Source organism: Carettochelys insculpta, chromosome 1, assembly GCF_033958435.1.
Source record: "Carettochelys insculpta isolate YL-2023 chromosome 1, ASM3395843v1, whole genome shotgun sequence".
NCBI lineage: Eukaryota > Metazoa > Chordata > Testudines > Carettochelyidae > Carettochelys > Carettochelys insculpta.
In genome coordinates this window covers 78,927,107-78,999,195 of record NC_134137.1, presented here as the reverse complement: position 1 = coordinate 78,999,195, position 72,089 = coordinate 78,927,107, and positions in this window count along the sequence as shown.

The window sequence follows — 72,089 nt, the reverse complement described above, 5'->3', positions numbered from 1 at the left end:
GTAGCAGTTCTGCTTTGGAAATTATATGCAAGTAATTCATTGCTTCTTCTTCCTGTATACCAAAAGTAATATATTCTACAGGTTCAAATTCATTTCCATGCATAAATATATCACTAGTAGCAAATAAATATATCGCTAGTAGCAAATCTTGCAATGGTAAGCGTGTAACGTTACTTCATCCCTCTGCACACTGAGTATGGAGGAGCTGAACAGATTTGATGAATTTCAGTCTGGGTTCTGGATATGTGCTGTGTGAGAGCTAGGTATGATAAATTTCCTGTTTTATAGGTAAACCCTTACATTTTTAATAATTGAAGCACCTGTGTGTGTGTGCTAATCTCTGTTTTTGTTAAGTCATCTCATTGATTTCTGCAGTCAATCAGTGAAATCACACACAGGCTAACATAACCTCTGTGGCAGAGAGATAGCCATGTTAGTCTGTACTCCAACAAAACAAAGCAGCAGAAATGTAGCACTTTAAAGACTAACAAAATGATTTATTCGTTGATGAGCTTTCGTGGGACAGACCCACTTCAGATCAATTTCATTTCCAATACAGACTGACATTTATTAATACAGAGGACCACAAAAAATTGCAATAAAAACTGACAAATCCAATAGAATTCAAGGAAGGGGGTGAGAGGTGTGTGTGTGGGGGGGGGGGTGTTATTTGTCCTGTCTGAGATAATTACGAGCATCAAAGGTAGGGAGCAGTCCTTGTAATGTGTGAATATGTACTCTAACTCACAAATCTCTCACTCCAGTCTGTTGTTAAATTCTTGTGTTCCAGGACACAGATTCTCAGGTCTTTAACAGAATGGCCCGCTCCACTGAAGTGTTCACTGACCAGCTTATGTGTATTGAATTTCTTGATATCGGCTCTGTGTCCATGTATTCTTTGGTGAAGGTTTTGCCCAGTCTGTCCAATGTACATAGTATCAGGACACTGTTGGCACAAAATAGCATATATTGTAGGGAATGTGGCAGAAGGAATGCAGTGCTGCTGAAGGCTGGGAGGAATGAGTCTCCCAGAGGTCATCTGCATAAGAATGCAAAAGGTGTGCATGTGTGATACCTTTTCAGGCAAAGCCTAATGGGTAGCAAGTAAGCCATGAGATTTGGTCTATTGTAAACATGTAGTTGTAAAATCACAATTTAAGCTGACACTTAAGGTGGGAGTTGTGAGATCTCACCAATGCTCTGGGTTGTTGTGGGGGACAGGGCAGTCGCCTTAGCTGTGTAAGACATTGATTACACAGGGCTCCCTGGTTTAAAGCATTGTGAGGGAAGCAAGGGGAGGGGTACTGGTTGAGCCAGCTTGCTGAGTGCCTTGGCTCTGCCTATGCCTTGGCCATATAGCTATAAGCCTGGCTTGACTAACCTTCCCCACCTGTTAAAAGATAGAGCTGGATACTAGGGTGTTTGTGAAACCCCACACTAGAGATACCAAGAGCTGAAATCACAGAGTGGCAGCTGAGGCCACACAGAGCTGAAATCACTGGGTTCTGCCTTAGGGCAGTCCCAAGCAGTGGGGTTAGGACCAGCGGACAACAGCAGGACCAGCGGGCGGCCGGAAGGAGCGGCGGCGGCAGACGACTGCGACCGGCGGGCGGCCGGTAGGAGCGGCGGCGGCGGCGGCAGACGACGGCAACTGGCAGACGGCTGGTGACAGCAAGGGGAGGCTACAGACAAGTGGACAGCTAGTATTGCCCTGGTGATGTATCTGTGGGCTTTGAGTTTGGGACTGCACCGCAGAGGGTACACCCTGTAACTGTGTGTGTGTGGAAAAGGGCCAAGAGCCCCAGCAAGAGACTGGGTTCTACTGCATATGGGGATGGTATCTGGGTAAAAGGGGTTTTGTCTCTTCTGTGCTGAGATATACTGCATCTGTCGCTGTAACCTTGGGGTAGATTATGGTCATTAAACAAGCCATTTCTATCTCAGACTCTGTGCTTGTGAGGGGAGGGAGAACCGACTTACAGGCACCCAGCATGGGGGTGAAATTGTCCCAGGCCACTGGGTTGGGGCTCGAGCCGGTTGATTGTATCCTTGATAGGAAAACCCCACAAGAGTTGAACCCGGCCCTTCTGGCAGGCATCTGGCGTTAACAGAAGGGTTACGTATGATGCTGCTGGAAGTGCATGAGAATGTGCCTTTGATCTTATAATTAACATGGTTCGGTCTAGTGCTGGAATCTGCAGAATAAATATGTAGACAAAATTGGAAGTGGAGTTTGTTGCAATGGAAAGTTACAGGATTAGTATTACTGTGGTGTAGCCTGTGATTGTTGGTGAGAATCTTTCTTGGATTAGAAGGTCGTCTATAGGAAAGGACAGGCCAGGCACTTAGAACCTTATGGAGTGTAGCATCCTGATACAGAAGAGGTTGTAGGTTTTTAATGATGCATTGCAGGGGTTTGAGTTGGGGGCTATAGGTGATGACAAGTGGTGTTTTGTATATGATCTTCTTGGGCCTATCTTGAAGTAGCTGGTTTGTGGGTATTCATCTGGCCATGTCAATTTGTTTTTTTTACTTCTCCCAATGGGTAATTCAGTTTTACAAATGCTTGGTAGAGGTCTTGTAGTTTTCAGTCTCTGTCAGTAGGATCAGAGCAGATGTGATTGTATCTAGGATCTTGACTGTAAATGATGAATTGTGTGGTGTGAGCTGGATGGAAGCTGGAGGCATGTAGGTAAGTGTAGCAATCAGTGGGTTTCCAGTAGAGGGTGGTGTCAAAGTGGCCATCAGTGTTGCTAATTTGGAGGTATAAATTGTCCCCAAATTGGAAATATTTGTGGATGAGAACAAAGTTACATAGGTTAGCCACCAGATTAGCTGTCAGGCAAACTATTTTCTTTGCTCTTTGTTAATACAATTCCTAGTATGATGGGATTTAAGGGAATAATAATAGTTATTATTCACAGGGGTGCCACACAGTTTGTATAGTGGAGGTGCTGAGAGCCACTGAACCAAACTGAAAACCCAGTATGTGATGGAAACCACTTCAATCAGGGGATGCAGCAGTGACCTCAGCCTTCCCAGTGCCAGCACCTAAGATGATAATTATGATTTAAAGACATATCTCCTTCTCCTGTTTAGCAGATGCTCAACCATCTGAAAGGAACAACCTGATAAGGAAGGAAAGGAATATACTTGGATTTAAAAACAAACAAATAAACAAAACCTTTATAAAGAGTGACTGCATAGAATAGCTTTGGGACAATAAAAAATCTTAAACTGGAGCTAAAATAATTTCAGGGGACATCTGAGACAGACCAACATGGAAAAAAAGATAAAGTAGCCTTCTTAAAGGAAGGAAATAAGTTTGGCTTGACCTAGGAACTGGTCCTTTTCAGAGCTTATGGATAGAACTGCTGATGAAAAGGTCTCTGGCCATATGATATCGTCTGGGAAGAATTCATGGTCTCCAGAGAGTGTGGTTTTTGAAGGAAGTCTAGCTAGCGGTTTTGTTTTTGTTTTTCCTTTACAGAGGGCACCATCCCCCTTGAGCAGTGAAAATCTTTCAGATCATCCCAGGAATGAGAAAACCTTCTGAGATTAAGAGGACAGGTTATGATTTGTTTGTAGAACTAACTTCAGGTGACAAGCTTAGTCAGAACAAACGGTGTAAGTCCCTTCCTTGAGTTACTTTCAAATTCTCTTGCTTGTGGGGCTATACTATTCCCACTCTAATAGGCAGCTTTTTGTGACATGTGTTCCCTCCTCTTATCACTATGCTGACAGTTATCATTGCTGAAAGTCATGGAGTGCAGTATCTGGTTCTATGAAAAAGCTGATAATACAGGAGTACCATAAGCACCAAGGAAAAGAAAGTGTTTTCTCACTGTACAGGAAAAGCAGGAGTGCTTAACTGAAATGACAGCAACAGTTTTCATCTAAGTCCACAGTGTCCAATATGCTTCCTGTGCACCACATGTGGTGAACAGGACACCATGGTAAGGGGAAATGGCGCGCCCTCAGCCTGCTCCAGACATGTGCCCCACCACTTGATGGGACAAGCGTATGGCTGCAGAGGTGGCTCCAGCCCAGTGCACCTGGCATGGCTCCAGCTGCAGGGCAAACATGACTTGCATGTGTCCAGCCACAGGGCTCGGCACATCTCTAGCTGCGGGGCCCATGGGGCCTGGCATGGCTGACATGGCCTATCAGTTCCAGAGTGGCTGCAGTAGCAGATCTGATGAGTTCCCAGACGTTGAGGGGAGGGGTGCTTGACTTTGGGTGTGGGGGTGCCTGGCTGGGGGGGGTGGCTGTCATGGGTGGAGGGGGCTGTGGCAAACCTCAAATTCCTATTGGACTCCACTGATCTAACTCAATACCATAAGAGGCTCAAAAGGTGCTTAAAAGCTACACAACTTTGTTTTGCATACCCATGAAAAATGACTCTCTCCTTCGACTGGTGTAGTGGTTTAAAAAAGTCATTTCATAAATGCAGGCAAATTTTAAAAACCCATCTGAGTAGAAGGATCAATTAGTGTCAAATGAGGATTTTCTAAAAATAAGAAAAATGAGTATTGGCTGAGATACAACAGGAGAATGCCATGTTGTGTTAACAGTTCTCAGAGCCAGAAAGGATATCTGTAATAGGGAAGCAATGAGCCCTCTGGCTTCTAAATGGGACTGTTAAAGGAGAAGAGGTGAACACTGGCACAAAAACAAAAGCAGACACAAAACAAACCATACTGTAGCAATTTAAAGACTATCAAATTTATTAATTAGGCAATGAGCTTTTGTGGATAAGACCCACTTCTTGCTCATTACCTAATATATAACATTGCTAGTCCTGAAGGTGTTAGATGACTGCTTGTTTTTCATGTTTTGTTTTATTTTGTTTTTGTGAAACTACAGACTAATATGGCTACACCTGTGAGACCTTTGGCACAAAAGTAGGAATGTCTGATTTTAAGGCTCTGCTGGATATTCAACAATGTACACCACTAACCCTAAGTATAAATAATGCCCTAGTGGCAAGATCTTTGGAACAACAAAGTACAACTCATAAAACATCAACGCATGACATACCTCAAAGGCATCATCCTATAAGCTGCAGTGCACAGGGATATTTATTGATCCCTAATCTGTTTTACCCTCAGTAATTACTTTAGTTCCTCTATGATAACATTCAATTGTCAAAAACAGGTGCAAGGGCCTGATTCTAATTTACCATGAAGTCCCTTTGCACCACTCTGGGTTCACAAAAGGCCCTTAAAGAGGGAGCAAATGTAATTTAGTGTAAAGGAGAATCTTGCCCTTAACATGTGAAACACAGAACAGCCATGATGACATGTTTCTGGAAGGACAAATACAGTGAGATATAGTAGCACAGACTGTATCTGCCTGCTTCCCACAGTGACCGGGATATCAGATGGAAATGGATTATCGTCTTGTGCAAATGAAATACTCTTTGGAAAGCAGTAGTTGATTGATAGATTATGGCTGATCTCCAAATTGTTTATTACTTGTTTTATTCATGGTAAACCATAATATGTGAACTAAAATTCTTATACAAAGCTGGTTGATGGATATTCATGATGTATAGTATAACTGTGTAAAATATTAATAAGTGGCAAATCGCTCTCTTCCACCATAACATGCATCAAAACTATGTAATTATCAGTGTTATACAATATTTAATAGAAATGTTATGTTTAAAAGATAGCTCAAGAGAACAGAAAAAGCATGAATCTTTCATTCTAACTCATCAAGGATGAAAACTGATATCTATTTTTATAGCACAAGATTAAAAAAGCAATTAAAAGTAAAGCAAAGATCTCTTAGAAAGGTTTTGATTATTATATGTGTTGGATAGCAAAATTAAAAGAATAACTTGAAACCATAAAGCTGAAAAATGATCAATAAAACATGAACTGTCCCCCCCGCCCCACCCCAGACATCAACCTTAATTTTAAATTCAGTGTTGCCTTTATATTTGGGACACAATCAATTAATAACTGCACCTTTTGATCCTACTATAAAATTATACTACATTAAAGAAAAAAATTCTCTCTTTCTCTGAATACCTGAGAATTTTCAGACTAATATTTTAAAACCTCTAACACTACAACTCAACTTTGTATCTGTACATAATCTCAAAGAATTAAAAAGATATATAGTCAAAAATCCACATTTTTAAAGATGGTTTGAACTCAGCTGTTTATAGTGTTTCAGGTAAATTCTGACCAGATACGTAGTATAAGTCTTCCTTGGTTATAGCAAGTTGTGCAAATATTTATAAGCTATTTGTGGCATTTTAATGACCTCAGGGTATCAAACATTAAAATATAACCTGTAAATAACTGATAAAACATCAAAACACTCAAAATTCTATTCTGTTGCCTAATGGCAGATAGTGGTAGGTAAGGTCACACAAGTGAAGATAAGACAGAATGAAATGAATATAAATTAATTTTATGATGCTGAAAAGCTGCTTGATTACTAGAATAGTGAAACTCATTTTTGTCCTGAAGCAATGTAATGAAGATTAATAAAAGTGGCAGCCCTGACTCTTGCTTTTTGAAGTTTAAAACACAAGGCGACACTTGACAGCTGAAGTGCAAAAAATTAATTTGGAACAAGAAGAAATACAGCTTAAATCTGCTGTCTCGTATTCAAGATTTCAGAATAGAATCTGAAAAATTGCTACTTATCTGACATTAAAGAAACTTTTTATGCCTCTTTTTTTTAACTGGTGGAAAGTACTGGCAAGCACCCTGGGCACATGGCACAAGACAAGAAAAAGCCCAGAAGTCCCTTTTTAAAACTCATTTTGCTTTCTGTAGGAGGATTCTGGCTAATTCACATCTGTAGCAGAATTATCACTGCCTTGTACAATGATCAGAACACTAAATCATTTTCTCTGTGTACTGTGTGGTTTAGGCCAAGAGGTTGAGCATACATATCTCTGACATTACACATGGCACAGCATCAAGTTCAGCAAGGGCTTGGGGGCAGCTCAGATCAGTAAAACCATAATGCTGAAAGCATCTGATGGTATTTGCAGATGTTTCTTGAGTGACTGGATATGTCCCGATCATTTGAATGGAGGGTTTGTTCTCAATGGGGAAGTTTATAGCTGCCTACGGTTAAATGTTAAAATGTGGCTTCTTTAATGAAATGAAGGTGGTTGGTTTAAAACATGAGGATTTTGGCAGGCTGACAGGAAGAAAGTCTCTGTATTATGATGCCTTTAAAATATCAAGAAGATAAGGTGGAAACAACCTAATGTGACTTTGATAGAAACCAAGGAGAATACTTTAGGTCAATTTCTACTCTCACTTGCAGTGAGGTAAATCTAGAATGACTCTGTGAAAAATGATGGTTACTCAAATAAAACCAGTGTCAATAAGGACAGATTTTGAGCCTTCATCATTACCATTACAGTATATATATATATATATATACACACACAAAGGATTTTCTTTTTTCTCGTATACAACGGATGTGGTCCAGAGCACTCTTAGCATGGAAATACCCAGTAATCTGCAGTGGGATAATGCAAAGGATGATGAGTTCCCCATTTTTAACTTGTCTCCCAGCTAGCCATCACCTAGCCTGTGATGTTCTGTCACTCAAAATGTTTGGGTTCTGACACCTTGCTTGTCTTTTTCTCTTGTTTGTTGCCAAAAAAATAAAGTCCCCACAGCACATGGCAGTGTTTTAAATCAGCTCCCTGGGGGTCTATTTTCTTCAAAATATGGTCCAGATATATTATTTATGACAGGAAGCTTTTCTATTATGAGCATGTGGTGCTCCCACTGCTCTACCAAGGAGAAGAAATTAGAAAATAGAAATTAAATAGAATGGAAGGTGACCAAGAAACAAGGTGGCAGACTGCTGATTTTGTTGCAGGGGCAGCATGGGCCAGCCAGCCAGAGAGTAGGCAGATGCAATTAAAACAAAGTAGGAGGCATCTGCAATTGCTGCCAGAGCTGCTGCAAACAGAGCTGTGGGGGTGGAGAGGGATGCAGCCATCTTGACCTTATGCACCTGGAACAAATACAGTCTTTAGCATGAACTGACAGCCTACAGTTAGCAGAAGGAGTCCAAATAGAGCCAAATCATTTTTTTTTAAATAGGCAGGGGAATGTAACTCTCAGAGGAAAGCTTCAACATCAGTCAGGACAAAAATTAAAATTTCCTAGTGGAAGAGAGATGTCCACGAGTAGAACATGCAGTTCAGTAGGAGAGAAACGAATTGGCGGCTTGTGTGGTGATGTTGGTGAATTGTAAAAAAACCCCCACCTCTGAGTCATAGGAGGTGTATCTTGAATTCTTAGAGCAATTTTTACATTGCATCTCCTTTCCAGATGGACAATGAGTGTCAAGCTTGCTGACTGTTATGGGGCTGAAGGCACACAGACTGATGCATAACACTGTCTCCAACTGTGCTTGGAATTGTCATGTATGCAGTTACTGCAGCAATGAAATTACATTTCACTGCTGCACCCTCAAAACAGCAGAATGGTAATGATGCCTTCATCAACATCAGCAAAGTAGAGAGTCAGTAGCAGTTTGTTGCTGCTCTGAGAAAGTTGTCAGCTCTCTGTCAGTTTGGACACACATTGAGTAATGTCCTGCATGACCAGTATGGCTCTTGATTACACAGTGACTAGATCTGAAAAATGTTACTGAGTTATCTATGCTCACATTCAAGAGGACTTTTGAGGTAGTCATGGTCCTGGAAACCGCAGAGGAGGATTCACTTAAATTTAGTGTGAACTGAGATGTTCACCTCCTGAATCAGTGACACTGTGGACCACAGGAAATATAAGGAATTTTTTTGTGAATCTTCTGCACACTGTGTACACTGAGGAGAATTTCTGGGTATGCCAACTTATTTGCAGAAAGTAACAAAAGAGAGGACACATTCCCATGAGTGATCACACATTTCAACAACTAGCCACACAAAATAATTATCCATCCAAGCAAAACACTTATGAAGACTAGTGAGTTGTTATTTCTGGGGCAGACTAATCCCTTGAAATTTGAAAGTCTGTGATAGTTCAACCACAACTTCAGTTAGGTCTTTTAGGCTGCGTGTACATTGGCAAGTTATTCAAAATATTTTTCAGAAGAAGGGGCTCTGTTGAAATATCTAGTGGAGTGTCTACACACAAAAAGTATTCTTTCAAAAGTAAATCAAAAGAATGCAGTGCTCCTTTCTAAAGAGCTCTCCCACTTCTCTTTCAAAGTCAGTTTCTACACAGGCCACTTTCTTTGAAAGTGGCATGTCCATAAGTGGCCCAAAATATGCTAATGAGGCACGGATGCAAATTCCCCGTGCCTCGTTAGCATAACATCACGTGATGTGGAGTCCGGAAGACCGTTCTTCCAGACTCCAAAAAGCCATTTAGAAGCATGATCCCCAGGAGATCTTCTGGAAGAAAGTCATTCTTCCGGAGGCCTCTTCTTCCCAAAAGTTTTCAGGAAGAAGGGGCCTCCAGAAGAAGGACTTCCTTCTGGAAGTTCCCTCGGGGCTGCGCTTCTACACGGCGTTTGGAGTCCAGAAGAGTGGTCTTTCGGACTCCAAATCACATGATGTTATGTTAATGAGGTACGCGGAATTTGCATCCATGCCTTGTTATCATATTTTGGGCCACTTATTACCATGCCACTTTCAAAGAAAATGGCCTGTGTAGAAATGGCCAAAAAGTTTTTTTTTTAAAAGAAAACATGTATATACTCCCTTTTAATTCGGAATATCAGTCCTCATGGCACTTGATTTTTCAATGCCTGTCCTGTGCTTTAGAAAGAGGACACTTTTGAAAGAGCAGATCACTTTTTTGATCCACTTTTATGTGTGTGGACATACTTTTTCAGATTTTTCAGAAAAAGTTATTTCAGAAGAGATGTTTTGGAAGGACTGCTTTTGAAAGATCGCTGTAGTGTAGGTGTAGCTATAGTGTTTACATTGGTCAAATAAATGATAATGTATGTATATGGGATGTATTTTAAAGCAGGGTGGTGGAATGTGATGCTCTGCCTATTTAAATGATTGAGCATGGATGTACTCAAAGCAGAGCCTCACTTCCATTTCTACTTGCTTGATGCCAGAACAACATAGTTAACAGACAGAAACAGAGAGAGTAGATTTAAACACAACTATCTCCTTCAATGCTGAATCCAGATAGCAGGGCTGTACCCACTTCAGTCCTATGAATTGCTCTTTGTGCACTCTTAAGAAGGGAGTCATTACTACAGGCCAGGGCAGCGTTAGCTGAAAAGCTCCCTGTCCCAAGGCAGAGAAAGTGTTCACACATAGCTCTCTCTCTCTCTCTGTGCATTTATACTCTTTGTTGTTGTTACCCTATTCACACAATTCTGAATGAATACTAACTGCTTTGCAGAACACATCACAAATACAATCCTTTTCCTAAGCAGCATGCAATCTCATTTTAGTTACAATACAATAAGATGAAGAGTAAAGTCATGAAAAAATGGGGCACGGGGGAAAAAGTAGGAAGAGAGAGGTTATGCTAATAAGAATACATAGACAGCATTCTATGTGGAAGTCAGTGCAATATTGGTTAAGCTTATTCTACTGGGCTAGTTGGGGTAGCTTCTAATATCTTATAATGAGGTAATTTAAAAGATTCTTTCCTGGCCAAGAGATTCTGGATGCACATTAAGGCAAACAAAAGAAGACTACAGCAGGATACCAATGAGAAATACAACTTGTCAGCACTATTAGATCACTTTAATTGCTGTATAATACATGATACAGCTGCAATTTTAGCTGCATTGCATTAGGAAGATCTCTAATTTAAGGGACACAGCAACATATCTGAAAAGACTTTCCCAGGCAATACTAGGCAATAAATAGGATGGCAAAAAGCTGAGTTCTTAGGGTCAGTGAGAATTTTCATTTGGTATTCAGTACAAATAGTCAATACTACACTGCTAAATCTTGGTTGCACTGAGATGCTTCATATAATGGCCATTATGGACTGTCAAAATATAATTTGTATAATTGGTTTTGACAAAGAAAGACAAGAAAGAGCTATACTTCAGATTGTTTACTGAAAAAGCTAATGAGTGTGGCTATGTAAAAGTCTTAATTAGTTAATATTTGTTCAACACTTTGAAAATGTAAAGCACTGTGTAAATGCTGCTTAAAAATTAGTACAGTGCTGTCTGCACAAATGGCATGTAAAAAGGCCTTGATTTTCAGCATGACTGAAGAGTGCTGCTTACAACTCTCAAAGGCAAAGGGTCAAAGGTGGTTTTAAATTACCTTTGGGCCCAACTGATCCTCGGAGCTGTCTGCACATTGGTTCAAGTTCTGGTTATTAGAGCACCTTGAGGGCTACCCTAATCTCAGTTTGTCGTCAACCACATTCAGGAGGTAATACAGCCGTAGGGAGCAAGGAGGACCCAATAGTATCCTCATTTTCATGTCTACTTCATCTACATAGGCAGCCTGGAATGGTGTAGGATGTCCATGGTGGCTCTATGTACTAGAGACAGTTAAGCTAAATTTAGGGCTGCTGTGGAATTATTTTCACCAATGCATTAGACCCAGTATTGGGGAAATCTGCTGGGTTTTTTTTTTTTGTGGGGTTTTTTTTTTTTTTTTTGATAGCTAGGTTGTGCCTATTTGAAACAACCTGGAATAGGCACAAAACAAAATAAAACAAAAAATTTCAGGCATTTTCCTTCCTCCACAGAGTGTAAAAAAAGCCCAAGAATATTTAGAATAGCTTTTTTATATAGTGATCAAATAAAAATTCTCCCTTCAGGACATTTAGCCATCACCATAAAGAGGATGATAAACTATGGTTATTTATCTGCCAGAAGTTACCATAAAAGTTCACAGTACAATAAAGCCAATAGAACAAAGGAATATGAAGAAGGAGTCAGAAACTTTGAGGAATGTGGTGGTGTGCTTTCAGGATTCTCACGCATCCAGGATTTCCAGGTCATTGCCTCCTTTGTGATCCTCTGTTCTGGCAGATTTTTCAAATGACAGGAAACATCTTGGATTTTTGGAGAGCAGATGCTGCAGCTCAGAAAGAATGCCGACTGATCTATTCCTGATTGGTCCCTCCTTTGCATAAGTCCATTCTCCTGCAACCATTGGTGGTGGTTCCCTCCCACACAGGCCTCACTGACAACTGCTGCCGCATCTTGGGCTTGTGTCAGGCACCTCAGCAGCTCTCACATCCAGGTCCTGTCCCTAGAGGGGGCTGACAGCCTTTCAGGCTGAGGGAGGAGGAATTTATGCATTCCTGGATGGAGTAAGGCTGGGTGGGACTAGGGGCTAATTCCCCCTCCTCAGCCCTTCAGAGCCACCTGGATCACACCTTACAGGGCTCCAGCAGTGATAGAAAGGACCTGGGGCTCCAGCCACTGCCACTGTCTCAGTAGCAGCCATTGTGACTATAAGCCCCAGACCCTTCTGAATTGCTGGGTCTTGGGTCAATTGCCCCCTTCACCTGCCTGTCATTGACGTGCCTGTCTGTCCTCCTCTTCCGGTCTCCCAACCTTGGCAGGGTCCTTTTCTGGAGAACATGAAATATGATAACTCATTAATTTGTATCTCTTAAAGCTAATTTTAGACTTGATTCCATGATTCTGACATGTCCTTCATATGTGTTCCATTGCATTTGAACTAGATGATACATAGGGAAATCTGAATTAAACTAAATTAATCTCATAAAAACTTCATTTTCTGAAATCTCTGTGAACTTTAATTTCAGTTTGAGGTAGCACATAAAATCTCAAGATAACTGCTCTTCAGCTGGATAGCTATTTATTTATTTATTGCTCTCATTTTTGTTGCACTCTTTTTTTCTAGCATTGGATTTTAAGCTACTGTCAACTAGAACAAACAATTATGCAAATGAAAAATTAGATCTTTCAACACTTCAGAAAAGCTGCCACACATTTAATTGATACAAGTAACCACAAAAAATCAGTTAATTCCGGAATAGTTCAGCATCTGCTAACAAATTTAGAGAAGATGCTGAATGTATTGTAAATCTGTAAATATTCTAACTTGGCAGGTGGTATTTTTATGGAGTAAAGAATAAGATAGAAAGCACTTAATTTTTATAAACTGAGACATTCTTTTGCAACATGTACAGGAAATATTATAAGCTTTCTGTGTTTATATGTTCACTTCAGCATTTATCACTTCTTTGGAGCTTATACATGTTGTTGCTATACAAGGAATCATCTATGCTGCACTTTGTATCACTATGATTCAGAGACAGTGTTTAATGCATATTATGAAAACCAGAGCATTTATTTCCATTTATTATGTCACAGCTTTAGGAGAGCCTTAGCAAGGGGGAAATGATTTCCATCCAGACTATGGGCCTCTGAAAGGTTCAGGTTGTGTTATAAGGAACAAGGTGTAAAACCTTTGCTAGGAAATATAATCTATGTTTGCACAGTTTTCAGGTGTGATAATGTTGCATAGTGGAAAGTATGGTAATGGTTGAGAGTGGAGACTGTGGGAAAGGACCTTTTAGGATCAGCCGAGAGCTACAGAGATAATTTATAAGGATGAGGCTTAATTAGTAAATTCCCAATTTACGTTCATTGTTGATGAAGGTTATTCTCAGTAGGAACCACTATATCTTCCAGTTTCAGATCACATTTCAAAACCTTATCATATTCATAAAAATCCCAAATTAGAATTATTACAATAGCTTTTGAAACAAATATAATCTGTCTGATCTAGCAAAGCAATGAAATTTTCATAACCTTAATCATGTGAGTAGACCAGTTAAAACCATAGTGAAATCTAGTTGTTTTTATCATCATCATCATCATCATCATCATCAATAACCATGGGCTCAGCGCCCGCTGGTGTCTGATGCCTTGTTTTGCCAAATATTAATGCATTATGAAACTAGCAATCGTAGGTGGATGCTTAGTACATACTGTATGATTAGCAACAACGGTTCAATTGTTACATTTTTCTATACTGCAAGAACAGGTTGGATTCCTAAATTCAACTTTTTGCCCACTCCTCCTCCCAGGAAACCAAGAAGAGACAACATACTCTTTCTATGAGGATCTTCTGCCTTTCTTCGGAAGGCTGATTTCAGTGGAGGTGTTGAAGAGGTCTGAATGGATTCTATGCTACTCTTCCACAGTCAATGTCATACTGGGACTTAGGGGAGGAAAGCTTTTAGAAAGATATATATTCAGGACTCCATAAAAAGCATTAACAAGAACAACTTCAGATGGGCCTCACTGATGACATAACAGAGACTAAACTATTAAGTATCACCTTGTTATATTAGACAGTTCATATTTGTGGTCTTCCCTTGATCGAGACACTTCTTGAGTGCACTTTATACCATACAGTGACTATGCCATGAAAAATGTCAACCCTTTGGCTTACTTGTTCTAATTAATGCTCTGAATAGATGTCTGCATATTTAAAAATAGATATCAGTAAAATAGAAAATATCTTTAATTTCAGTTATTACTTGACAAAGTTCTGACTCAGCACTTGTTGCACTTTCTCCACACCTCAGGTTTGACTTATGATGTGTGTGTGTGTGTGTGTGTGTGTGTGTGTGTGTTTTGGTACTGCATAATTGTTTTATTCAGTTTTCTGTGTTGTTGAATGTGACAGTATGCATCCAGTCATGAGCTCAGTTTGTCTTAGGTGTTGAATGCCTGTCTAACCCTCTTACAAGCAATTTATAATAGTACATTCCAGGCAACTGCCCTGCCCGGGAAAGGTATTTGACAGCTCTTCAAAGAACTACCACTGAGAACCATTCGAAGCTTTGGCTACATGGCACTTGTATCAATAAAACTTTCGTCAATCAGTGGTGTGACTAATTAAAGGCTTACAGATGAAAAGCGCCTGGTGTGGACCGCACTTTGTTGGCAGGAGACACTGTCCCACTGACAAAGCTACCACCCCTCATTCCGAATGGTTTTATTTTGCTGGCAGGAGAGCTCTCTCCTGCAGACAAATGCTTTGTCTACACTGTGGAGCTTTTATTAACCCTGCTGTGTTACTGCAGCCAACAGCGGAGATGCTGTTTGTCAGTACTTTTGCTGACAAAATATTTCCACCCCCAATGAGCAGGGATAGATTTATGGGCAGGAGAGAGCTCCTGCTGACAATGTCCTGTTCACAGGGGCATTTGTCGTGGCAAAACTTTTGTCTGCCAGGCACAAGGATGGTCAATATCTCTTAAAGACAAACATTTGTTCATTCAGTGGCCAGTGTGGTCATAACCAAAGAGCCATTACACTGCACACATTCCAGTGCCATTGCTGTAGTTGCACAGCCATACCACTGTAAGGTGCACAAGGCAGACATAGGATGAAACAATCAACTTTGAATGTCTCTCAACTAATGGCCAACTCTCCTGGGTTTTCTATATACAGAACTCCAGATCAAGCAAACATGCCAAACAGAGCTGGAGCTTCCCACATTTAGCCCAGAGAGCAGACATATGTGGTTAACTTTTAATTTTGGGCATTTTCAACATGTTATCTTATTAAAAGCAAAGGAAATTTGGAAACATAAATCACAAAAGTCAGGGAGGAGGAAGTGGTGACCCTTGCAGATTGCAAACTCATGTACAACACCAGTCTTCAATTCTACTCTGACTGATTTAGAGCAGGGATTTGAACCCATGTTTTTATTTCTCAGGAGTGTGCTTTGAGTACTGGGCTATAAGGTATTGCAGAGGACTGTTTTTTTTTTTTTCAAGAACTTGCCTGTGTCTACACTAGCATTGCACTTTCAAAAGAGGCATGCAAATGAGGAAATCAAAAATGCAAATGAGACATAGCTTTACATAACTGGCACCTCATTTACATATTCTACTTTAAAAAGAGCTTTTCTGAAAGAAGAAAAGCAGTGTGGATTGGGATGTTTTGAAAGTAATCCCCATCTTCGAAAGAACCCTTCTTCCTAATTTGTTTTAGGAAGACAGGTTCTTTTGAAGTTTGGGCTTACTTTCAAAAGAGCCTCATCGACATTGTTTTTCTTCTTTCAAAAGAAAATGTGCAAATGAGGTGCCAGATATGCAAATCTGTGTCCCATTTGCATTTTTGATTTCCCTCATTTGCATGTCTCTTTTGAAAGAGGAATGCTAGTGTTGACACAGCTCTCATGTTGAAGCTGTTCCACTTTGCATAAATTAAATATTGAATGGCTTATAGAAAATGATTGTCATCTACATCCTCATAGTTAGGCTAGTTACATGCAATATAGGACGTCCAAGTTCAAATCTGGGTCTGGTCTGAATCAGGTAGAGTGGGGACTTGAATATGAGCCTTCCACATCCCATCTGCCTATAGTGCTGGATAGCAGGAGGTCATAGTAAGGCAGCAGGCCTTCTTCTGGAGGGTTTAGTAACAATGTCTAAGTTCCATTGTGAATCTAGTCCAATAAACAAGTTATCCAAAACTTGTAAGTTGAATTTGCAGCAAAATTCCTAATAGTTTTCATTGACCTGATGTACCAGGACCTCCAGGGTGCAATTTGGAGCTGTGGGATCACAGTGCCCCCCTACCTCTCTAGCCCAGACTGTATGTCACAGTACTTTTGATAAGGACTAACAGCAGTGCCTCCAGGTGCTCTTAACCCTCAGCCACTAGCATGCAGAGTGACACTGTGTGGATTAAATTAAATTGTGTTAAATTGTGTGGATATTTTCCAAGCCACTTTGCACCCCAGAAATAAAAAATCTTATGCAGGTCAACATGTGCTCTTGAACAGTGCAAACTTATTAATTAACTCACAACTTCATCAAAGGAAAGTCAACATGCACCTGCCTTTGTAAACTGAGGACATTTTCCCATCACTTCAGACAAATTCACTGGTGAAGATAAAACATTAAAATATATTTATGAACTACATACAGATATTAAGTGATCATAAGAGGCATAAAGATCAGAAATAATTATCAAAGTAAACAAAAAGCAAGCAGATGGTCTAAATTCTAAAACTTATCAGAGTAAGCACTATCTGGATCAAACTTTTTTTCTTCTCAACCAACTTGAACCAACATAAATTACAGTCCTTAATACACAGGTTGCTAGTCTAGTCTTTGTCTTCCCAGCATTCTGTTTGCCCTCAGCATAGAAGGGGAAAGGGACAGGTAATAACATGATGTAATTGTTTCTTATTTTATACCCTCAGTCCATGTGACTGGAAGTCATCAGCCCAGAGGTGTCTTGGTTGGCCTTGCAATCTGCCAGGGATAGTCTTCTGCAACTGAGTCATACAGTTCCATTCCACTATGTGATACTTACAATTCTCCCTTGCGGAATTGTAAATCCCTCTTTTACAACTCCCCTGCTGACTAATGCTCCCCTGCACCCCAGAATTTTTGTTTTCAAAAATCTTGAGTGCTTTAAGCAGTGCTTTTTTTCTTTAAAAAAAAAAAAAAAGGAGGAGCTGGTATTTAGCCAGCTCCCCACTCCCCTGCTCCCGCTAGGGTTCTGCACTCCAGCTGGCTCTGCATCCCAGCCAGCTCCCCTCTGCAGAGCTGCTGGGGACCCCCACACACACCTGCCCACCCCCAGCTAGAATTTCAGCAGGTTGCTCTGGCAGAGTCCATCTCACACCTGACCAGGGATCCTGCATCTGGGGCTGCAGAGGTTCTGGTACGGGCACAAGGAAATCCACTGGCTTTAACAATAAAGTGACTATAATTAAGAAATTCCTTCCCTAAGTGTGTTACTTGCTGTCCTGGCATACTGTTTCTGTAGGGGTTAAACTACTAATCCAAGAAAGCCCCTGTTATGCTTATAAAAAGCACAACACATCTTTTTCAAAGGGGAGGAGGCAATGTGCAGTGTTTATTGAGAACCCAACATAAAAATCAGCATATGCATGTACACCCACACACGCACACTCCAGTCCTGTTGAGAATATTATAGTTACTATTCTGTAGCTGATTGACCAGTTAGACTGGGCACAAGTGGAGGAGCTGTGTTCTGTCAGTTGCAATCTGATGCTCTGAGGCTATGTAGGATGAATCTAGAGTCCCACAATAGAGCTCTAATCTGTATAATAGTTCTTTGAGTTATGCATTTTGTATTTCATATTGTAATCAGTTACTCCTTAATGAGTGTTTATTGCAAGATTGCTTTCTCCATTATCCTTCAACAGCTCTTTAGATGAGTATCTTTAGGTGTTTCACAAATGTCTCTGGGAGTGGCCCTATTCTGGCTTTGGTTGAATCTGTTGTGTCATTGGCAAAGTGCATGCCTCATTCTGAAATCATCAATCTGCTCCTGGTCCAGAATCAGGTAAAATGGGTACATTATGAAGATCTTTCTTGGTATCCCTAATTCCCATATTCCTCCCTCAACCATCTGGATCTAGCAATGGCCTTCATGCTTATGCATGAATTCCTCACTCACACAGAGCAGTTCCTTAAAAAACTGATGAATATTTATGCTTCAAGACACATTATTATATGATTACTAAAAGAACCTAACACAATCAAGAGTGACTGTAGGAAGTCAGGAGGACTCTTCTGGTCTTTTCCTGCCTCAGCTTCTGGGGGAAGCACCAACAGGCTATCCAATGGATATCAGCCAACTACACCAGGCCAATCCTCTATGCTTGTCAGAGAGAATGACTTGGATGGTACTACAAGGCACATCATTTAACCAAAACATTTCTATATTACATGTATCACATTCTAATTTAGTCATATTATGCAACTACAATATTTTGGCTACAACACTACTTTTTATGGAGCACTATGTAAATGACGGACAGGCTCAAGAGGTCTCAGACACTAGTTTTGTAGCGTAGGTGGGCCAAGGAAAAATGTCAGACAAGAAGTATGAGCTTGGGAGTGTGCCCTGTGGTCCCAGAGCTAGCAACAATAACCTATGTCCAGACCCATAATATTACCTGGAAGCCCATGGAAACCAGCAATTGGATCCATTCACAACTAGTGAGTAAACAAAGGGTTGCTAGGTTGGGTTCTGGTTCTAACACTGTGATATTAGCAATAGTGAATGTCATTAACAGAACACTAAGGCTGTGGCCACACTAGAGAGTGATTTCGAAATGGCTTATACCTATCTGTTACTTTGAAATAAGCCATTTCGAAATAAGTGGCATGGAAGCGACTACACATGAAATGCAGATCGACGTTGCAATCTGCAACATCGAAATGACTCCCAGTCATTTCAAAATGGAGCAGCTACACTGCCACAGCTTCATTTCAAAATAACAGGGCAGGAAATGGTAAGGGCAGGGTCAAATGGCTAACAAGTCCTTCCTGGACCAAGGGCAAGCCAACCCCTTACAGGGCTCCTCCCAAACTCATCCCCTGTGCACATGCTGAGGACCCTGACTTTTTGCAGCATGCGACCTCCACACAGCACTTGGCAGAGCCTTGGTTAGCCACCACACCAATGCTTCCCATGGACCTGCAGCACTTCAGTGATGGGGACACCTTGGCCATCGTGGCCAGCCTGATGGACATCCTGACAGCATGCCATATGAGGCTACGTGCTGCCCGACACATGGCCAACTTCCTGCAGGCTCACCCCATGCTGCAGCCGGAGCACACCCCCTGTTCTAGCCTCACCGTCGCCTCTGGCGGTACCCCACTAGTGGGGAATGGTGGGATGACATCATCCTAGGAGAGTGAGACGATGACCAGTGGGTCCACAACTTCTGGATTACTCAGGCCATCTTCATGGGGCTGTGCCATTGGCTGGCACCAGCACTTCGCCACCAGGACACCTGCATGCGGCCCGCGCTCCCCCTGGAGAAAAAAGTGGCCATCTCTCTGTGGAAGCTGGACACCCCAGACAGCAACTGCTTGGTTGGCCACCAATTCGGGGTGGGGAAGGCCACTGTGAGGGTCGTCCTCCTTGAGATAAGGCATCCAGGGCCACATACCCAAGGTGGGTTCCTGGGGAGGGGGGTCCCAAGGTGTGGGGCCCCAGGGAGTGGGGTTCCTGGAAGTGGGATCCCACAGAGGGGGTTCCCAGGAAGTGGAGCTCTGGGGAGTGGGGTCCCAGGGACCCCATATGCTACCACACACTCATGGGCACCTGTGCCCTCTACCCTACAGGTTGTCACCAACATCAACAGTATCCTCCTGCTCTGCCTGACCCACCTTGGGGATGTGAACACTGCCATGACCAGGTTCCAACAGCTGGGATTCCCCAACTGCATCGGTGCACTGGAGAGCACCCACATTGCCATCTGGGCCCCAGCACACAGCCGGGGAAAGTACATCAACCGCAAGGGCTACCACTCTGTTGTCCTCCGGGCCCTCATGGCTACCCGAGGATGTTTCACCGATGTCTGTATGAGTTGGCTGGGCAGGGCCCACGATACCCACATTCTGCGGAACTCGTGGTTAGGCCGCTGGATGGCAGAGGGCTCCTACATCCCCCCATGGGAGCTGCCGGTGAGGGACATGACCATGACTTGTGCATCTTTGTGGATGCTGCCCACCCACTCCAGCCCTGGCTAATGCGCCCCTATACGGGACACACCACTGAGAGCCAGGACCTCTTCAATGCCTGCCTCAACCACGCCAGGAACACAGTGAAGTGGGCATTCGGCCATCTGAAGGCACATTTCAAGTGCCTCCTGATGCGCCTGGAGGTAGGCCTGCCAAGTGCGCCTGCGGTCATGGGTGCCTGCTGTGCACTGCACAACCTCGTGGAGAGCAAGCAGAAGCTCTTTGTGGCACACAGGGCAGCCAAGGCCATGCCTCACTATGAGCAGCCAGGTGCAGTCCCATGTCACCAGGTGAACCAGGACGGGGTGCGTGAGCAGGAGGCCCTCTGGGAGACCTTTGCCCAGGGGCCCCCATGACCTGGCCCCGCTCACTCTATGCAACCCCCCCAGTCCCCGGTTCTCACACCTGCCTCACCAGCACCGCCCTTGCCATCCCCACCCGAGGCAGGACACATACACTGTTAAATAAATTCAAGTGGTATGTTTAGAACAGAAAGAACATGTGACTATATATGGGGTGGGGGAACAATTTACATGGGGGATGGGGGTGAACTATATACCTGGGGAAGTGGGGGCCTCAATCCTCCATCGGAGTGGCTGGTCGGGAGCCATGACGGCCCCTAGAGCCGCTACCACCCCGGGTCTGGGGACCACGGCGGGGCTGGGACTGAGCAGGTGGAACAGGGAGGTGGGGCTGGACTGGGGTATCTAGAGGCTCAGACTCATGGGGAGGAGTGGGGGAAGACACAGACGGGCAGGACTCACCTGGCCACAGCTAGTGTGCCAGCTCCTGCTGCTCGGCCAGGGTCATGTTGGCTGGGAGCACAGCTGCAAGGGGCGGGGGGGGGAGGGGCACGGGGGGGGCTGGGGAACAGGGAGGAGCTGAGGAAGATGGGGTGGTGGGGAAGAGGGAGAGGTTGGAGCAGAGGGAGGTAGCGGGGAGGAGGAGGGTACCGGGGAGGAAGGGGAGGGCTGGGGCGGGGCGGGGGGTGCTGTGGGAAAGGCCATCCAAGGACCGGGTGGCTGGGCCAGGCGGTTGGCAACAGCCTGGGTCGGGGTGTCAAGATACCTGGCCACCCGGTCCCAGGCTGCCCGCTCCATGGAGAGCCATTCCCTCAACAAGTGGTTCTGCTCCCTCCATGAAGCCGTGTGGGCTGCTGCCAGATCATCTGCCCAGCTGCAGCGGTGGCTCCTCCCACCATGGCGCCCAGTCTGTGGAGGTGTTGCCCCTTCATCTTCCTCTGCTGCTGTGGGGCTCCCAGGCACATCCAGGGGGCTGGGGTGGCTGATAGATGCCGAGGCTGTGAAGACAAAAGGTGAGAGGGTGGTGCCCCATCAGTCATGGGCCCGGGTACCGTGGGCCAGTGGCCTTGTCCCCACCGCCATCCCACCCTGCTTGTGGTGAGGGGCTCTGGGGTGGCCTGTCTTCTGTGGGGTCCATCAAGGCGGGGCTGTTAGAATGGTTGCCCCAGCCCTCGCAGTCTTCTGACGCTCATGGCAGCCCATGGCCCCATGCGGGCCCCACCTGGCAGCGATGACGGCCATCCCTGGGTCCTTGGCCTGTGGCCGTGTGCCCAGGCCTGTACTGGCTGCATCAGGGACCATCCCCTTCCCGCACGACTAGTGCACCCCATGTCAGGTCCTACCTGAGGTTTCCTCAGGTGGCTCCGGGGAGGCCTAGGTGGAGGTAGCCTGGCTAGGGCCCTCGGAGGGCTCGGCCATGCACAGCGGTCCCTTGTTCCCACTATCGCTGTCCCCGGTGCCAGCAGATACTTTGGGGTCTGCAGTGGGGGGGGCATTGACGGTCCTGGCTGGGGCTCCTCTCCCTGCCCCTCCAGCTCCACCATGTCCAGGATCTCTTTGAGTGGTACAGCCTCCCTGGGTACAAGCAGCTGGTGGAGCTCCCTGAAGTAGGGGCAGGTGGCTGGCACTGCCCCTGACTGTCTGGCTGAGTCTCTTGCTTGGGCATAGCCCTACTGCAGCTCCTTCACTTTGGAGTGGATCTGGTCAGGGGTCTGGAGGGGGTGGCCCCTTGTGGCAAGGTTGCTGGCAAGGTGGGCAAAGGCGTCCGTGTTTCTCTTCCACCCCTCCATCTTGAGCAGGATGTTCTCCTCCCCCCAGACAGCCAGCAGGTCCCAGACTTCAGCTTCCAGCCAGAGGGTCCCCCTTCTCTTGGGGGCTGCCCAGAGCCCTGGGAGCCCTGCCGCCCAGACCCCTTGGCTCCCCTTGGCCAGCACACTCTCAGCTTCCTGCACGGGGTTTCTGTGTCCCTGCAACTTTAACACACCTGCAGCTGGCAGCCATAGAGCTCTGGCTGCTGGTGGGAGGGGCTGGCTCTGTGGAGGACTTTTCATTTCGAAATGGCAGCCAGGGAGTGGCTACTCATATTTAATTTCGAAATTAACATTGAAATGAGGCGTTATTCCCAAAACGGGAGTGGAATAACGATTTGGAAATGAATGCCTTTTAATTTCGAAATTAATTTCAAAATGAGCAATTGCTGTGTGGCCTCTCTCTGGCTCCTTTCAAAATTGCCCCTCATTTCAAAAATTATTTCAAAATGAGCTGCAAGTTTGGCCACAGCCTAAGTGTAGCCGTGAGCTTGGGCCTAAAACTTAAATAAATGTATCTTAATACATAAACACACAGAACAAAGTAAGAAACCAATATGGACATGACCTTAATTAATTAAAACAAATTTTAATGATATACTTTTAGAATTAATAATGAAACCATTATAACCAGGAAAACACATTTTCCAGGTCAATGCTCTTTGTGCCACACCATATAACTGTTTACAAGCACAGATCAGAATAAGACTGTGTTCTGTAGTAACCACAAGTGAGCACATATACCAGTGCTCAATTTGTAATGAAAGAGGTGTGGAACTCAAGCCCAGAGGTTCTGGGGATATGAACTGCCAAGTCTAGATGTGTTGGAGCTCTGCCCCATCAAGCACCAGCACTAATTGTGCATTGATGTATACTTATCTCAGAATCTGAAAACTAAACAAGACTTTCTGTTCAGAGATGTGCTTTGTTTGAACAGAAGAGAGCTAATTCAAATAACTGCAAATCTGAGTTTGCAAAAATAAGCTTTAGTTATAGCCCTTACTGTGAAACCAATAGCAAAATTTTAATTGACATCAACCAAAGAAAGACAGAGCGCTTCATGGAACTCTCTTACATTCTTCCATATGCTATCTCATACTCCAGACCACGGGTGAAAATGTGGATGTGGGCAACTAATGCCAGGGTATGAGGAAACATAGGCTGAAGTGCCCCATTGAATAAGTAAATGTTGGGGCTTGGAAATGCACCCTTGAGTCAGGTGGCTTTAGCTTCTGTCCTTCATTTAAGACAGAGATGAAAGAAAATTCAGCATCTGCCACTTAAGCAAAGGCATATTTAAGTCCACTCAGAAGTGTGAGCCAGAGAGAGAGAGAGACAGAGAGAGACAACTGTGTCTACACTACAAAAATAAATTCAAAGTTGAATGTCTACACACACCCCACTTTGAAGTTAAACTTCGAAGTAGGACACTACTTCATCCCGGGGAATGAAGTAAGGATTTTGAAGTTGGGCTCCCTACTTCAAAGTTAACTTCGAAGCAAGGGAAAATGTGTGTAGACTCTCTGCTGGCTACTTCTATGTAGTGCCTAAGTTTGAAGATAACTTCAGTTAGTTCCTAGTGTAGATGCACCCTTCTAAATAGCCAGCAGAGAGCCTACACATATTTTCCCGTACTTCAAACTTACTTCCCAACTTCAAAGTCCTTATTCCATTCCCAGGGATGGAATAGCGCCCTACTTTGAAGTTTAACTTTTATGTAGGGTGTGTGTAAATGCTCTACTTTGAAGTTGTTTACTTTGAAGTCATTTTAGTAGTGTAGTCACAGCTGCAGAGAGTAGCAAAAAGTAACAACCAAGTGCAGACAGTAGCAAAATAGACTGGAGTAGATACATATATAAGTCCAGGGAAGCAGAATGTGTGACCCAGAGAAGCCTAGGAAGGGACTTCTGTATCTCGTACTAGCAAATAGGCTTGGGTTGTGAGCAAAGAAACTGTTTCCTGTTGTTTTGGTTCCTGCTGTGCTCAGGAAACAAGACTTTGTATGTTCCTTGTAAATAAACAAGTTTGAATCCACTAAACATCTGAGTCTATAATTACTTTCTCCTCTTCACTGGAACAACCTATAATACCCTGAATTTGGATAACCACTCAGGTTAAAAGAGGTACCATTAATTATTAGCTACCTGCTTTTTTTTTTTTGGCTGTGTGCCTGCTTCTAGCCAAGATTAATTTGATGGCTATGCAGCAGCAATCTCATTAATGCGGGATAAAGTTGCTTTTGCTACCTTTTCTGTTCATTCTCATTTTATTACCGATTGCTTATACACACATAACACTCTGTCCCTGTACTATGCTGCATGAGAGCAAAGTTTGAACAAAAGGACTGTCATTTCAAGACAAGATATAAATTCCCAGCCAATGTTTGTTGTATTCCATCCAGAGACGTTTCTCCTCAGGAATAACAAAGCAAAGCAAACAGTCTGTTTCCTAACCCATTTTGGATATGTGGGGAAAAAAAGCTCTGGTTAAACCTAGTTATCAAAATTTAGCGCATGAAACTTTCAAGGTTGGTAAAACAAAAGGAGAGGGCAGAGTCCAATTGGACACATATCTTGAGGTCCATTTTCACAAGGAACGTCTTCACATAGCAGATGCTGTTCCTGTAAGTTATTTCTGAATTGTGCTTCCAACTGAAATGTAATGGCAGACACAAGTGCATGAAATTCAGGCGGTTAGAAAAGTGAGAGGTCAGATTTGCTCCACATTTCATTATGTAGAGGTATAAATTTTTCCCACAGAAAGGGGTTTCCTCTGGCTGAAGATATATCTTTAGTATCGGAGTCAGTTGTAAGAATTTAGATATAGTATTTATTGTATTTATATTAGCTGGAAACTTACAAAAGAATGGGAAGCACTGGCACAGATGTGTCATTGGTGTCATCCACTGAGGTTAAAGAAGTTTCACCACAGATAATTCAGACTCTTGAGGGAAATACTATTCTTTGGAAAGCATGTTATAAATATTTGCAGTATAGCACAATACAAGCTAAAAACCACAGTTATGGTGGGAAAACTAGATGGACTCTGTAAAGAATGACTGGGGTTTGGTGAATAACCCTGCCCCACTCCTGACCTTAAGATTTAACTTTTTGAAATTATATTGGAAACTAGGAGATTCACTTGGTGTTGCTCAGCTCCTTCAGGGAATGGGAGGGCGGGCTATCAGAGTCAGGGCAGAGGCTTGGAGACATGGAGGGCTCAGGGAAGGGGGCTGGGGTTGTTGGGGATTCAGGAATCAGGGATAAGAAGTGAAGAGGGGCTCAGAGCAGGGTATGGAAGTGGGGGTACAATAGTCATGGCAGGTGGTTGGGAGGTGTGTGTGGGCTCCCCAGGCTGGCTGAGGTGATGGGGGCTCTGCTACTCAGCTGACGGTGGCTCCTTGGACACAAGTGGAGTGGTGAATGCCATGCTGCCCAGATGGTGGCTGATCCTCAGACCCAGCCAGGGCAGCAGGGGCCATGATTCTTGCTGGCAGCTCCCCTGGGCCACCCAGGGTGGTGGAGGACATGCTTGTCCAGAAGCTTCTCTCCAGGAGTGATCAGGGCAGAGTGGTCTGCATTGCCTGACTGATGCCTGCTCCCCATGGCTGCTGAGCTTCCTGCCCCGTCATCATTCTGAAGTACAACTGTCCCTGCTATCAGAGCCCTCCCTTTCTGTTTGATGGAAAACAATCAGATTCCAGGCACATCCCATTATCCTGGCACTACCAAACCCTGGCCTTGCTTTAACTAATGATAAGGAGAAGCTGCATAGCAAATTTCATGGTCCTATCTCTTACCACTTAGGAAAAGTTCTTGAGCAGAAAGATTCACAGATAGATGGACAGACACACACACAAACACACTCACAAACTATCTAAAATATGTAGCAGAAAATTTTGGGAAAATGAAAGGAATTGAAATCGGACCAGCTTAAGGAGACAAAATGGTTTTTGTACTTTCTGCACTCGTATTATTGAGATCTATGCTGCTCCATATGCAAACATTTTATTGGCATAACTATTTAACTGTGTTGGTCAGAAGTTTCATTTGAAATAGACTATTTTACTAGCACAGGCTTAAGTATGGAAACAGTTCTAGCAGAATGTAGTGGGATTTAGGTTGCATATAAAGAAAACCTTCCTAACTATAACATGAGGGGCTGAATTTACAGACCCACCAGGCTGCATATGAAAATTTCCAGAAGTTTGAGTGCTGGGTGTGCCTGCTGGGACCTGGGGTGTCAGCCCTGCTGGGTGCACCTTCGGGCACTCTGGGCTTCTGTCCTCCAGAGGGATGGTGTGTCTAGTGGTTTCAGCTCTGAACAGAGATTGGAGGATCTCAGGGTTTCACCCCATGGGAAGCACCTACTGGGATGTGCCTGCTGTAGCTTGGGGCTTCATCCTCACTCTTGCTGAAGCCCTGAGCTCTCCCATGTCTCTCTCTTGCGTCTGAAGCCCTGAGAACCCTCTACCCATTAAGCAGAAGCCCCTAGCGCTATCACCCCACTACAGGGCAGAAGCCCTAAGCTCTCACTCTGTAGCTGTGTCTACACGTGCACGCTACTTCGAAGTAGCGGCACTAACTTCGAAATAGCGCCCGTTGCGGCTACACGCGTCGGGCGCTATTTCGAAGTTAACTTCGACGTTAGGCGGCGAGACGTCGAAGTCACTAACCTCATGAGGGGATCAGAATAGCGCCCTACTTCGACGTTCAACGTCGAAGTAGGGACCGTGTAGACGATCCGCGTCCCGCAACGTCGAAATTGCCGGGTCCTCCGTGGCGGCCATCAGCTGGGGGGTTGACAGATGCTCTCTCTCCAGCCCCTGCAGGGCTCTATGGTCACCTTGGGCAGCAGCCCTTAGCCCAGGGCTTCTGGCTGCTGCTGCGGCAGCTGGGGATCCATGCTGCAGGCACAGGGTCTGCAACCAGTTATCGGCTCTGTGTATCTTGTGTTGTTTAGTGCGACTGTGTCTGGGAGGGGCCCTTTAAGGGAGCGGCTGGCTGTTGAGTCCGACCTGTGACCCTGTCTGCAGCTGTGCCTGGCACCCTTATTTCGATGTGTGCTACTTTGGCGTGTAGACGTACCCTCGCAGCGCCTATTTCGATGTTGTGCCGCGCAACGTCGAAGTTGAGCTTCGACGTTGCCAGCCCTGGAGGACGTGTAGACGTTATTCATTGAAATAGCGTATTTCGATGTTGCTACATCGAAATAAGCTATTTCAATGTTGGCTTCACGTGTAGACGTAGCCTGTATCTGATAGGGTGAAAATGGTTTGCAGAGGGCTATGTGAGCCCTTTTAATTGAAAGTAAGCCACATAAATCTCTCAAGCCAGAGGCTGGCCACCCCTGAACTATAGTGTAAGCAATGGAATGGGTTGCATAACAAGGGTGTGGAAGCCCTGTCAATGGAGTTTGTGTTTGACTCTTTTTAAAGAAAAATACCTCTTGGGGCTGCTTTAGGTATGATCAGTTGTGCCTCAGTGCAGGGGGAAGACTGGATGACTGCTTGATATCTTTTCCAACCCTAGTTTTGATGGTAATGTATGAGTCTATCAATGTCTATTCTCCTTCCCGTACAGTAATAGCTATACATTTTTTTCTGATAACCTGTTCATACTAGGTACAGCTCTCAAGTGAAGAGAAGGCATAAGTCTGAAAGTGTGACATATCAAAGATGAAAAATTAAATTTATTTTTTTCAAAAAGGCAAAAGACAAATCAAAATCTTTCTTTGGACATACATTCCTCTGAGAGTAAAAGTTAATCACATTTAAAAATTGCTATATATATTGTTATGTGTGTTATGGTCTTGTTTTTCTCCCAGATCTTTCATTTTCAACAAGTAGTATCAGCAGCCATTGTCTAAAAATAGGGGACACAGATCCCATCTAAACTGCACTAAGACAATATAATACTAGTTTTTAAAGAAAGCATTCTAGTTCCAATGATTTATAAGCACCGAGAGAGCAGATCAATAGAACCCTCTTTGCAAGGTAATACTCTGGCAAGGACACTTTCCTTTTTGTTTACCTTTGATTGCTTCAGTTAGTTCTTTAATTGCCTCTTGCCTCTGAACAAATGATTTCACAAAATATAAATAAAATTGTGTATATAAAATCTGGTGGGCAAGGATTGGTGAAAATACTTTGGTCACAATACCTTAGTTTAAAATGAATAGTTAAGGTACAGCTGAAGAGGAGTGAAATTTTAGTTACATAAACTGAGCTCCAAGAAGAAACTCTTTGGAATTTAACTCTGGGAAACAGTGAAAAATCAGAACAGCCAGAAAAACAACCTGCATGACCATTCCATGCAGAAGCCAAAGTTGGAGCCCCTAGATGATCCAGTTTTGAGTGATCATCAGGAGGAGCTTATCTGTTGCATTGGGTGTGGTAGAATCTCCATCCTTAGAGGGGTTTTTAAGTCCTGGATTGACAAAATCCTGGCTGGTTTGGTTGGCTTGGTCCTCCTTTGGGCAGGGGCTAAATGTGATGGCCTCGTGAGGTTTCTTGCAGCCCTGGGATTCTGTGATTCTATGATCATTGTATATTTGCATTAATTGTTAATGGACACTAATTAAGGCCCTGTAGACCCATCAGAGAAGATCCCTTATGCCCTGAGTGCCCAAGAGAAGGGTAGAGGGGAGAAGCCCTAAATTGTATGCACTATGGAGAGACACAGTTAACTCACAAGTGTTAAACAGATTAATATAAGAAGTTGACTCAAACCAGATGTGCTCACATGCAATCTTAGACAAATTCTATTGGTTATGTACTAATAAAATCTGATGAAATATCTGTAATCCTATAAGACTTTGAAACTGTCATCTCATGTCTTATGATTACTGTCACTTAAGATGAAATACATGACACAGTGTGCTTACTGCATAAACAAACCTAGCTGACCAAGTTCACATCTAGTTGGACTGTTAAATTGTATTGCAGTAAATGGACTGCATATTAATTGCTGTCTCTGCCTGGCAGCTATTCATCTAATCTATTTACTCATACACACAAATATGTAATACAACAAGCATCTGTACACCAGGTGAGCAAAGAGAGGCTCATAGGCTGTATGTGATTTATTAGGGTTAGCCCTGGTAGGCCTCCAGACATTTTGTTTATCTGCACATGTAATGCTACTTGCAGGTCCTGTTGATTGAGGTTTACTGTTCCTGGCCCGTGGGAGCTGTGGGAAGCAACACACATTGGGCTACCACTCTCCACAGCTCCCATTGGCCAAGAACAATGAACTATGGGCAACAGGAGTTGTGACTGGCTGTACCTGTGGATGAACAGTTAAATAAAGTGTCTGTCAGCCCACGAGGGGCTAACCATGATGAACTGTGTCCAGCCTGCAATCAACTTATTGCCTGCTTCCTATCCTTACAGTAGGTTATACACCCAGGTCTTTCTAGCCATAGGTATCAGAGAGGTAGCTGTGTTAGTCTGTATCTTCGACAACAACAAGTCCTGTGACACCTTATAGACTAACAGATATTTTGGAACATAAGCTTTTGTGGGCAAAGATCTGCTTCATCAGATGCATGAGTTGGCGGGGGTGGGGAGTTCGGAGGGGTATTTAAAGGTTGTAGCTCAGAGACTTCTCTCCCCATTTGATTTTTGAAATTTTTTTGTTTAAGACTTCTACTTTTAAATCTGTTACAGAGTGTCCAGTGACATCATCACAGGACCTAACATCAACCATACCATGAGGGGCTCCTTTCCCTGCATATTTACTATTATAATATATGCCATTATGTGCCAGCAATGCCCCCACTACAATTTACATTGGCCAAACTGGACAGTCTCTATGAAAAAGAATAAATTTACATAAATCAGACATCAGGAATGGTAATGTACTGAAACCTGTGGGAGAGCACTTCAATCTCCCTGGACACTCAGTAACATTTAAAAGTAGCAGTCCTAAAACAAAGAAATTTCAAAAATCAAATGGCGAGAGAAATCTCTGAACTGCAATTTATTTGCAAATTTGACTCCCTCAACCAAGGATTAAACAGAGACTGGGAGCGGTTCTCCCCTTACAAAAGCAGCTTCTCTGCCCTGGGTGTTAACATCTCCCCACTAGACCCTGACAATGGGCCCACATCCCCCTGTCTGATCTGACGTTTTTTCCTCTTTTGATACATACTACTGATAATGGGCCATTTCCACCTTGCTGAATAGACCTTGTCAGCTCCGGCCCTCCCTTTTACTGGGATCACACACACACTTTAAATACCCCTCTGTAGCCCCCCCCCCCACACTTATGCATCTGATGAAGTGGGTCTTTGCCCATGAAAGCTTATGGTCCAAAATATCTGTTAGTCTATAAGGTGCCACAGGACTTCTTGTTGTTCTAGCCATGATAGCAATTCATGAATAAACAGTTTATTTAAATAGATGAAAAAACAGACAGAAAAATTTTGTGTGTGTGTATGTGTGTGTGTGTTTCTGATACAGGGAAAACTGCATGAGAAGAGACCCTTTTCATTTTTTCTAAATATGTATAATTAAACTTTCCTGAATCAGGCTTCTTTTATTTTATTTAATAATAAGAGTGTGTTCTAAAGGGGTACTGGGTGACTTGGAATAACCTGTTCCTAAAATGTAGAAAGTACAATAGATATAGGATATATTTTCCTTCTTCCTAGCTCCAATATGCACAAGAAAGAGACACAGAATGAGTTTCAAGAAGATGGAGTCAGTGTATGAAACAAAGAGTATACTTCTCACGAAGAAATACTCAGAAAAATACAACACATTAATTTAGATTATAAAAGGGCTTGACGTTTCCACTCTTTTTAGATATGTTATATTTCTGGTATGTCTGGTGACCACTCATGCTGTGATTATCTGAGAAAGTCTTTGAAGAAATATTGATAAGTGACCAAAAGGAAGAGGACAGTGCACACCAGAGAGAGAACAATAATAACAGGTGTGTTGTGACCAAGACACGAGAAGTCATTCTCCCGCTCTACTCTGCACTGGTTAGGCCTCAGCTGGAGTATTGTGTCCAGTTCTGGGCACCGCAGTTCAGGAAGGATGTGGAGAAATTGGAGAGGGTCCAGAGGAGAGCAACGAGAATGATCAAAGGTCTAGAGAACATGACCTATGAAGAAAGGCTGAAAGAATTAGGCTTGTTTTGTTTGGAAAAGAGAAGATTGGGGGGGGACATGATAGCAGTCTTCAGGTATCTAAAAGGGTGTCATAAGGCAGAGGGAGGGAACTTGTTCTTCCTTGCCTCTGAGGGTAGAACAAGAGGCAATGGACTTAAATTGAAGCAGGGGAGGTTCAGGCTGAACATTAGGAAAAAGTTCCTAACTGTCAGGGTGATCAAACACTGGAACGAATTGCCAAGGGAGGTGGTAGAATCTCCATCACTGGAGATATTTAAGAAGAGGTTAGATAGATGGCTTTCAGGGATGGTCTAGAAAGTGCTTGGTCCTGCCATGAGGGCAGGGGGCTGGACTCAATGGCCTCTCAAGGTCCCTTCCAGTCCTACTCTTCTATAATTCTTGCTCATTTTAAGAGACTGGGAGTGTAATATTTAGGGTCTCAGGTTTGTCAGGAGAGGGCACAAAATAATTTAAAGTTCATAAGTATTCAGTTTATTCTGAACCTGCTTAGTTTTCTGGCAACTCTTAGCTTGTACTGGCAAGATCAGAAGCTTAAAACTGTCATAATCATAATTACTCCCCTGGCAGTAGTATAGAATCATGGAACGGTAAGGATGGAAGAAAGCTCAATAGTTTATCATCAGGGACTGAGGTAGAACTAAGTAAACCTAGATCATCCCTGACATGTGTTTGTTCATATCTTTCTAAATGTGTGGATCCCAAACTGTACACAATAGTCAAACCTTATGAGATCTCACCAGTTCTGAGTAGAGTTAAAGAATTACTTCCCATTAACAGGGCATACCTGTTAATATATCCCAGAATATTAGGTTTGGGTTTTTTATTTCAATTATATAACATTATTGGCTCATATTCAATCTCTATTCCATTAAATCCTCCCACCCCAAGCTCTTTTTGGCAATACTGTCACCTGTCCAGTTATTCCCTATTTTGCCCTCCAATATGGTCGCACCCCTCTTACAGTGATGTCATCCATAAATTTTATAAGCATATGCTCCACTCCATTATTCAAGTCCTTAATGAAAATATTGAATAATATTGGAAAAAGGATATACTTTTGCAGGATGCCATTAGCTATGCCCTTCCAGTGTGTCCAGTATTTCCTTTCAGTTTCCAGATATGTCCTTCCACTGAACCTCTAATAACTGTTTTGTCTGGTTTTTTTTCTTAAGCCAGTTGCACACAACCTAGCAGTAATTACTTTTAGCAACATTTCCCTAGTTCGTTTATAAGAATATCATGTATGATTGAGTCAAAAGCCTTATTAAAATCAAGATATATTATTTCTACTGCTCTCCCTGCTCCAAATATCCACTAAGCCAGTGACGCTGAAAAGAAGAAAAATAAAGTTGTTTGAAAGTATTTGTTCTGGATATATCTGTGTTGATTATTAACTGTTACCATATTATCCTGTAGGGCTGTGTCTACACCAGCAAGTTCTTTTGAAAAATTTTTCAAAAGAAGGGGACTCTTTCTAAAGAGCCCATGAAGCACCCACACACAAAAGGCATTCTTTTGAAAGTAAAGTGAAAGAATGTGGTGATTCTTTCAAAATCACTCTTCCATTCCCATTTCTGGAAGAGTGCCCCCTTTTGAAATCTTCTTTTGAAAGAAAACATATATACGCTCCGCAGGGCCCTTCTTTTAAAGCACAGTCTTCAATTTCGATCCTTGGTCCTCTCTTTCAGAAGAATGGGGGGCTGTGTGGACACTCTCATTTGAAAGAGCAGATCACTCTTTTGATCAATTTTTTTGTGTGTAGATGCACTCTTTCAAAAGAAGTGCTTTTGTAAGATCTCTGCAGTGTAGACATAGTGCTGGTGTTTACAAATTGTTGGTTTTTTGTATGTGTATTGTCTTCTCACCGAAGGGGGAAAGAAGACTAGCGACTTAGATTTTGTTATCTTGTTGCAATGCCTAAACCTGTGAGACTGTAAACAGGTTCACAGGGGTCAAACGGAAACTGTAATGCAAAGTTATTTTATCCAAACTTCACCCAAAAAGAAATTTTCATATATTTGAGGTGACAAAGTAAAACACCAGAATTAGATTGTATAGACATTAAAAATTAGATCAGATGAGGTTTTCTGGTCTTTGTTAGGTCTTTTCTCACATATTTGATGAAGGGCAGATGTCCTACGGAATTACTTAATCTTAACTCCCCACATCATTCCACCAAGCTATATTAGGCTCCTTAGGCATGGCTGCTTCTTCTTTGGGAGCATGTAGTATTCTTCCAAGTTCCACACCTTTCTGACCCCAAAATGAGAGTTGGCCATTTCCTAAACAATTCTAAAATAATCTATGTAGGAAATTAAAATTAAAAGATTTAGGAACTGTCAAAGGCCATTTCTCTGAGATGTTTCTATTACAGGTTTCTTTTGGAGCAAAGATTTTATATTATATCATCATGTTCCCTTTTACTACTTCCATTGCTTTTGTTGTATGGTAGGTTGGTGGCTATTGCAGAGCCTCTCACAATGCTTGACTACTCAAAAAGGTAATGGAGTCTGTTATGATAGCAGTTTGCCTCAATATTTTAACGTTTTCTGGAAGACGTTTCACTACATGAATTTTCTTCTTGACGAAGAAAGATTTAGATGACATATATTCAATCTCTAGCAAATGCTTTGTTTTAGTTTTAGTGAATAGCTCACCTCTTCAAATAAGTGATGTAGTTAGCACAAGAATAAGATTTTATGGAAAACAATAATATAGCATTCAGTGCTCAAAGATACACCAGTGTGGATGGAGATTAAAAATAACCTCCAATAGTCAAAATTGGTTTTACCCATGGATGAAAATTTGGTGAAAATTCTATGGTCAAAAGTATGGAAATTTCAATTCATCTGCATACTTAAATTGATTAGTAAAGATGCTCTTATTTTCCTCAAGTATCTGTGTGAGAGAAGATCGAGTTTTGTATGTTATGGCAAAGGGGCTAGGATTTCAGTGGGCCTTTCAAAATGGAGGAGGGACTGAACACATTTTTGTTTTTAATGGAAGCTATCTTTTTTACCTAAACAAATATTGTCAGTCTTTTGAAAAGCAAGAAAAAGAAAAGATTAATTTTGGCTGAAAAAAATTGCTTTCTTTTTGTTCTCCACTACAGAAGGGCAGAAGGAATTATAAGGATGTGAGAGCATGGAGGTTGGGCATTTTGAAAAAAATGTCTCTTTAATGTGAAAATTTGCATGGAATATTATTGCTGTTTCTGGCCAACTTTAGTTTCAAGTGTATTTTCATTAGTAACCAATTTTTGTCCCTCTTTTGAAATACTGAAAGAAGTAGAAGTAATAGACTGTCACTAGACTGTCATTATGTCTGAGGCCACAGTTGTATTTTTCGTAACAATTTGAAATGAAACAGACAACAGTTGCAAAATTATGACACCCTATCATAGAAATCTGCACAGAAGACCTAAAAGTCTAACTTTTTTCCCATTTTGTAGCAATGAAGCAGAAGTGAGACAACTTATTTTGCAGGATGTCAGCTTAGTGAAAGTAATAGAAGAAAGTACCAATTTTAAATTCAAATAACTTTTCCCTGGAAAGATCTTTGTCTAACATAATGTTGTATTGAACTATCATAAGCATCTTTCATTTGCATTTATCTATGCAAATTATTTAGGCAGAAGAAGTGAGTTTGCTTTAGCAATTCATTTTTGTACCCTATTCCTTATTCACTAATGTTTATGGGACTAATTTATGCTACCACTTTATGTTACCAAAGCAAGCCTATAGATGATTCTGTATTCTGCTGGTGAAGCCCTATTCTCATTTACTCTTTGGCTCTATTTAGCTGCTAAAGCAGCATATAAGTAAGTAGTTATATATACATGCACAGTATGGTGTCTTTGGAAAATTCATAAGGTTGAATATATTACTCTAACTGGATAACATTCTAAGTAAATAAATAAAGATATGTCATATTTAGGACATTTCAAAGCATGCTGTACACCTGCAGATTGCACAGATGAACTCACTTGGTACTTCAAAGGACATATTTAATTCAATAGACTTTATGCAGCACCAAATACGTCAACACATGTTTCTTGGTCTTATTCAAATTAGGTTTCACAGTGTGGCAAGGTAAGTAGAAAATCAGACTCAGAATGTATCCATCATTAAATGTGTATAAGGCCTAGGTTTGCCTCAGCCTTATACCTCCATTTTCATCAGACGGTCTCTGTTTTAATGGATTTTGTTCATTTCCTGCAGAACATGAAAAATAATACTAGATATTTTGTAACAGATGCAATAGCATGACATGGTATTTTAACAAAACTCTTAATGGCTACGTCTACACGTGAAGCCTACATCGAAGTAGCCTATTTCGATGTGGCGACATCAAAATAGGCTATTTCAATGAATAACGTCTACACGTCCTCCAGGGCTGGCAACGTTGATGTTCAACATCGACGTTGCGCAGCACCACATCGAAATAGGCGCTGTGAGGGAACGTCTACACGCCAAAGTAGCACACATCGAAATAAGGGTGCCAGGCACAGCTGCAGACAGGGTCACAGGGTGGACTCAACAGTCAGCCGCTCCCTTAAAGGGCCCCTCCCAGACACACTTGCACTAAACACCACAAGATCCACAGAGCCGACAACGAGTTGCAGACCCTGTGCATGCAGCATGAATCCCCCGCTGCAGCAGCAGCAGCCAGAAGCCCTGGGCTAAAGGCTGCTGCCCACGGTGACCATAGAGCCCCGCACGGGCTGGAGAGACAGCGTCTCTCAACCCCCCCAGCTGATGGCTGCCATGGAGGACCCCACAATTTCGACGTTACGGGTCGCGGATTGTCTACACGGTCCCTACTTCGACGTTGAACGTCGAAGTAGGGCGCTATTCCGATCCCCTCATGAGGTTAGCGACTTCGAAGTCTCGCCGCCTAACGTCGAAGTTAACTTCGAAATAGCGCCCAACGTGTGTAGCTGCTGCCAGAGTGGTGCCCTAACAGGGGGACCTGGTGGGAAGGGAAGAGTGTGGAAGAGGAAGACAGAGAGGGAACCCTCTGCATACGCCCATGAGTGTGCCTGTTCCCTCTCCCCTGCAGGTCGTGAGGGCCATCAACCATGTGCTGCTGCAGCAGCTGGTGCACTTCGGGGACCTGGATGCAGTCGTTGAGGGATTCACTGTGCTCAGGTTTCCCCAGTGCTTTGAGGCGATTGACGGGACACATATCCCCATCAGGGCCCCAGACGACAGTGGCAGCCAATACGTCAACCACAAGGGGTACCACTCCATTGTGCGCCAGGCAGCGGTGGATGCCCATGGGAAGTTCACAGGTGTTTATGTCACCTGGCTGGGAGGGCACATGATGGGCAGATCCTGCAGAATTCTGTCCTGTTCTGCAGGATGGAGGCCTGGAAATTTGTGTCCTGGGGGAAGTGCACTGTCAGGGACATTATGATGCCTCTCTGCCTCATGGGTGACCTGGCCTACACACTCCAGCCCTGGTTGATACGCCGATAGACAGGCCACCGCACACCCTCCCAGGAGCTGTTTAAAACCTGGCTCACATGGGCCCGGTATCCCATCAAGTGCGCTTTCAGCCATCTGAAGGTACGGTTCAGGTGTCTCCTCAAGTGCCTCGATGTGGGGGTCCAGGTCATGGCCGCCTGCTGCGCACTCCACAACCTCATTGAGGCACGTGAATGGACCCTGCCCCAGGTTTGGATGGCAGATCTGGCACCCTGCTACCAGCTGCCCTCTGAGGCCCCCAACAGGTGGCTTGACCGTGATGGGCTCTGGATCCAGGAGGGGCTTTGGGAGGCATTCAGCTGAGGGGACTACTAACTCCCGCACCCCTCCCCACAGGCCCCCCATACACACACCCCCATGCACACACCCCACATCCCTCCAACCCCCACTCTCCCCCACAGTAATCAGGGACACGGGGGGTGCAAAATGTAAACATGTATTTAACCCTCAACTTTTAACAACAGTGATCAATGTAAATAGTACATAGGGAATAATAAAAATAACAACTAAAACCTCATATGAAGTGAACCATATACATGGGGGTAAGGGAATATGGGCACTTAAACTTGGACAGGAACTGGGGCAGGAATGGTGGGGGACCCTAACCAAGGAACAGGGTGGAAGGCTGCAAGCCCTGGCTCCTGTGGGTGCCCCTCCCACCATGGGTGCATGGTCCTCTGTCAGGCGCTGATGGTGCCAGAAGCACCAGCAGGTAGGGCCAGTCAGCATCTGGCCCAGACTCAGTGGAGGGGCCAGAGTGGGGTGGGTTGTGGCTTGGGGGACCCTCCATGGGGCACACCGCAACCACAAACCATGTGCTGTGAGGTCCCTCAGTGCAGCATCTGGCAGGCCTGGGGGCAGTAGGGTGTCGAGGGCCTCAGGGTCATGAGGTGGGGGGACGGGAGCAGCCGAGGGGCCGGGTGAGGCAGTGGCGGGACTACAGGGGGAGCAGCAGGGGGTCTCAGGGGGGAACTGCGAGGGGAGCAGCTGGTGGGGCTGGCCCACTACAGCCCTGCACATGGTGCAGAGCATCCCCACTACTTCCCTCCATGTGTCCTGCCTCCCTCGCAGCTCAGCCTTGTCGAGGGCCAGCTGCCTTTCAGTGAGGGTGTTCTGGTGGTGGAGGGCCACTGTGTAGGCTGCAACCTTGTCCTCATTGCAGCTGTGCCTGGTCCAGTGCACCCGTGGCTGCTGCACCGTGTGGGCTGGTCCAGGCCCAGCTGGTGGGCTGCTGGGTCCTCCAGCCTGGATGGGGCTGGCAGGCCCCAGGCTTCTCATCCAGCTGCCCTGGTCCTTGGATGGTGCCACTGTTAAAAGAGAGAGGGTGAGGGTAGAGGGGGGAGTCAGTGCCACATCTGGGTCCTGGCCCCAGTCTCCCCAGCTGGTTACCCCGTCCACAGAACCATGGGATGGGCATGTGCCAGGGAGGCTGCTGTGCAGGCCTGTGTGCACCCACGATGGCAACCCCTCGGGCATGATGCTGGGGCTGGGGGGCTATCCAAGGCGGCCTATCCTGGCAACAGGCTTGTGGGCTGGGGGGGCTCAGCCATGGGGGGTTCTGGATGCAGCTATGCTGCCTGGGGGGGGTCTCACCATCCTTGGGGGGCACTGCATGAGGGGGGAGCTGGGTGCTGCCCTCAGGCATGGGTGTGCCCTGTACCCTGCACCTTTACCAGAGATGGGCTTTAGGGCTTTGGGGCCTGGGACTAGGGCCCAGGTATCCCCTTCCCCCCACTGTTCTTTGCCACAGTGTGCACTTATCTGAGGTGGCCTTGTATATGTTGGGTGATGCCCGACTGGAGGGTGCCTGGCTGCTGGTGGTGGAGGTCAGCAAGATGTTGAGGGACCGGTCTGTGGACTGTCCATCAGATGGGATGTCCACAGTGGTGGGTCCCTCCTCCTCCTCCTCCAGTGCGGCAGAGGGCTCTGGTGCAGCTGTCTTCACTATGGTGCAGAGTGGAGAGGTGTCATCCGCAGCCAGGAGGTCCCAAAGGTCCAGTAGAAGGGGCAGCTGGCAGGGACACGGCTGGATCTGCGGGTGCTGTCCCAGGCACACATGTACCCTTGCCACAGCTCCTTCACCTTGCACCTGACTTGCTCTGGTGTCCGGGAGGGGTGGTCATGGGCAGCCAGGCCCTGGGCAAGGCAGGAGAAAGCTGGGCCATTCCTCCAGTGCCCACTGGTGCCCCAGAGTACCTTCTCATTGTACCAGAGCCCCAGGAGGTCCTAGAGCTTTGCTCAGTCCAGGAGTGGTCCCTCTGTTTTGGAGCCGGGTCAAGGTCTTGGCTGCCCTCATCTGGGATCCTGGGGCTCCCCTGAGCAGTGTGGGGTGATGGCCTGCTGGCCTTCTCTGCGGGTCGAGACTCACTGGGCACTGTGGGGCCTTGGGGCAGCGTGGCAGGCAGCCCTGCGCATGCCGCCTGTCTCACACTCTCAAGCTTCCTGTCACGGGGTCTCCGGGTCATTGCAGCTTTAAAAGCTGCAGGACCTGGAGACCATAGAGGCCCTCTGGGGTCACCTAGAGTGTCCCCACACTCCAGAAGGCTGCCGCCATGGAGACTGTTTCTTTTGGAAGAAGCAGTCTGGGAGCATCTACACATGCCCATGAAAGCTTATTCTCCAAAATATCTGTTAATCTATAAGGTGCCACAGGACTTCTTTTTGTTTTTGAAGATACAGACAAACTCAGCTAACTCTCTAGGACTAGACATGTTCAACTTGTATTTGCTTCAGATATCATACATCCTGGAATAGGTCAACTGTTAATCAAGCGGTTCAGATCTTTAGTGGCATTCTGAAGAGTGAGAGTCAATGAGGTGTATGGGGTATACCTACCTTGGCTACAGTGAGACCTTCATTTGTGATATAGATGCAGCCATACAATGGCCGAGTCATGATCTGAGTTGCTATTAATTCCCTGCCATGTAAATGCTCTGAATATTTCCTTGTACAGTCTACAAAATAGGAAGTGAAAGTTAATATATCAAGGAGTGATTTTAACTTCTGCTACAACTTGTGTCTCTAGTTTTGCCAGGAAGCAAATCTGTGGGTTCATGAAGAGAAAAGTGTTATAACTGAGAAAGAGAAGAGGACTCTTTAGTTAGTGTACAAGACTAGAACAAGACAAATTTTTTTCACTCCTCTGCTACCGTTGTCTCCTGCACCATTATATATGTCACCTGATTTTTCCATGTTTTGATTTCCTAAACTGTACAACTCAAATAATCACACAACCAAAATATCTATTTATTTTAGTTTCATAATTTGAAACATGACATGAAAAGCCTCATTTGGAAAGCCACTATTACCAAAGCTTTAGCCAATCCAAACTGGGAATATTTGCTGACTGAGAACAATCTCACTGGAAGAACAGAAGGGCAGAAGCTGCTTCTTTTGACTACTGTAGCTGTGCAGAGGGCTGACCTGAAGTCCCTTGGGAATTCTGTCCTCATAAACCCCTTCTCGGTTCCCAGAAGACACCTCATTCTTTCCAGCTCTGGAAGATATGTTTGAGGGAAGTTCACCAGTTAATCACAATCTTTTAGGCTTCTTCGATGAATTTGGCACATAGATACTTATGAACAGCTTAACCATGTAAACTTCACAGGTTAGTTGTTCTTTAAAATTTAGTTGCAAAGTTTGTGTTGAAATATTAGAGATAGTTCAAATAAATAATAAAATCATGGAGAGAAGAGAGGGACTGTTTTAATATTGCAAACCATCTACAAAGCATGCCAGGTCCAAATATTAATTAAATAGTAGGAGGTATCTACCAAGAATTATAGGACAATTGGATGTTGAAAATAAACCTGGTTGAAGGTTATATTTAATTGAGTATCCAGATGGTGTTCCTGAGGTGTTATTTTTATTCATCAAAAACTGTCTACCTAATGACTTACTTTCACTTGTGCCACAGTCTACCATAGTATTGTCAAATCACTTCATATTAGTTGCATCAAAATAAGCAGAACTTGTTAACTACTGTGTCCAGGAGGGAAATGAATAAATGAACGCATGTACTTCTGAACTTCATTGCACAAACTAAAGTGGCTATAATGGAACCATCACTTGTAAACAGGTGGATAGTATGTATTTGCAAAAAAAAGAAAGAAAACAAAACTTTGAGAAGTTTCTTCTTTAGAGGAAATCAGTCACCCTAAGAAATATTTAAATGGTACATTTTTCATCACATATTCCTTCATATAGGCTATGTCTACACTAGCCCAAATCTTTGAAATGGCCATGCAAATGGCCATTTCAAAGATTACTAACGAGGCACTGGAATACATAGTCAGTGCCTCATTAGCATGCTGGCAGCCGTAGCTCTTCAAAATTGCCACTTTTTGCTGCCATGTGGCTCATCCAGACGGAGGTCCTTTTCGAAAGGACTCCTCCAACTTCAAAATCCCCTTATTCCTATGAGCAGAGAGTGTGTGTGTGTGTGTTTATATGTGTGTGCGTGAGACCTCCTCCAACAAAGTACTTTCTAAATGCACTAAGGCAACACACTATAAAAGTACCAAGTTACTGTAACAAAAAAGTAAGCATTTCCCAAATGATACAATTTTCATTGCTTGCATACATGGGTAAAGGCTTGAAACCTCAAATTGACAGTTAAGTTCCTCAATGTTACTGTGAAGATATGTATTGCTCAATAAGAAGCTACAGGCTGGATGCAAGAATCAGTGGGTGAAATTCTAGGCCTTGTGTCATTGACAAGATCAGACCTGAGTATCATACTTGTTCCTTACGGTTTTGATATCTTTAAATCTGAGAAATATCCATTAACTCAGAAAATCTGCAAAGAGTTTTGCATGTGCATAATTTTAAGTACATCATAGTCTAAGTGGATTAAATAGAGGACTAGACCCAACATATTACATGTAATGATGCTTAAAGATAAGCACCCACGTGGAAGCAGGTCCTTGGTAGAATGTATCTAAATAACCATTTTAGATTCCTGAGTATGGATTTAAAAATCTAAATAGGACTAACCTGAAGCCAGTTTAAGTTAATGGAATGTTTTTATTAAGTTGTCTCAGGCCTTTGCAGTAAATGTCTAATATTGTCTTTTTAGGGGCCTAACTTTAGGAAACAGCACCAAGAAACTAATCCTATTCTCTGAGCATTTTTGAAAGACTACATATAACCTTGAGTTCAATGCTTTGCACAAGCTGTATTCTATTACATACAAAACCCCTATAGTAAAACTTTATTTCAATTGTAAACACAAAAAACTTGAAATATCAAAAATATCAGATTTTCTGATGCCTTTATAACCTTAATTCTGCATTCTTCTGCAGACTACTGTGTGAAAAAATAGCACACAATCATATACTTGAAGATTGTACAGTAAACCCTCGAGCAGCACAATTTTGATCTGTGCTTAAGTTGCATTAGCATGAGTTAAGTGCAAATCGAAGCCACTCACACCCTCCAGCCCCCAAGTGCCCCAGCTGGGGAGCCCAGAGCACATACAGCTGCTTGTGGCACAGTTTCTCCCAGCTGATAGAAACCATACCGCAAGCTTCTGTCTGGGTGCTGGGCTCCCTCTCCACTTCCCCCAGCTGCCTGTTCCCCCATCTAGGGGAATTTCAGTGATCTCCCCAACGCCTCCCCAGTTCATGTGAAATTCAGTTTATGCAGAGGTTGCCCAGGATGCAACCTCCATCTAAATCGAGGGATTACTGTATTCTAATGTGTTGCAAACAGGACTGCTGAATTAAAGCTGCAGAGTCAACATTTCCTAACTTTTGCATGCTTGACTTTTCCTTGTCTATACTATTCTTTTAATGGAGTTTTTAAATGTGATTTCCTTAAAAAAATAAAAGTAAAAACAAATTTTATTATATGGAACTAAAACTACCCCTCCTTCTCTGAATTCTTAGTAGGATAAGGCTGGTCTTGGGTCAGTCACTTTTGAAAAGAATACTTGGGTTGATTAGGCATTTTCCTTTTCCCTTTACATACCATTTGCAGAATGGCTCTAATTTAAAATTCCTAATATTGTCTCAATTTTATAGAGGCAATCTGGCTATATGAGGCTTTTTCTTAAATAGGCATCTATTATCCCCACTACTACTCTATTTTTTTCATACGGTAAACTGTTTGACATCCTTCAATGCTGTGACTGGGAGGTTGCTGGATACTCAAATATTCCAGTTAATGGAGAGCAACTGGATGGGGGGAGGCAAAAGTAGTGGTCAGTGCCCCATGCAATAAGAAAATTAATTTCCTCCCACCCACCCCCAGTACCAGTTCTCGTTCAATGCCTGCCCCATTTACATTTTGGTGGGGACAGTGAGAGCTGCTTGCAGGGATATTGTCACACACCGCTTCAGGCCACTTGGGGGCAGTGGACGCCAGCGAGCCGCGAGGAGCTGCTTGCAGGGTGGCAGACTTTGCCATCATAGTGCGAGGAGCCTGGGGGGCTCATACAACAATCCAGGGCTACACGAACTAAAAAAAAGGAAGCTGAATTTGCCAGAGTTATGCTGGTTACCTGAGAGTTCTGGTTGATCAAATACTAGATAAACAAGAGTTTACTGTATTTGTTGTCTGGTTACCATATCCAGATACGAAGTACAGAAATTAACATGAAAATTGTTTTTTTAACTTGTACAGTAACTAAGGCCCTAAAAATATGAATTTATTACTATTTAAGAAATGCCCTGGCATCAAGGCTATTTAAATGGGTTCTACAGAGGAGTAAGATAATGAAAAAATAACATGAGGTTCAATGGCTAGATTTCTTCAGTAGTCTGGTGAATCTCCATGTTCATGCAACCTTTGTCAAAAGAGCACCCTGGGATAGCCAAACAGAATTTCCATTTTTTCCTGTTTGTGAATGAGTGAGTGAGTGGATTACAATTAAATTAATGTTAAACATTAAAGTATGCAATAATATGCCAGGTACAGTGCTAAAATACAGAGCTTTATAGTCTCTGATAAGGTGATTAAATTATGTATATGTAGGAAGTCAACTATAGCTTTGGGAAAAATATTGTAAACTTTAACATCAGGTTGCACCTTATAGCTCAGGTGGATAACCTCTGGCCCACAGGCCTTATGTGGTTCATCACAATTAGCTGTGTGGGCTGGGCCACTGATTCCCAGAGTTCTCATTGGCTGGGAATGGTGAATTGTGCCCACTGAGATCTGGGAGCAGCTGTACCTGTGGACACTCAGTTAAAAAATACCTGGTAGCTCTCTGCCAGTTAACAGTAACAAACCACAAGTTGGAGAATGAAAGAGCCTGAAGCCTGGGCCTGCAGTCTAACCCAAAGAGTTATACTATGAGTAACTAGCAGAGCCTGTCAAAATCAGATATTTCCTTGCAAGTCAGTGTCCAGGACAAGAACTCAGAATTAATACTGCCGAAATATATGGAACATATAAATACATTCCATCAGGACAGTGCAAGGACAAGCCAGCCGGCACATGGTAAAATACTTTGACAGAAGTGAGAAATAGTGATATTTTATCTGAAATATCAGGAGTGAAGTCACAACAGGTGGTGAATAGGAATGCTTTGTCTGAAATATCAGGAGAAAAGTACAAGGGAAGGTAAGAAATGTGTTATTAATGCATAAGATGATATGCAAGGTGTGTATCATAGATCATCTCAGTCTGTTAATGTTGGGGTACCTTAACTCCTTTTCAAGCCTAAGGGGAAGTGTCACAATGCTGGCAACTTACTGGGCTGATCCATTATTAGGGGGTAAATATGTGTTGTGGTTCGGTAGAATATGGTGGCAACTATTACTGTACCTCATTTAACAATAAACATGGTTCAGGTATGTTTGTACCATATCCAATTTTGTGGTCTTTGAAGGTGCTCTTGAAAACTACTATTGTGGCCATTGATGCTGAGCTAATGTCATATACAGTGGAAGCATAGGCATGCAGCCAAAAGATTATCATTATTGATGGAGCAAGAGAACTGTCAGGATACCACACTGATGATGTTCTGAACTACTACACTTTATGAGGCCTGCAGGCTGGAGGGTCCCCAGCCCTGTTGTGGGCAATCCTGTTAGGAATGAAACAGGTTGGGTTCATCTTGATTTCTTTCAGTTTAAATGATAAAGTGAAAAAGTAAAGCTAATTTTTACTACCAAACATGCTTATGCTGTCAGGGTAGTGCAAGACACCTATAGTAAAAGAGGCCGTAAATAAAAGGAACTAAAACTAAATAGTCTGCATGTAGAAACGTTTGCCCACAGAATGGCACAATCAGCTATATGTAAAATGGTCCAAACTGTGTTGTCAAAACAAGGAGAAAAAAAATGGAAAATATATGCAGTTGTTCTGGCCTCTTGGATAACTTCTGGACAGTTCAGTAGCCAACAGACTACTGATGGTGAGTCTGCAGCAATGTTGGCCAGGGGATGCACTGCAAAACGAACCATGGAAAGTGACTTGCAGATGTTGGTTACTCTCTAGAGCAAACCAGCTGATGTTCAAGGTATGTACCAACAGATATGGAAAAGCTTAACTTGTCTTACATAATAGGTGTGACAAGATGTGTTACATAAAGAAACTGCAAAATGCCAGCCCCAGTTGCAAGAACTTAGACAGCTGATATCTTGTTTGTTGTCTGGATGGTAAAAGAGGACACTCTTGGTTTGATTGACATTTTGCTTTTTCGGAAACTGTAAGGGACATCATCTGATTGGTCTACGGAAACAACTCCAAGGAGGGGAACTATATAGGATCTCCCAGCAGAATCAAACAAAACAGCCTGTCTCCTTCAGCACATTCAATTCCCAAAGCCACAAATACCTGGAAGGGAAAAGACTGAGGTGCTGAGTTGGCCACTTTGAAGTCGTTACTGGAGTTGTGAAGTTCCTATATCAGATAGGCACCTTTAACTCTCTCTTTCTTTGTTGCAACAGTTTGGGTTGCTGCTAAGATATCAGGAAAAGACTATATTTATGTCTGTCCTTCACACCATCTGTGTGTAGTGTCAAATCCTGCTGTGAATAGCAAGTGAGCTGAAAGCTGACATCTGAACGGAGATTTGATGAGAAGCACATAGACTTTCTCTTGGGTGATGACTAAAATCAGTCAACCAAACTCCTCCTGAAAGTGGGTACCTTGTTAGTAAGGAAGTTGACCTGCTTTTTTATGTGATTCACAGATCATCAGTGTTACAGTGTGTGTCCTTGTTTTATAACAGGCTCCTGACTAGATTGTGTAAAGTAGTTTTAAAACTGAACAATTAATTTACTGTTTTTAACTAAGATTTTAGAATGTTGTGGGCCTTTCTATGGCACTTAATGGTTTCATACTGCTTCTCAGATTCTCAGCTTAAGTGTGCAAGCACTCAGTATCTACAGTCTGCCAGAAATGTAAGAGCATGTTAAATAGTTAGCACTGTCGTGCAGATCCTGGGTTATTGGGAAATAGCTTTAAAGGGTTGATTACTATAGATCTCTTGGGCAGGAGACGTTGGTGAATTGACATGTATATAATTGACCAAATTGTCTTGTAATCTAGTTTTGGACAGTTTTATCTCTGCTTTGTTACCAGCACTGATGTGCTAGCAACACAGTAACACCTGCTGGTGCAAATGAGGTTCTATTTTGATGTACTCTTAGTCAAAACTCTAAACAAAGTTATTTTCCTAAGGCAGAGATTTTATAGATATTATTTTCTAATGCTTGGAATGTATTGTTTGATTGTAAAAACCTGGCATCGTTGAATTTTCTAGTTCACATGAGCCAAAGCATAGTGTACTGCTGTTTTTCTTCTTATAATCTCTACTATTTGTTGATGTTGTTCAGGATAATTAATAAAACTCTCTCAAATTAAATGCAAATTTCATTTTTTTTGTTGTTAAGCAATCAAAGTTAAGAGAAGCCCAAACATGGCGTCTTGGCAATCTATTAAACAGTTACAGGCTAAAATTTGTTTTATATCTTATCTTTTTGATGCTGTACAAACTGTTCTCAAAACTGAATCAAAATGGAGCATCTGACTATTATTGCCAAAGACTGTTTGCTTTTTTTAGCTGACATATGGATATCTTCCAGCTCTTTTAATTTTCAGTGCTGGTGGGACACAGTCATTGAAGGTGAAATGTGGCATGTGTCACAATTACACTGCTGAGATCCAACAGATGTTCCAACAACAATCCTTCCTATCTTTTGCGGTTTCCCTTTAATTCATTGGTTTACTCATAGAATCACAGGCTTTGAAAGGACAACAAGGGTCATCTAATCTAACCTCCCTGCCAAGATGCAGGATTTGTTTGCTATCCAGTCTTTTGCTCAGACTGAATTTTGTATTAAAAATGGAGCCTCAAACTTCATCTGCAATGTAATGCAATTATGAAAATCGGTGTACTAAAAAAAGCAGAAATAATACATTGTTAAAATAGAGTAATTGTTTATGTCCACTACAAGAACTGAAGTTTCAAAAGTGATAAAAACACACAATTGGAGACAGACTTAACACAATTCAGCTCCTACTGAGGTATCTATATAATTCATTCATAAATCCAGTCACTTGTGTGACTGAATAGGAACTGTTGGATGCAGAGCTATTTTGAGAATCTGCCCTTAAATATGTGGGAAATCACCTACAGCATTCTAAAGACAAAAGGAGTAAAAGTGATATATTTTCCTCCAAATAGATATTTGATGTCTGTTGTCTTGTTAAAAAATATTTCTAGGTGAAACTCATAACCTCTCAAAACTTCCTTCCTAGTGGGATTTTAATACTACAATGAAGACTTGTAAAATGTTTGGGATAGTCAGTAAGAAAGACCCACCTGTGAATAAAATGCTCCAACTTGTTAGCTGGCTGTTCCATGTCACTCTCTCAGGCTATGTTTAGACTACAGCGATCCTTTGAAAGAAGTTCTTCTGGAAGATCTCTTTCAAAAAAGTTCTTGTGAAAGAGTGTGTCCACACACCAAAAAACAGATTCTTTCTATAGAGAATGTCCACACAGCCCCATTCTTTCAAAATAATGGACTGAGGATCGAAAAATCCGGCACCATGAGGACTGCTCTTTTGAAAAAAAGGCCCCTGGGGCATCTATACATATTTTTTTTTCTGAAAGAATCTTTTGGAAAGGGTGCTATTGCTCATCTGGGAGAGTAAGATGGTCACTGGAAAAAGTGCTGCATTCTTCTGATTTAATATAAAAATAACTCATTTTTTGTGTTGATGCTCAGTGGGATTCTTCAAGAACCCCAGCTTTTCAAAAAGCACGCTAGTGTAGATGTAGCCTAGCTGACTGCAGGTACTATATAATCACATCTCCTAAAAACAGGAAGACACAACTGCTGAACCATGAGCACTACTGAATTTGGATGGACTGAGTAACACAAGTAACAAGTGAAATTTCTGGTAGCTGGAGGCAAGGTCAAATCTAGTATAATGTAGTTAACCAAAAAAAGTACTCAGCTTGCAGCCTCTGAGCAAAGACTGCTTCTCTGACAGATTATTTGTTGGACTCCACAGTTCAAGCTAAAGCACTTTGTCTGCAAAACATCCTCTGGTTATGATGTTGTTGTTTTCAGATCAGAAAATACCATGCACTTCCCGCCAGGATCTTTCCTATAGAGCTCACTCTGGTTAAAACTATGCTATTGTGGCTATTAATTCAAGGTCAGCTGTTAATTGTCTCGGATAACTTGCAGATTGTTATGACGGCAAAATCTAGGGTATGTATGACTCAGAAGAAAGAGTCTGCTTAGTAGTCAGCTTCACAGGAATACCGTAAGAAGAATGAAGACATTACAAATGAAAAAAGACATACAGGATTCAACTCTCAGGCTGTGTCTGCATGAGCACAGATCTTTGAAATAGCCACATTTCGAAGATTACTAATGAAGCACTGAACTGAATATTCAGCGCCTCATTAGCATTAGGATGCATCCACCTGCAGCGCTTCGAAAGGACCCACTCCTTTTGAAATCCCCTCATTCCGATCAGTGAGTGGGATAAGGGGATTTTGAAAAGTGCAAAGTCCTTTCGAAAAGGACCCCCGTGTAGCTGTGCTGAGCCACACGCTTTCAAAATCAGCACTTTTGAAGTGCCGCAGCTGGAAGCGTCCTAATGCTAATGAGGCACTGAATGTTCAATTCAGCGCCTCATTAGTAATCTTCGAAATATGGCTATTTTGAAGATTTGTGCCCATGTAGACACAGCCTCAGTGTACACTAGGTTGTAAATTGGGTTTATAAGTGGGATTTAAGAGGCAATTAGAACTTGTATTTTTTATCTGTATGCTGGTACATTTTAGTCCCAATGAATACTCAGTGTTCTTTTCACAATGCAAACAAACAAATCAGTGAAAAGAACTATTTGATTCATGTATAATGACTGAGTTTATTTAAATAGTAAAATTCCCACTGACTTCACTGGGGCCAGGATTTCACCCAGGATCTTTCTAAGCTTTTAGTAAATATTTCAAAGTCCGCTGCTTCTGGATGGTTAAAATAATGAATGCCTGCTATAAATGCTTTTATTTTCCTGTCTAATAAACAGAAATCCTTCTCTTACCTCATGAATAAAACAGATTTTACATTTGTGAATAAGAAACAAATAGTTTATTATCCTGTTACAAACAGATAAAGGCAACACTATATGCTACTTTGTTTAGAGTGATTTTAAAATAATACATTTAAGACATTAGGCCAGATCCAAAGTCAGTGTAATCAAGGCAAAGAGCTGAATCAGGGCCTTATGGGGTAAGTTAGAGAAGATGTGGGGCTTTGTAATGAAGAGGGGAAAAGGCTGTAGTCTGGATGTCAATGGCCCCTTCCATTTGTAAAGAGTTTTCAGCACTTGCACACAGCCTCCCAAAATGCAAAAATCATCTGTCATCTGGCCAGACTGAAAAACTCTTAGTAAATAATTGTGAACACTGGCTAAATTATATACTGGTCATAGAGTCCCCAAAGGAAGCTATGAGTTTTAATGCTCTGCCTTGCAATGTATAACTTCTAGTTATCTGGCTACCCAGTGGAACTCACAGCCCCCAAGTTAGGTGCCCAGACAATGTATACAATACAGAAGGAGGGTTAGGAGCCTAAAAAAAAAGGAATTCACAGCCAGCTGAGCAGCAATCCATCTACACTGGCCAACAGGGAATTCTGGAGAGGAGTATGGCCCAAGTCCTCTTCAGGTGCCTGATAGACAGGTCCCAGGGAAGTACCTATCTCCTCTCAGCATTCACAGCAGTGAACCCTCTCCTTGAATATGGACAGATCTGGTTTAGACGTCTTTCTTATAAATAATTAAGGAGGTCCTGGGTGTTGCCTACTTACTCCTAGTAACCCAGAGGAAAGTGTGTTCACTTGAGATGTAGTAATCCAAGTTTTGAAAACCCAGCTTTGTCGGCAGGAACATCGCTCTCCTCCTAACTGAAGGACCCTGAACACTGATCTGTAGACTTATTTACATTCTGTCTGACCCCACACATATACTGGATATTTTACATCCCATAAGTCACTGGTTACAATGCACTCTTGGGAGATGGGATTCAAGTTCTTGCCCCTAATCACGCAGAGTGCATACTCAAACCAAGGTCCATCCACATTGTAGCAGAGTGTTCTAACTATTAGGCTGTTGACTATAAAGATGTGCCAACCACTCTGCTGGCTGTCTTTTGTGTGAGGTTAGGTCTATTACTGGATCAGGGCCCACTGGCAAGCTAGAGTGGGAACTGGGAGCACATAGATCTCACTGAGGCACAGGTGTGTGATTTGATGTTGCCACTTGTAGAAATTTAGGGAATTTCACAAGCAGGAATTTAGGTGCCTACAATCAGGCAGCATCTAAGGAGAAGTTTTGTGAATATCAGTGGAACCTTAATGATGGGCTTAAGTGCCAAAAGGGCAGCTAAGTGCCTAAGTCCCCCCTGTGAGTCCTTGAAGCAAATGATATACCGGGAATTATTAACTCAGCTAAGGATGTTAAAATGGTTAACTGGTTAAATGCTAGTGCTTAAACAGTTAAATGTTTTAATTTAGGACCTGTTGCCCAGCCCTGCCACAGACAGGAGGGACAGTTGTGGCTAATAAGTCCTTCCACAGTTGTGAGGTTCTGCCACCTAGCCCTGCTCCATGGCTGGGGCTGCTCTGGCTCAGCACTGCTGACTACTGCTGGAGGTCACCAGTCAAGGCTGGTTAACTGATAAGCATACCAATAAGCTTACCTGTATGCTTATCGGTTAACTATTTAGTTTCCCTAATGTCCATACTACTGTGCTGGGATTCATACACACCCACTTCATCTTAGACTTGGACCAGGTTGGGGCTGTAATCATTCACTTTCAGTTTTAATAGTTTCATTAGCATGGAATACTGTATAGTGGTTACCTGAATTTTCACTTGGCATTATTCTAATGTCACTTTCTCATTTGTGCCGAATGGGATTTGGGGATAGGAGATGGGAGAGGGTTGTGGATTTTCCTTTCTGAATAAGGAAAACAAAAGCAATCTCAAAACAGAAATCATGTTGGGAAGTTTTAGCTTGAGACATATATCCCACAGGGTGGTATAATGATAGTCTATATTACTATTACTCATACAATGTATTTTGCTCAGATTATCTAATTGATGGGTAGTCAGTTACTGGGAGTCAAATTAAACCTCACTATGAGGCATAATGGTAACAAGGGTCAGATTTTCAAAGGGGCATTACATATTTGCATGTGGGCAAATTTACATAAATCTAAGGGGAATGCTTTAACCTCCCTGGACATACAGTAAAGGATTTAAAAGTAGTCATTCTGCTACAAAAACAAACAAGCAAACAAAAACAAAAACAAACTAAAACAAACAAAAGAAGCAGTCCTGTGAAGTTACAGACTAAAATGGCTAGCCCCTTAGACTATTTACCATGCAAGGCAAAAAATTACAGAAGGAGACACCTGAACTGGAATTTATTTACAAATTTGACATGTTTAACTTTGGCCTGAACAGCGTTCTTAACTACCTTATTCAGGCTTCCCTCTTATACGGGAGAAGGGAAGTAAGTGGGTATTGGGAAGAAGCACAAGGAGGACGAAACAACAAAGGAGGACCCCTGATTTGAAAGGAGAAGGTAGGCCAATCAGCTAATTATCTAAGGTGTTTGTACATGAATGCAAGACACTTGAGAAACAAACAGAAAGAATTAGAAGCCCTGGCACAGTCAAAGTATGTGGTGATTGGAATAATGGAGACTTGGTAGGATGACTCATAACTGGAGCACTGTCATGGAAGGGTATAAACTGTTCAGGAAAGACAGGCAGAGGGAAAAAAAGAGGAGGAATTGTATTGTATGTGAGAGAGCAGTATGATTGCTCAGAGCTCCAGTATAGAGAGGAAGAAAAGTCAGCTGAGAATCTTTGTGTTCGGCTTAGAGGCAGAAGCGACACAGGTGATGTTGTGGTTGGTATCTGCTATAGACTATCAGATAATTCAGGAAATTTCTGGAGAATGTTGGGGATAGTTTCCTGGTACAAGTGCTGAAAGATATACAACTCAGTATTACTCTTTGGCACTATCTTTGAGTTTCATGCATCTACAGTTCTTTCTCTTTTCTCAATATTTTGCTTTGGGACATAACGGAGGCTTTTGCCTGTATATGATCTGTTAACCTTTTTAAAGGCCCCTTAGCAGAATAAAGATGACAGATTAACGAAGCAACCAATTTTACTCCACGTTAGGCATCCTACCACTAAGTTGGGCGTTTAAAGGAGTGTATAAAGAGGGCCTGCATTCAGAATTACTGAGCTCCCATCACTGTCATTAAAGAGGGATCTACAGATAGAAAATTATCCATTTTTCGTTGTGTGACTGTGGTATACCTTTTAAATTTTTCATAGACTTTTTTCTCTGCACCCACTATTTCCAATGTGTTTTTCATGTATATTAACCAAAACCAGGATATATAACACTTCAGGACCTCTGACATGCAAACTGTGGCTGAACAGCGTGATCAAAATTCAGAAATAGCGTATCATTTGAACGTATGAATGATAGACGGGTTGGTTAAGACAAACATAGCAAGGTTAATTTTGGATTTTAAGAAGAACACAAGGCTCATCTATCAACAATATTAAATCTTTTTCTGAATAAAAATATTTCACTAGCAATATTACAAAGCAGATACTAGCTCCTATTTATGGAAGTCACTCTTCAAAAGCTTCTGTTGTTCTGCAAGTATGAACTAATTGGAATGGGAATGATGCAAACACTGGCAGAACGGTGACAGCAATAGAAACTGTGACCAGTGCATAGCATTCTTAATTTCCACAGATTGATGAACAAATTATGTCTAAGGTGGGATTTAAACTCTAAAAGGGCCAGTTTTCAAAATGTGGCCTGATATTTTGCACACATACATTTTACACAGTTGGGAGGGATTCTCTTCACTGACATGGCCCCCTTGCATGGCAGAGGCCAGGAAAGTCTCCATATAGCTAAGAGAAAATTCCTGAGGCACAGACATTGAGTAAAACAGCCACAAGTACAGAACACAGCATGAGAGGGGTGAGACTGGACTATGACAGACACTGTTTAATTCTTTTTCTAATAGCAACAGCAAATCTTATAGCAAAATCAATAATCTTACATAAAGAAGCACAAACCTGATGCTGTATCAGCATGTCCAAAAATATTAAAATATATGTTGAAAATAATGTAACTAGAGATGATATCTTGGCCAAAAGAACATTTCCAGGCTTGAGTATATAAGGTAGTTTAACTAAAAGGAACAAAAAATGAAGAACACATGTTAAGAAAGGAAACACACAGAATACAGCGGAGGGGGACTGAAGACAACAAAGAAGGAGGGCAAAGAGAAGAGTGTGAAAATGAAAATAAAATAAAAAAAAGATTAAATAGAATCAATGTATCTAGAAGGGGTCAAAGGAGTCTGAATATAAAAACAATATTAGATATAAAGAAATGTAAAAGCCAACGGTAGCATGGACACTTCTATATGAGCCACAATTACACCCCAGTTGCAGTGTAGATATATATTCTTTGTGGGTAGTGACAAAAGGCGGGTAATAATGTTCTTTGTGAGGGAGTAAGTTCTAATTATTTATTCAGCACTTCTAAAAAAGAAGGTTATTGTAGAGAAAATATGTCTGCTTTGCATGTATGAAATGAGAGAAATACCACAGACAGATACAAGTAAAAACGTGACTTTGTGTGTTGTGATGACCATCAGGGCATCTCTCTGTAGCTGGTAAGATCCTGGGCTTCATCCTTTACTAATGTCTTTCAATACATGTGTTCAAAAATGGCATTATTCTTGAAAGCCAGTGCAGATTTCATGCTGGTCAAGACACTGCCTATATGATATTTACAGCCAGTCAGACACAAGAGAAATGTAGAGAGCAACATCAGGACTGCTATGTGATTTTCATTGGCTTGACCAAGGCATTCAAATGGGCTCTGGAAAATACTTGGGTGAATTGGCAGTCCTGAAAAATTTATCAGCATTGTTCAGCCTTTTCATGATGGCATGCTTGGTCGCATCCTTAACCATGGAGATGCATCGGCACCTTGTGAAATATCTAACAGTACAAAGCAAGGATGTGTCCTTTCTCCTCTCCTGTTCAACATCTGTTTTCCAGTGATGCTGTTTGTTGCTTTTAAGGACTGCCTGTTGAGCACACCTACTCAGTTCCAAATCGATGGCATTATTTTCAATCTCTGGAGACTTCAGGCTCGCACTAAAGTGGTTATTACAACTATCCGTGACCTTCTGTTTGCTGATGACTGCACTATTGGCTCTTTCACTGAAGGATGCACAGGAGCTTTTGATCACTGTTACTTCTGCTCACCCTTTTGGTCTCACAGTGCGTCTCAACAAGACAGACATTATGTCTCAGCCTCTTTGTCCTTAAGGCTGCTGACAAATTCTGCTGCCTTGGAAGTGTACTGTCTTCTAGTATAAGTGGAGATCACGATGTATCTGCTCAATTAGCAAAAGCCAGTGCTGCCTTTGGAAAATAGAGGAAATGCCTATGGAATGTCCATGGTTTTAAACTCCATACCAAGGTAGCAGTTTATCAGGCAGTTTTCCTGAATATCCTGCCATATGGTTTGGAGTCATGGACAATTTATCGCTGCCAGATTTTGAAATTCGATCAGTTCCATATGCACCGTCTGAAGAAGATCTCCCATGTGAACTGGTGGGACAAAACTCCTAACATGGAGGTTCTTAAGCTGTGTGGTGTCATGGACATAGAAGCAATGCTTATGAACAGACAGTTTTGCTGGACTGGTCACATTATGAGGATGTATGACATACAGATACCAAAATAGTCTTCTGTGGCCAATTTGCTCATGGAAAGCAGTCTATTATTTGTCTGTATAAGCACTATAAATGCATCTAAAGGCCAATATATGGCATATCTTTCAGTGATCTGGAAATTCTAGCTTAGGACAGGTTGACTTGGCTGCAAACCACTGTATAGGATCTTAATGGCATAGAGAGTCAACATATCCAGGCACTTGAGAAAAAGTGTAGGATCCAAGAAGAAAGTGTGACACCTACAATTGGTTGGTTTTTATTTGACATCTGTAATTGGCTCTGCCAATCAAGGATTGATTTAGTCACTCACCAATGCTGTGATAGAAGATGAGATCAATCGATTGACAGCTTAGTCCAAGCAAGCAAGCATATCTGCTTTGCGTTTTGAAAGCATAATAGCTAATTTTAACAATATATTAAAATACTTAATTCCTTGTGTATACCTAGTCATCTCCCATTTTGCACAATGTGAGGGCAGGTGGAACATTAATAAATGAGATATTACAGTAATAGCGATAATTTAAATAAAAATTTGAACTACCACCTGAAAGCCATCTCCCATTTTTTCCCTTTTTCAGCTTTCCCCCCAAATTTGGAAAATTATGGGAACAGTCCATCACTGCTTCTCTGAAAAATAAAAACACTTTCATAGTAATTTATGTATTAAAACTATGATGCAAACATTACGGGCCAGACCTGATCACCTACCATGGCTTAAGAGCATTTTATTGAATGAGCCATTCCATTCCTTTGTAGGTAGTCCGTCGTGTCTGACTACAACATCTTGAGCTTGCACAGGCTCGTCGGTTGTGGACTTGCATGTGGCTGAGGAGTCCAAGCTTTGAATGGCGTGGGCTTTCACAGTGGGGGCAAAGGAATTGTCCTGGCTCTGTTGGTGCAGCTGCTTCTGTCTTTCTGTATAGATTATTTTCCAGTGATTGATTAAGCAATGTAACTAATTTCTCTGCTTTTTTTGGACTGAGGTGTAACTCACTGGGAATAAGGGCATCAGAACTTGGTTTCACTAATTAGTCATAAGAACACCCAATTGAGTTAGCTTAGATAGGTAGAAGTAGGAGTTTCTGAATGAGATTGCATGTAATCTAATGTATACATGTGATGAAACATTGTGTCTCTTCAGAAATCCCAACGTTCTCCCAGTGGACAATGTGTGGTTAGAGCACTGCAATGTGCAAATTAGAGAAGTAATGATCTGTGCATAGTGCTTGAATCACGACACATTGGAACACAGTACACTGTAATTTTTTTTCTTTTATTTCATTTGAAATTTGTCACATAATACATGGCATTGGACCTGAGCAGTCACCCTTCTACACCAACACCTATGACCTGATTCTTTACTGTTGAAGTCAATGGGAGTTTCAGTGGAGACTTCAAAAGGACCAGAGCATCATTTTTTTCTCTATTAAAAAAAAAAAAAAAGATTGTCATAGATACCTATCTTAACACATCAATTTTTTTCAATCTCTTTTACCAATTCAAAGAAAAACCTGCATAGTGCCTGGCTATCTAAACAGAGTTTAATTTGAGTGCAACACAAATGCCTAACTACCCTGATGTTTACTTGAATAGGTGATGTCATATTACCCAAAGGTCCTGCTCTTGACCATGGACTTCTCTTCAAACTTTCATGACCTCATATTCCTCCTTTGAGCATCTACTACCATGTGACATGAACAATAAATGTTTTTTCTCTGTGGTAAGTCTTAATTTAATTACAATATATTTTCATGTTTTATTAATTAAAAGAGTGGGTGTATTCTGTGACTTGTATTTTAAATACTTTCCATCAGATGTCATTATATTCTCCCTTGCATAATTTGTTTAGTTCTAGGGAACACATTCAGCTTTATTTATTGAATGCTTCAATAGACATTACACTAAATTAATATCAATCTTGATCCAACAGCACACAGACCACAGTGCAACACATAGGATCAAGTCCATTGCACAATGCTGAATTCACAAATTAGAGCTTTCTGCAGTACGCTCAGTCTGTAGGGGACACGGGGAAGGGCACTTCCGCATTTCATGTCCCCTGTGTCAGCAGAACCCTCCTAAAGTATCAATTTAGTAAAACATTTCTGTATGAGCTTATGTTCATTCTTGTTCAGTGAAACACTCAAGCATGTACATGTGAAGTTAATGGTACTGTAGTGGGGCAAGTGCCCATGGCTGCAGAGAAAACGGCAAAGGCAGGCTGGAGGGAGCATGCCAGCTCCCTCAACGAATGAATGAAGGGCTCCTGGAGGGAGCCAATCAGAGAGCAGGTTGATGAAGCATGTTTGAAGCTGCTCCAGCAGCGCTGGGTCAGTTAGGTCCTAGCCAGGAAACAGGCAGGAACAGCTCTCAGACACAGCAGGCATTGCAGTACAGCAGGGCTGAGCAGGCTAGCAGTAGTAAGCGAGAGGCTCTGGCCTGATGCCTGCCAGACTGCTGGACCCAAAACAGAGGCTGAGAAGGTGCAAGGGAACAATGGGGGAAGTGTTGCAGGGAGTAATGCAGTTGAAGAGAGAGAAGAGGAGGGCAGAACTAGGCTGTGACCAGAGGGTCCCTGAGCTCGGACTCAGAGTAGTGGTTGGGCCAGAGTCCCTCCCTTTCCCCCTTTGCCATTCCTAGCCACACCATGGTGGCCCTAATCAACTGTCGCCTGACCCTGATCTGATGGATTAGACCAAGGCTGCAGTGGGCCACAGTGGTGGATGCCCTTTAATGAGCCAGAACTGCTGAGCCCCCATCCCACCCCCAGAAGGGGGGATGGAACTACTAGAGTGGTCACTGCCAGAAGGCAGCGTCCTGAAGAGGATGCCACTGTCTAAAGAGAGATGCGGGTCCAGAGCTGATTTTGTTATGGGAGTGGTGGTGGATAATGCACCAGCGAGACAGAGGAGCTGTGCTGGAACAAAGATAATTCCCTGAGCAACTGGCAGGAGGTGCTATGGTGGTGAGTTGATCCTGTCACAGTACTGAAATATATGATTAAAGTTAAGTACACCTTTTAAGTGCTTTGATGATCATGGATAGGCTGCTGAATCGGGGCTCATATCTGTTGCAGGGTAGATTCCAAATATGTAATTCCTGATTGTACTATGGGTTTGGGGAGCTTGGGGATTTCCTATTATCAAAATCATTGAATGGCTCTTGCCTTCTGATTTGTTATATCATTACAGCTTCTCTAATAAAAACCTAATTGAAGCTTAGTAAGGATTAAAAACTCATACTTGTGTATTTTAATGGAAACTGATTTTTTGATGGAGTACCCAAGCAGTAGACAGAATTTAATAAGAAAGACTTGTATCATTATCTGATTGCATATAAAGAAAAGTTCGTTGCTTCCTCTAATGCTCTTAAGGACATTCCAGCTGCGTCTACACATGCACGCTACTTCGAAGTAGCGGCAGTAACTTCGAAATAGCGCCCGTCACGTCTACATGTGTTGGGCGCTATTTCGAAGTTGAAATCGACGTTAGGCGGTGAGACGTCGAAGTCGCTAACCCCATGAGGGGATGGGAATAGCGCCCTACTTCGACGTTCAACATCGAAGTAGGGACATGTAGACGATCCGCGTCCCGCAACATCGAAATAGAGGGGTCCTCCATGGCGGCCATCAGCTGGGGGGTTGAGAGATACTCTCTCTCCAGCCCTTGCGGGGCTCTGTGGTCACCGTGGGCAGCAGCCCTTAGCCCAGGGCTTCTGGCTGCTGCTGCTGCAGCTGGGGGTCCGTGCTGCATATACAGGGTCTGCAACTAGTTGTTGGCTCTGTGTATCTTGCACTGTTTAATGAAAGTGTGTCTGGGAGGGGCCCTTTAAGGGAGCGACTTGCTGTTGAGTCCGCCCCGTGACCCTGTCTGCAGCTGTGCCTGGCTCCCTTATTTCGATGTGTGCTACTTTGGCGTGTAGACGTTCCCTCGCTGTGCCTATTTCGATGTTGGGCTGAGCAACGTTGAAGTTGAACATCGACATTGCCAGCCCTGGAGGACGTGTAGACGTTATTCATCGAAATAGCCTATTTCGATGTCGCAACATCGAAATAAGCTATTTCGAAGTTAGGTGCACGTGTAGACGTAGCCTCCTAGTCTCTGGAAAATGAGATGAGATTCTATAATATTTTCTGTCACTGACGGGATAATGGTCTGTTTGCCATTGCAAACATGGGATGTTTGGGTGTCATTATTAGGAATTGGAGGCTGTGTCTATGTTGCAAAAATAACTTTGAAGTTGCTTACTCCACACACACTCTACTTCCAATAGACTTCTATTCCTTTCCCAGAAATGGAGTAAGGATTTTGAATTTGGACTCCCTACTTCGAAGTTTACTTTAAAGTAAGGGAAAATACGTGTAGACAATCTGCCCGCTACTTCGATGGAGTGCCTAACTTCAAAGTTAACTTTGAAGCTTGTTCCTAGTATAGATACACCTGGAGAGTTAAGAAATATGCCTCAGCACAAAAGGGCTAAAACACTAACCCCAGGGCAAGAACTGAGGAACCAAGTGAATTGGGCAAATCTAAACCAGTTAGCACCTGAATTTACTGAATTGCTTGCAGACTGCACTATCGGCAGTATGTGGCTTCAGTAGCCTCATCCCCCGGTCTAAAATTGACAAACAGGAAAAACCCATACAAGAAAGACCCATGGCCTCTGACCTAGCAGCCCAGAGGCGCCAGCTGCTTACCTTAAAAGGAAAAAATAAGTATGAGATGTAATGTTGTGTAGAATGGGGAGAGGGGCTGAGAGGGCTCCAGGCGAAGAGAAGCAGAAGCAACCAGGATGTGATGTGTCAGGCCTCCGGTGGAGCCAGCAAACAGCAGGACCATAAAGGGGGGGCTACATCGTAAGGAGGAGGAGGAACTCCCGAATGCTGGAGAGACCGGACGCTGTCTGCGACAAGGCCTGATCACCCTTTGCCACTTGTCCTACCTGCTCGCGAGTTAGATAGAGTAGGGCGTGAATACCCATAGGTACTGCAAAAACTTGTATTAGTAGTATAGCTACCTCAAGTAACATGATGCAACGGTGTGTCTTATTCCTGCATCTGCTTAACTATGTAAGTAAATGCTCTCATTAACTCTGTTTGTATTCTGTCTGTTTGTATCCTGTCCTGTGACTAGTCTGTCTATATGTTGATGTGTTTATGTTTTAATTTCATGAGCCTGTAAGGGCCATGTGTAAGGCTGAGGCAAAGACTCCCTAGAACCCCCGAAAGGGCTTTGACACAATGATTTGGAAGTTCTGAAAGCAAGCTGCCTCAGCTGGGAAGCATGATCCTCTGAACCTCTGTGTTGTACAGGACAGAGTTTCATTTGTGTCTGTATGTCATACCCTCCTATTAACCCTTAAGTAGTCCCATCCTCTGAAACTCGAAACTCACACTTCTTGGGGATAGATAACAGCTCTTAGAAATTGGGATAGATAACAGCCAATGAATTCTACCAACCCGTGGGCTGTTTTAGATAACTACTGGGAGTTAGAAAAACCCCAGGGGGTGTTTCTCTTTCTTTTGGGCATAATCCTATTCCTCCTGTTAGCAGTGTGGTGTAAGCCACAGCTATAACTACACCAGTTTTGTAATAGCAGAATCAATCTCAGTGGTGCGGGTCATGACCGAGAAGCAGCCCTCCTTTTTTCCCAGTTCAACTCTTCACTCACCTCTCACTTCCACCCTTATTTCAGACTTGTAGCACATCATATTTGCTCCTCACTTACCTCCTGTAGCCCTCTACCCTCTGGACACCTGGAGCACAATTGTGAACATGCCTGAGGCTGTCATAAGCTACAGCAAGATCTGGCCCAATCTAAAGCATCCCCAAGATACAGAGCATGCAAAGACTGCCTTTTAGCTTCCCTGTAAACTATGCTGAGAAATCCTTAGCTGCATCTGAAGACTGGGCCCATAGAGCATATTTTATTGGATGCTAATATTAATAGCTTCAGGAAATTTTTACTTCATATATACACTACTTATCACAAAACTAACAGCCTTGAAATATTGAAATGCCTAAGTATTGTCAAATTGTTTGCAGACTTAAAGGTGATAAATGTCTGCACTGATTGAAATACTCAATCTTTGTGAGCTGTCAAGACTGAAAAGCAGTGGAATGATGTATCTGTGTTTGCCCCTCTGACTTCACTCTGTGATGAGAATAATTTCACAGTGTACTTAACATACAGAGCTTCCTTGAAGTTACAGGTCCCAATTTCCAGGGTTCACACACCTAAGAACTAAATTTAGTCCTTATATGAGCATGTGAGTGGCTCATATTGAAGTCAAAGGGGCATGCACAATTATTATCACTTAATTATTTATAAGTACCTAAAGAGAACAATATATCCGTATTATGTTATCAAGAGAGGCAGCTGGCACTTCAGTGGAGTGGACTGCAGTATCATCATGCATCATCACAGCCAGATTCTACACCAAAGTGCAGAAAGTACTGATTCTGCAATGTTATGCACCAAACAAGGAAGCAGCTGAGGAATGCAAAACAGGCATATATGAGAAACCACAAAGTGAGGTGAGCCAGATATCAAAGAAGGATATTCTTGATTTTGATAGGTGACTTCAAAAAGCAAATTGGAAGTGTAAATATAGGCAGAGAACAGACCATGGGAGAAGAAGGCCTAGGTAACATAAGTAAAAATGCAGAATGCTTCAGTGACTTTTGCTCCTTCAATGGTTTGGTGTTAGTTCACAGTGTTTTTCCACGCAAAAGGATCCATAAGATAACTTGGGTTGCACTGAACCATCAGTCAGAAAACCAGATTGATCACATCTGTATCAGCAGTTCTTTCAGAAGATCAATGCAGGATGTCCAGGCTAGAAGAGGAGCAGATGTATGTTCAGGCCACCATCTGGTCACAATAAAACCCAAGTTCAAGTTCAGGAGGTACACCACAAAAGTGACTGATCTGGGCTTGAGATGTCATATGGAGCAGCTGAAGGATTTAGAGACAAGAGCTGGTTTCCTAGTAAAGCTGTCCAACAGATACACTCTTCTGACAAAATTTATCGAGGAGGATGTTACCTTGGAACAAATTTGGCAACACACCAAAACAGCCTGTTGCTGCGCAAACCTGTGGTCCCTCCCCGCCCAGTGGCTGAAACAGTGAGCCGGGCGCTAAGGACCCACGGTTCCCGGGCGGGGGACCCACCCCGCCTGTCGAGGAGGAGAGGTGCAGTCGTTATTGGGAGCAATACAAGCACACCTAAGGCCTACCCTATTCCCCTGGCAGGCGGCAGCTGTCAGAGAGGACTGAGGCCAAATGTGCAACAAGTTAACAAGTTGGTTTATTAAACCTGGAACGTAGTTAGTTAAGCAAACAATAAACAAGTAACAAGGATGACCTTTTTCATATATAACAGCATTCACCTTTTGACTTACAATTTTACTGGTTGCACTTGTGATGTTCTGTTATGAATTTCCTTTAGAATAAATGCCTTATTATACTGCAAGGCAAAAGATTTGTTAATTAGCCTAATTTGGATAAGTATGGGATTTAAGGTACCAGGGTTATATAGGAAGGTAGGGACCCTATAATATGTACATATATACAGATTGATTAGGAACGTTCTCAGACTATCAAGCTACCTAAATGGGCGGGCAGGGGTGCTACTCCCTGCCACAACCCTTGGGCCGGGGTACTAACCCAGCCCGGCTGGTGTCAGGGAGACCGTGCTGTGACGCCAGCTTATAACAGCGGGTAGGTAGTACCACTTCCTACCACAGCCAAGTAGCAAGTGAGTTTGAGAAACTGGGCTGGGATAAGGTAATCAGTGTCTTACTTATCTGTTAACTATAATACCTAACTACTTTACCATAAATACCAATACCATTAACTAGATAACAGCAGGCAGTTACTAATAACTATATACAACTAAACGTCAACCAAGTACAATATGCCTGGGGGTTTAAGCCCGGCCCCCAAGGGGTCAGGCCCTCAGGAGCTGCGGCTGACTTGTCAGCGCACCTCGCAGCAAGGGAAGCCACCCCCTGCTACCCCAACGGGGGCCCCGAATCCCCAGACCACAGTGTGTGTCTGTGTCTAGCATGGTTAGGTAATCTTTTACGTGTCCTGTGAATTGGCGTCCGTCAAGTCTGGTAAGTTGAGTCACAATCAGTGAGTGGTCAAATCAGGTAGAAGAAGCAAGATGCCAAAAAGGCAGTGTCTGCGATGGTATGGCTGGAACTGTGATGGCGGTGCAAGGTGGCAGACCCCAGGTTGCACCGCCGGGTACGCAGTACCCCCCCACCAAAGCAGGGGGCCAGTTTGACACACAGCGGCCTGGCCGAAGGGTCTGCTTGTTGCTCCTAGAAACAAGTGCGTTGTCTGACACTGAAGTAGCAGGCGCCGCAATGACTAAGCTGGCGCTGTATCGTCCGGTGGCCTCGCAGGTGATTCTCTGGGAGCTCTTCACTAAGGCTTCGCCCAACCGGGCTGGCCTAAGGGTACAGCGGATGCTGGCCAGGCAGCCACGCTCCCCTCTGCGGTCGCCACTCTTCTGACAGTGAGCTCCCAGGGCCGCTGAATGAGCTGCAGCTCCTAGATTTATAGAGCTAACTCATGAATATTAATAACATGATTACCATATTGAAAATTCTGTGCAGGTGCTTTCAAACAGGTCCTCTGCTCGGCTGAAGGTGCCAGAAATCTTTCACCCGGGCCAATCAGAGGACTCCATTTCAAACCTGCAACCATGAATAATTCATGAGTTCAGGTTACCGGGGAAACCAACTGACTCAGAGTGACCATTGCAGGGGGCTGCTAAATGGCAGCCTATGTAACTTTAGATTTTTCCATGTACCTGCATTGATTTTTACACTGCCAGAGGCTTGTTTCTCCTGACACACGGGGGTGATAATGCCCTAGGGATAAAAATCCCTGACACCTGTAAAGAGACCTGCTGCAATAATACATCGGGAAAAAGGACAAGGCATCACAAAGAATGGATCACAGCAGAAACTGAGAAAAGTGAAGGAACAAAAGGACAGAAAAGGAGCAATCAACAACAACAAAACAAGAGCAGCAAAGGCAGAAGCTCAGAGGCTATGCAGAAGCCAACAGAGAAGTTAAAAAGGCTGTAAAACCCAGCAAAGAAAAACTTTGTGGAAAAACTTTCACAACAAGAGGAACTATCTGCAACACCGAGAAACTTGAAAGAACTGTATAACATCACACAGCAGCTAGCTGGATCACAGCATACAGTGAATCAGCAAGTATGGCATAAAGAGGGGCATGTGCTAATGAACTCAAGTGAGCAGCTCAGTAGATGGAAGGAACACTTTGAAGAGCTATTGAAAGAGCCTGCCTAGTTGGAACTGCCAGAGTTACCACCTGTAAATGTATCTCTGCAAGTTAACAGCAGCAGACTTACAAAAGAAGACATCAGAAAAGCCATTGCTCCTCTGAAAAGTAGAAAAGCACCTGGTCCAGACCACATCCCTGCTGAAGCAATCAAGCCAGGTAGTGAGACATCAGTCAACATGATGTATAATCTGTTTGGGAAAATTTGGGTCACTGAGGAGATCTCACAAGACTGGAAACATGGCTACCTTATCAAGCTTCCACAGAAAGGCAACCTGAAGGAATGCAAGGACTGGAGGGTCATCACGTTACTGTCTATTCCAGAAAAAGTGTTCATTAGGATTCTCTTGGAGAGAATGAAGACAGAAATTGATAGACAGCTCAAGGAAGAATAGGCCGCCTTCCAAAGCAGAGATCAAACAAACAGCAACTCTCGGAGAGATCACAGAACAGTCACTCGAGTGGAACTCCCCTCCAAGCCCACTTGCCAGTCCAAAGCCTCTAACAGCATTGATAGAAACATGTTGTGGAAACTACTGCAACACCATGGCATCCCATCCATAATTATTAACCTGATTCATTCAATGTATGAGCCCCCTACTTGCCAAGTGGTGCACAATGGTGTCTTGACAGAATCCATCAGCATGCTCTCAGGGGTGTGACTATGGTGCCTATTGTCACCTTTCCTATTCTTGATCATAATGGACTGGATTATTAGCAGGACTACAGATGGCCACCGATGGGGCATTCAGTGGACATTTTTCAAACATCTAGAGGACATTGATCTTGCTGACAATGTTGCCCTCCTATCAAAAGGTCACAGCACTAGACAAAACTGCCTCAATGACTGGACCGAGAATTAACAAAGGAAATACCAAGACAATGAGGATCAACCAGTCCAACAACAAAACCATCACACTGGGAGGGGATGACATGGAATGTGTGGAATAGTTCACCTACTTGGGGAGTATTATGGGAAGAGATGGAGGAACAGACAAGGATATCAATGCTAGAACAGTGAAAGCAACAGATGCATTCAAGACTCTTTATCCCATATGAAGCTCACAAATAATATATGTGAAGATGAAACTGCGGATCTTCAAAACAAATATGAAGAGTGTGCCCTTGTATGGATGCAGAACCTGGAGTCCTGAAAAGTATTCAAATCACAAGCTACAGATATACATAAAGAGATGCCTGTGGTACATGTATATCCTTTGCATCAAGAGGAAAGATTTGGTCACAGATGAGGAGCTTTGGAACAGAGCAGGACAGGAGCCACTTGATGTTCAAATCAAGAGAAGAAAGAGGAGATGGCTCGGCCACACCCTCAGAAAGCCATCATCCAGCATAGTCTGTCAAGCTCTCAAATGGAACCCTCAAGGAAAATGCAAAAGAGGAAGACCTCGAACAATGTGGAGAAGATCTACTGAGATCGAAGAACAACAGCTGAGGTAGTCCTGAAGTTAGGTGGAAGTTTTGTCTTGAGACAGAGTGAAGTGGAGGAGACATGCAGATGACGTATGCTCCACTCGGAATGGTAGGTTTTCAGTCAAGTCACGTTCCCACATCGTGGTAGGTATTTTGCAAATATGGGGCTGACATGAGCCACATTCTGAAATGATTAAGCTTATGTTCATTCACCACAATCAGTTGTTCCAAGAGGATAGAAAATCTTGGTAACAGCAGCAGTTAGCAGAGAAAGGTTGGCTTCATAGAATACTTTTTCGTAGGTATTTAGTTTCTGATACACTTCTTCCACTTCCTTTATTAGTATGTTCTTCCTCACTTTCTCTTTTTTCTCCACATGGAATTCATCCTCACCACTGTCCCAGCCCCAGATCAGTTCCTTCTATCTCTCATCTACATAAATTTAAGTCAAAGACAATAGTGCCTCCATTGCCCAAGTTCCTAGATCCAAAGTCAATAGCCCACTCAAGACCCTCAACCAAGACATCAGTTCCTCTTCTCACCTAAAAATTAATCCCTGGCTACTCAGTAAAGGAAAGAAGGAGAATTTCAGGGGATTGAACAGCTAGTGGTGAAGAACAGTTTAGGCATGCCAGGAAAAGGAGGCATAAAGTGTGTGTGGTGTGCAGGAGGAGTGCATAAGACTGTTTCTCTGAAATTCATTTGCCTCACTCCCTGCTGGTCACTACATGTACTTTTGTTATGTTGGAAGATGATAAAGATACTCACAGAGCTGCTTAAAGTTGATGGGTATGCTAAGTACTCTTCTTGGGGAATGAAAGAAGCAACTAAATGACTATATAGTGATAGCAAGACATAATTAGAGACTTTGCCTAGGTACTGGGCCACATGGCAATAGCAAGAGTTAGAGTAACTTTCCTGTGTCTGATTGCAAATGCAGGAGATTGATTGCAGCTGTGTAAGAGAGAAAGCAACAGAAGGGCTAGATGTACACTAGCGAGTTTTGTTCAAAAAAAACAGGGCCTTTTTGGAAAAAAAATTGCTGAGCATCTATACACAAAATGTGTTCTTTCAATATTAAATTGAAAGAACATGGACCTTCTTCTGGCAGACCTCTTTCACTCCCAGATGTGGAAAAGTATCTTTTTTCAAAAGAATCTTTAGGAAAAAAGCATGGGTAAACCTTCCAGGGACCCTTATTTCGAAAGAGGAGTCCCCCATGGCACCGGCCAGCTGGATCTTGGAGACACCTTGTCCAGTGCTATCAGAGATCTATGCTTTCAGTGTCTGGCTGCCGAATCCCAGAGACCCCATGGCAGGAAGCTGTGAGCATGGAGGTAGGAAGGAGCCCATCTGAGCAGCCCACACCCTCACAGCCACCCCATGCAGTGACCATTCATAGAATGGCTGACATTCAGCTGCTCCACAAACCTAAAGGGCCACCCAGGGAGCCAGCTGAGGGGTCCCAGGAGCCCGTCCAGGATACTAAACATAGGGCCTCCTCCTGGTTTGAGCCAGCACTTGCGCCTGTGGCAGGGTGAATATGTCGTGAGAGTGATCACAGGCAAGAGTTGGAATGCTCCTATCTATGGCTTGTTGGTCACTGGCCCAGCAGCCCGAGGACAACCCACCTGAACCTTGGAGCAGGTGTGCTCCAAGGTAAAAAGGAACTGCTTTACAGATATGTCCAGACCAGGGATTCAGCCAGGCGGTCAAGGGCAGGACTGGCCACCTGCCCCCTTTACCAAGAGCTGCATGGCCTCCTCAGGTGTGAGGACAACTCCCTCCCCTGGAACACATTAGACACAATGTTGGAGGAAACCCCTGAGGTGCCAGAGGACAAGCCAGGGCCCAAGGAGGACTAGGCATGACCCTCCAGCCACACCACCACACTGGAGTCAGGCACAGAGGCCCCCTCAGACAGTGAGTCAGCCAATGGTACCCTTGTCATAACCATGCTCCCTGGCTCATTGAGCCAGATGACCTTGAGCAGAACATCCCCAGACCTTTTTTAGGGACCCTCTGGTAAGTGTCTGACACATCACACACCCTGAGGTGGGCCAGCCAAAAGGGCAATGTCCTGACCCTAGATACCACCACCAAGGAGGGTGCCCCGGGTATGTGGGCATGTCTACAAGTGACAGTTCAGCAACAACCCCCATGGATAGTGACCAGGGCTGTATATGTTATGTGTTGGGGGCCAGAAATGTCTAGGCTGTGCCCAGCTAACCCACCACCCATGCAGGAATCTTTCCATGGCTGGACACATCTCTTTGGTTGCCAGCTCATTATACAAGGGGGAGCAGGGAGGCCTGCAACTGTCATCCCCATCCCCAAGGTACCGCAGGGTCTATGAGCATCCCCATCCAGCTCATCATGCTGGAAAACCCAGGACCAAGAGAGGAGAGGGCTGGGGCTGTGTCACCGTGCCTGGGACAAGAACAACATCTATACAGCTGCCCTCCACCACCAAATGAACTGACAGAGTGGTAGTTGTGCCTCGATGAGGCAGACCTCTCCTGGCAGCAGGAGGCCTTGGCTGATCTGATGGGCAACCTACGTGCCATCAGTGGGGCCCTGAGGGAGCAGCCAGCCACACCTCCCACCACGACTGCCTCCCTGTCTCTCCCCCTCCCTCTGCCCCCACTACTTCTGCTTCCCTCTTGCCCCCCACAATACCCCCGCTGCCATGCTCCCACCCAAGCTCCCTTCAGACCTCATACTGGACTTCACACAGTGGATCATGCCCACAGTCCATTATGTCCACTCTGACTTCCAGGTGTGTGTGGTGGCCAAAGGCACTCTTACTAGGTAGCATGCTTGTCTGAGGCAGTTGTTGAACAGCTTCTGGGTGGGGTCTGGGTGGCCTGTGTATGGCCTCATGAACCAGGGCTGCAGTGGGTAGGCTGCATCCCTCACCATGTACAGGAGCATGGTGATGTTCCTGACCACGAGCTCTCACTGGGGGATGTAGGTCCCTGCCTCCATCCTCTGGCAGAGGCTGGAGTTGGGGAAGACCTGCATGTTGTAGGCCTGGCCCAATCAGCCAACTTAAATGTGTATGAACTACCCGCTATGATCCACCAGGGCTTGCTGGATGATGGAGTGGTAGCCCTTCCTACTAATAAAGAGGGACATGCTGTGGTCTGGGGCATGGATGGTGATGTGTATTCAATCAATGGTGCCAAAGCAGTGTGGGAAGCCAAGGGCAGCTAACCTGGTAATGGATGCAGCCAGGTCCCCAAGGCAGATGACTCTTTGGAGCAGCATCTCATTGATCACCCTCACGACCTGCAGGGGACTGAGAACAAACACAAAGCAGGCCTGTTGGTGGGGTGGGGTGGGGCGTGGCATCATGGTCCCCTGTGGCTAGGCCTCCCAGCCTCCTGATCCAACCCCTTTCACTCCTGACCAGGCCCCTGAAGTCCCCCTTGCCCAGGAGCACCCTTCTCCTCCCACTTCCCCATGCGAGGCCTGTGAGCCAAACATGTTTTACCTTCATGAGGACAGCCTGAATGGTTGACTTGCCCACCCCAAATTGCTGCCCCATGGAGCGATAGCTGTCTGGGGTGGCTAGCTTCTACTTCTTGAGGTGTAGGGTGGGATGCATGTGGGTGTACAGGTGTCAAAGCTGGGAGTGAGCCATGTGCAGACTCCAAAAATGTCTCCTTCTGCACGTGGAAATTCTGGAGCCACTGCGTGTCATCCCACTCACCCATCACCATCTAGTCCCACCAGTCAGAGCTGGTCAGGTAGCTCCAGAGGCTTCTGATTGCCAGAGGCAGGGTGCCGCTAGGACTCTGGGGCTTGGGCTCCTCAGCCCTGATGGCTGGTCTGTCCCACTGAAGGAGCTGCAGGGTGGCTGCAATGATGGTAGTCAGCAGCCCAAGCAGGGTGTGGATGTAGTGCTGGAGCTGCTGTGGGTCTGTGGCTGTGACCCAGCAGCTTGTGGTCTCTGCACTGACACTGTTTCACTTTAGTGAGCTTGCCAGGCCTCAGCATGTGCAGTGGAGTGTCTGCTTGGGAGTGCATGGGTGAGGATCCTGGAACAGCTTGCTGGCCGGCCATGCTACCCTGTCCACAGACTTTCCTGCCCTGTTCCTTCAAAAGAGTGGCTGGGCCTATGTGGCTGCTTTCTTTTGAAAGTGCAGATCATTCTTTCAATCCTTTTTTGTGTGTATTGCCACAATCTTTCAAAAGAAGTTTTTTTTGAAGATCTCTTATGAAATAACTTATTTTGAAGAGCTGCGTCTACAGGTACCGGCTACTTCGAAGTAGCTGCGCCAACTTCTAAATAGCGCCCGCCACATCTACACGTGGCGGGCGCTATTTCTAAGTTGACATCAACGTAAGGCGGCCAGACGTCGAAGTCGCTATCCTCATGAGGGGATGGGAATAGCGCCCTACTTCGACATTCAACGTCGAAGTAGGGCACGTGTACCCGATGCGCATCCTGCAACATCGAAATAGCAGGGTCCGCCATGGCGACCATCAGCTGAGGGGTTGAGAGACGCTTTCTCCAGCCCCTGAGCTCGATGGTCACCGCGTGCAGCGGCCCCTTAAAGGTCCCCGCCCCCTGCCTTCCTGTGCAGGAAGCTGAGAGAGCGTGCAGGCAGCAGCACAGCCACGCGGCCAGCCTGCACGTCTCACAGCAGCCGCAGCCCAACAGCCTGAACCGATGCCAGCCAGCCAGCCCACCAAGCGCCCCCAGGGCACCCCCCCAAGGGGAGCCAGGGCTCCCAGGCTGGCAGCCAGCTGGGGAAGAGGCAGCGGGGCCCCTCCTGGACGGAGGCCAAGCTCCGGGACCTGCTGGGGCTCTGGAGTGAGGAGGAGGTGCTCCAGGTAATGGGGAGCAAGAGGCGGAATGCGGATGCATTCGCTCGGCTGGCCGAGGGCCTGGACACCCGGGGTCACCCTGCCTGCACTCCTGACCACGTCAGGAGTAAGGTTAAGGAGCTGCGGCAGGGTTATGCCTGGGCCTGGGATGCGGCCAGCCTATCTGGGGCCACCCCCATCAATTGCCCCTTTTACAGGGAGCTCAGGGCCATCCTGGGCCCCTGGCACACCTCCTCCCCTCCGGCCACTCTTGACACCTTGGCTGATGAGCCCCAGCAGGCCCCGGAGGGGGAGTCTGCCCCGGAGGCGGAGTCTGCCCCAGAGGCAAGGCCCGCACCCCAGGAGCACCCCCAGGAGCCCACCCCTGGGACACCGGAGGAGGAGGAGGGGGGATCCTCCTCCAGCGATGGGGGGCTCCGGATAGCCATCCCATCCCGGAGCTCCAGCAGGGCGTCCACCCACCGGGTGTCCCCTGATCGTGGGAGTGGACCGTCAGGTATGTACCCCCCCAGTGCACACCCCCGGGGTTGAGGGGTGGGAGCAACAGACATGACCAGGGCCCTCCACATGCCCAGATGACCATGGCCCCAAGGACAGCAGTGGCATGTCCCTCAGAAGAGTGCATCAGCCCCTGCCCCCCCAGCACGACAGTGCCATGCCCCATCCCTGGGGATGGGGGGAGCAGAACCTAGGGTCCCCCAGGGGGAGGGGGTGGGACACACAGCAGCAGCAGCAGCATCTCCCGGGGATGGGGATGGGGAACCAGCAGCAGAGGGGTGGGGAGACAAGGGCCATGGCTCGGGGCTCACACTAATGGCTGTCTCCACTCTTCTTCCCTGCCTGTGTTCTGCAGCTGCACCATCAGAGGGACCGGAGAGCGCCGGCGAGGTGTCAGTGGTCCTGGAGAGCCCACCGGGGCCATCACTGCAGGCCAGCCCCTCGGCAGAGCACCAACCAGCCCCAGGGTGGGGACGACGACAGACCCAGCACCACCCCGAGATGGCGACAGACCCCCAGCTGCTGGCAATCC